This window comes from Nelumbo lutea, chromosome 4 (assembly GCF_056320005.1).
Source record: "Nelumbo lutea isolate HS-2025 chromosome 4, American lotus-T2T, whole genome shotgun sequence".
NCBI classification, from domain to species: domain Eukaryota; kingdom Viridiplantae; phylum Streptophyta; class Magnoliopsida; order Proteales; family Nelumbonaceae; genus Nelumbo; species Nelumbo lutea.
In genome coordinates this window covers 44113988-44179047 of record NC_142687.1, presented here as the reverse complement: position 1 = coordinate 44179047, position 65060 = coordinate 44113988, and the positions used below count along the sequence as shown (strand labels likewise).

Below are 65060 nucleotides of genomic sequence, written 5' to 3'. Positions count from 1 at the left end.
GTTTTGGGAAGATCTATGGGTAGGGGAAACCCCACTAAAAGATAGATTTCTTAATCTCTTTGCTTTATCTAACCTTAAGGGGAATGCTATATCCATGTTAGGATCTCTATGTCCAACTGGTGTGATTTGGAATTTAGGCTTTAGAAGGGGATTAAGGGAGAATGAGTGTGAATCCTTAACCCGCTTGCTGAACCTCTTAGGGCAAATCCACCTGGACCCTTCATTGGAAGATTCAAGAATCTGGGTAGGCTCTCCAGACGGCTTCTTTTCTTGCTCCTCTTTCTTCAAAGTACTTGCTTCCCCCAACCCTCTAGGTGGGACCTTCCCTGTGAAAGAAATCTGGTGCAAGCCTATTCCCCCGAAGATCCAAGCTTTCTGTTGGGAAGTATTCCTTGGTAAGGTAAACACTTGTGATATGCTACAGAAAAGAATGCCATATATGTACCTTTCTCCTCGCGTGTGTTCACTGTGTAAGGAAAGTGGTGAGACCCTTTCTCATTTAATGATATCTTGTTCTTTTGTGCATCGAATTTGGGATTTCTTTTGTACTCTCTTTGGCTACAGGTGGGCTCCCCCTCAAGATGTGGCAGGACTCTTCAACCATGATTTCTTGAGACAGAGAAAGAAAAGAGGGATGGTAATGTGGAAAGCAACAAAGGCAACAATCTGTTGGGTAACATGGGAAGAGAGAAACAATAGAATCTTCATGGAGAAAAGTAGAGCAGTAGAGGAAGCGATTGATAATATCAAAGTGAAAGTAGCCCATTGGGTAAAAATCTTGGACTGCTTTCAAGTCTTCTCAGTTGAAGATATTCTAAGAACATGGTCTAAAATAGCACAATCTTTGAGAGTAAGAGATAAAATAAGGTTGGAGTGGAAACCACTTGAAGGCAATAAAGTAAAGCTGAATTTTGACGGGTGCTCATATGGAAGTCCAGGCATCTCAAGAATAGGAGTATTAAGAAACCTTGACAGGAGGATATTGGGTATGTTCTTAGGGCCAATTGGCAATAGAAACTCGCTGAAGGCTGAGCTACAGGCATTATTACAGGTTATAAAGCTAGCCAAACAACTAGGATGCAGACATGTTGAAGTGGAAGGGGATTCAAAACAAGAGGCATTGAGACAACAATTATTTTGGGCTACATTGTAATGAGGGATAAATAGAGTGAGGAAAAGGGATCAATAGTCCCATCATCAAATTGTATAAAATGTTTACAATCTGAATCTGAATTTTAATAAAACACATATATACTAATAAAAAAAGAAGTCACTCTATGCTTTAAAGCAAGCTCCTAGAGCTTGGTTTGAGAAGTTCAGATTTGTTATCACTAATGCAGGGTCTATCCAGAGTAATTCAGATTATCCTTTATTCACTTTAAGGCAAAAGCAGGGAGTGATGATCTTACTTCATTATGTCGATTATATACTCATTACAAGGTATGATGTAGAAGGAATTGTTGAGCTACAACAATTACTCAGTGAATCCTTTAAGATGAAGGGCTTGGGGCCTCTGACATATTTCTTGGGGCTTCTCTTGGGGTTATTTTATTAACCAACAAAAGTATGCGGCTGATTTGGTTAAATTGGCCAATTCCAATGATTCCAAGATTGTGGACACCCCACTAGAATTGAATTTGAAACTCAGCAAAAATTATATTTCTTTCCTTGAAGATCCTACCCTTTATAGTCAACTAGTAGGTAGTTTAATCTATCTCACCATGACACGACTAGATATATCATATGCAGTTCAACTGGTGAGCCAATTCGTGTCTTCTCCAAGACAACATCATCTATTTGTAGTTCGTCGGATCATTAGATATGTGCGAGGCACCTTATCATTTGGGATATTTTTCTCCTCTTCATCCCCCTTTAACCTTATGGCTTATGCGGATGCTAATTGGGCTAGACTCCCTGACACCCAACGATCCACTATCGGTTGATGTGTATTCTTAGGCAACTCTCTTATCTCATGGAAGTGTAAGAAACAACCTATTGTATCAAAATCTTCCATTGAAGTTGAATACAGAACTATGCCTTTTGTGTATAGTGAAATCATATGGCTTTAGGCTCTTCTATTTGACATACTTAATGAACTATCATTGTTTGTTTCTCTCTATGTAGACAATGTCAGTGCAATCAAAATTACCTCCAACCTTGTCTTTCATGAGTGCACCAAAACACATAGAAGTTGATTGCCACTTCATCCACAATCTTCTTCTTGAGGGTATTATATCTCTTCCTCATGTCTCCTTCGGGCTCCAACTAGCAAACCTGTTGGCTAAAGCAATGGCTCGGGCTCGACATCTATTTCTCATGGACAAACTGATGCTTATTCCTAGGCATCGGTTTGAGGGGGAGTGTAGAGATAGTGAGAAGATCTAGTCGCAGGGCTATTTTTGTACTTTTACTTCTTTAATTGTACATCTATTTTATGTACTCTTTCTTTTGTACACCAAGGGTAGACTTGTCATTTTACTTTCTTTAATATAAATACCTTTTATGGTGTCGACCGTCACCAAATGACACACCTACCAATTTGTTGTGTTTTCTCTCTCTCTCTCTCTCTCTCTCTTTTCGATCCAACTCTAACATATCATACAATTCAATATCTTACCGATTACACATTAAGTAATGTTTGAACTTCCAATCTAGTAAAAATTCATTGTAGGACACATTAAATTGTTGTTAGGTCATTGATAAGTGATGGGCTTCAGTCAGTGCAAAGCCAGTTCGAACAACCATCATAGCCTTGCATTGGGAATATCTCTCCATGAAATAAAGCATAGAAGTATGGAGATGTTCCCGATGCAAGGCTGTATAGACTGTTCGTGTTCGAACAGGCCTTGCACTAACTGAAGCCGACCTCCATTGATAATCCCATATTATAGTTTTTCCTTTCCATGAAAACCATTTTTTATGACATGAAAATCATTAAGAATATATGATTTATAAAATAAATTATATTTTAAGTTTTCATGCTTTTCTTAAAATATTGTGACAAATGATTGTTTGATCAATGATTTTAATGGATCCATCTTGTAGTTCTCTCTTGAAATGAAAATCATTTAAAATATATAAAAATTATGTTTTTTATAATTTCTAATTTTTCCAAGATACAACACCCATAGACCTAACAATTTAAGCTTGCTGGTGTAATTAGATTATATATTGGTGGTCCAAAGTATAGGGAGTCCTTATTAGGGACAGCTTGCAATTTATTTTCCTATGCCAATGACTAGGAAGTCATAGCCAATAGTCATGACCACTTCCACTTAGGGATGGCAACGGGATGGGGCACCCCTCCCCATCCCCGCCTTGTGGTAAAAATCCCCTAATTCATCCCTACCCCGTCCCTAGTATCAGGGTAAAGATTCAGCCCCCATCCTCAGCCCCTTCGGGGATGGGCAATCCCTAACATTTACCCGCCCCACAACCATTGAAGAGTGAGATCCAAGGAAGACTGTCAGATTCAAAGTGAGAAATCTCGAAGATGAAGACTAAAGAGTGACTGAAGAGTGAGATCGAAGGAAGACTGCTGGACTAAGAAAGTGAGAAATCTCAAAGACGAAGACTGAAGAGTGAATCACTGCGGTTGTGTGGTGCTCGGTGGTTAGTGGTTACTCTGTGCTACGGTGACGGTGGCGGCGGCGCCCGATGGTTCTTCTTATTTCTAGTTGGCAGGTAGTCTCAGTGACTCTCTGTAATCTGTATGTGCGAAGGTTGAAGGAAGATGAAGAGTGAATAATCACTGTGAAAGGAAGATTGCCAGATTGAGAAAGTGAGAAATCTCGAAGACGAAGATTGAAGATTAAATCACTGTGGCCGTGTGGCGCTCGACGGTTCCTCTTATCTCCAGTTGGCAGGTAGACTCGATGACTATAATCTCTATATGGGAAGGTTGAAGGAGGACGAAGAGTGAATAATCACTATTGAAGTGTTAAGAGAAATAGGCGGCAAGTTCTAACTCCTAACCTTGTAATTTACAACCGGGGTCAGGGCGGGTTCGGGGATTTATAAGCAGACCCTATGTCCCCGCCCTGTCCCCAGTCCGAGGCAAAAGAAAATTCCCCAAACCCGACCCATGTGCATTTGTGACCGGATAAAATCAGCCCCGTTTGGGGACACGGTTTTGTGGGTAAAATTGCCATCCTTACTTCCACTGCCGTTGTAGTCATGTTAATACCCAATTGCATGGAGATCATTCTACCTGTGCCACTCCATGCCTTTGAAATCTGATTCCCCTCAATCGGATATATCTATCTATAACCTTGTATTTTTGGTACCTCAAAAGTGATGGATCTCTTCTTGGATTTGGAGCACATAATTTAAAAGGCTGACCGTCCTAAATTGTCTTGGATATTATCAGGTTAATAATCTGCCTCGGGATGGGGATGGTTATTGGTAGAATTAATAAAATTTCTCTGCATTTTTCCTTGGCACAAGGAATTTGGATTTTGGATGAGATTGGTGAATGCCAATAACCTCATGTTTGGAACTAGCAGTTAAAATTATTCATTCAGTTGGCACTAAAATGTGTCATGTCTTCATGAGGAGACAAATCTCGCCTTCTCGATCAAATCCGTCTACAAAGCTTTGATATTCCTTCTATGGTTTCACTTACCATGGAGACATACTTGTTTTCTTTATGAGAATGAAAATACAGAAAGTTGGAAGTCAACAATGAAAGCTTAGGCTCAGTTTGGATAGAGTACAAATATAAATATGCACAGTGCAAACACAAAATATAAGGTTTTGCACTCTACATATTTGTATTTATACTCTTTCCAAACTAAGCCTAAGTTGTTACAGTGAGACATGTTCTTAGTTTCTTACCCATTTTCCTCTCACACCCAATTAACTACAATTGGTTCTGTAATTAGTCGCTGCAAATCTGCACTTCTTGTGTGTATTAGTCTGACAAAGCGCTATATTTATATGCTACGTCCAATGTATACACATATGAATGATGCATGCATTAAAGCACTTGCACTTGCCCATTGCAGAGTTTATATGTCAAGAATCCCCAACTGGTCTGGTCAGTGTTTTTTGCTTGTGCATCTGCTAATAGTGCAGCTCTCAACATTTTGGGTTAGTCTGTCTTTTGTGCTTGATTGTTTTTATCAATGAATTTTGCCTGATTAGGCTTCAGGGGGGCGGGATAAGTTTGGATGGGAATCCACTTTCTATGATGCGAATTCATTGATTGATTATATTATAAATTTTTCCGGTATCATAGCTTTCCTACATCATAGTTGAATACATGTATAAAGGTTATGTTTGGTTTGAAGGAAAATGAAGGAAAAGGAAGAGAAACCTATACAATTTCTACTCAAGATGGGCCTCTAATGAGCCTAAAATGGTGATTGGAAACATCAGCGAATGTACAGTGCACAAGCCACAGAATCGCCAAGGATTGCGAAGGCCGTTCTCATAATCCCCTGCAGTCATGCATAAGGAATATCTCTCCATCAATAAAAACATATAAATCGGATGTTCATGGTCAAACCGGTTAGTCGGACCAGTCAACCTGTTACCTGGTCATATTTCTATTCTATAGCAATGTTTTAAAACCGACCCGAAGGCTGAACTATTTTTGCCTCTGGGTCATGGGCCACTGGGTCACATGGTTCAGATCGTTGGGTCAACGACGGATTGAAAGCACTGTTCAGGAATCTCTCTCCATCAATAAAAACATATAAATCGGATGTTCATGGTCAAACCGGCTAGTCAGACCAGTCAACCTGTTACCTGGTCATATTTCTATTCTATAGCAATGTTTTAAAACCGATCCGAAGGCTGAACCGTTTTTGCCTCTGGGTCATGGGCCACTGGGTCACATGGTTCAGATCGTTGGGTCAACGACGGATTGAAAGCACTGTTCTATAGGCATATATTCCTTTGAATCGTTCACCCCAAAGAATCCATCCATATTGGTTCAATCAATGACATGGAGATTGGCCCACTATTTGAGTTGAGAGGCAGTTTCTTTCTTATTCGTTTTAAATCAGTCTGGGTACTTGTTGGTTTTAAATCAGTGAATCTAATGATTTATGCTGAGATTTTACGTTCAACCTATTCGCACTGATTCTCCTAAAACTTAATTATGTGTTGGGAGGGACGCAGAGCTTGAAAAAGTTCATCAAATTGTAAGCAACAAATAATGGAACATATAACAAAACCTTTACACTACCACGTACCACCTAATATTGTAATCGGTGATTGAGACTTAAAATTTAAAATTATAGATTTGTAATCTGTATTATATATAATTCCTATTGTATTAATGAAATTTTGTGAAATAAAATGATAAGATGGAGTACCATCAATTTCTATCCAAGCACTTTTTGTGGTGTTAAAAACTAATATAATCTATATCTATCTATACTACTGTAAAATGTATGAATGTTGACATTATTTCTGGAATTTTGGTTGGACAAAAATTGCTTTTTTATTTAATATTTTTTGAAGTATAAATAAGGGTAAAACAAGTATTTCCTGTGTTTAATAAAACATATTTAAAGACTGTAGTTACTCTTCACTTGTTTAATTAAACATATTTAAAGTTTGAAATTAAAGACCATAATTACTCTACGTGTATTGACTATTAAGGCTCAGTTTGGAAGAAGTACAAATACAAATATGTACAGTACAAATTCATACAAAATATATGGTTTTACACTCTACATATTTGTATTTGTACTCCTTTCAAATGGAGCCTAAGTTGGTAACTGAATTGCTTGGTCACTTTCATAATAGGCATTATTTGAAGTACAGATAAAGAGAAAGCAGGTATTTTATAACGTGCTTAACAAAAACTATTATAGACTGAAATTAATGACTACAATTTCTCAACATGAATGGTAAATGAAATGTTAAAGACCAAAGTATATTTAATATTTCACTCTTCTATCATTATTAATAAATGATATTTTACATGTGTCTTCCTATTTCATGTACAACTGTTCTAAACCGCAACACTAGGGGAAGGGGAAGGAGAGGAAGGGGAGTTTAGAAGTGATATAAAGGTTGCTTTAAGTTGGAAATGTGGTATGTTTATTTTGAAAAGTCTTTTTCTTTTACTTTTGTGCTTGCTGGGTTAGGGTACGTAAGTGATGCAGGTTGGGTGGTCTGTTGTGGTTCAGATGGGCCCGAAGTTTCACTTTCGGCTATTAGGGTATGTCTAACTTTGGTTGGAACCCTTTGCAAATCCTCTTTTTATTTTATAAAATTTCTTCTTATTTATCTTAACAAAATTCTCATCAAAACCCAAGTGTTCTCCCTTAATTGGTTGTCACATTGAATGAATAATGAGATTTTTATTTAAGGTAGACTGCTGAAACCTCACCTAAAGTTTCTAAACATTGCTGAAACCTCCCTTGAAATTTGGTAAATGCAATCACTTCCCATGAACTTTCTAACAATTGTAAGTAGATCCCCTGTTAGAATCATCTAATAACAAACACAAAAATGTTCAAAATACCAATGATATGAAGGGAAAATTAGGAAAATAAATCAATTTCCAAAAAGAGATTGAAGGGATTTGGGATAGCAATAAATCAGTTACTATAAAATGTATGAATGTTCACATAATATTTTTGGAATTTTGGTTGGACAAAAATTGCCCTTTTATTTAATATTTTTTGAAATATAAATAAGGGTAAAACAAGTATTTCACGTATGATCAGATTTAGTTAGAGGATTCTAATAGGGGTATACTTGCAACTATGCTTGAAAGTTTAGGGGAGGTGATTGCAATTACCAAACAAAAATTTACCCTTAGCTATGCTAAGCATTTGATTAATGCCAATTTAGCTTTCAAAAAAAAAATAATAATCCATTTTCTATATAAGATACATTACAATGACCCATTTCAATTCTTATTTGTTTTTATGGACCGGCATTATTCACTTTAATTTTAGGGATGTGCTTAAATTTACAAACGCGGGATTATGATGTTGATAGGTAGGGATGATCATTTATAATCAGCCCGACCTTCTTGGCTTGCAAATTCTTGGGCCAAGGAAGTCAAATTTCTCTCAAGCTTGGTCTAGATTGGATTCGTATCAAGCCTGCACATAATGCATGTTGGGCTCAGGCCAAGTAAGCCCTACATCCAACAAACCCAACCCATCCTAGAAGATGTATGTATATTTATAATATATACTATAATATATGTATAATGTCTTATTTATTTGTATAGTATCTTAATTGTTTGTGGTAATTGTATGGTATCTTTCATACATGGCATAATATTTTACCAAATATATATCTACACACACACACACACATATAGTTAAGCTAAAACTTTATTTGTTTTAAAATATAAATCCTGTATATTCATATGGGCCAGCCTAGAATCTTGGCCCGGAACCAAACTCGAACATGTTTTATTAGGCCTAGGTAGGCCTCAAGGCTATTAACAGCTTGTAAAAACCTAACCCGACTCATGATCATCACTATTGAAGGGTTGGGTAGGCATGGGTTTGGTTGAATCCAAACATGACCTGAAACCCAATTAAGGCTAATTTGATCCAAACCTAATTAAGTCATTTTTTCTTCTTTTATTAGTGTACTCAATAAATATAAAAGAAACACTACAAATGATCACTAAATGGATTTTAAAAAGTCTTAAGATTTTTGTAAAGAACTAAAAACTCCATCCTCATCATAATAGATTTAATTCCCTTGGGGTAATTATGTATAAAGATTTAGGGTCTATTGGGCAAGTCCTTTTAGAATATTTTTTGAGCTTTTGAAAGACTGCTATACAACAAAATGGTCTTTATTATTTTTAGACCTTTATTATTCAAGTATGAGACCATTGGTTGATCCATTTGACCTAGATAGTTTAGTTACATACCTACCACTTAGACAGAAGGACAATTTAATTTTCATATTGGGTTTGAACACATAGGTTTGTATTGTTAAAATTAATGGGTATAGATTTAATTAGTAAAGTTTATTGATGACAAACAAAAACACTTCAATTAATGAATCTAAAGGAGAATGGGAGTTAACACCTTAATGAGAGGGAGTTGATTGAAGTAAAATTAATAAACAGTAAATATAATATTTAATGAGAGGAGATCGAGGTTAATACCTCAAATATAGGAGTTAATAAGAATGAATGAAATGAAGTTAATATAAGCAATAGCTCAAATTACATTTTTTCCCTTATATATGATGCTTTCTTTTATTCCTTTTTTTTTTGTTTGTTTGTGTTCTTGAACCATCACCAATCTTCATCAAGACGACTCATGGAAGTCTCCTTTTATGAGAAACTTACTTAAAATTAATGTAGAAATTCATGGGACAGTTTGGATGATTCTACAAGGGTCGTAGATTACCCATAAGTTGAAGAAGAAGAAAAAAGGATGAAGAGGGCAAAGGAAGGGGAATGAAGAGAGAATTAGCCACCTCAAAATCACCCTTTGCTTGCTTTGAAGATTCAGGAAATGAGGTCCGCTTAATTTAAGCTTAGATTTACTCAAATTCATTATAAATGACTAACTCTATTGGTGAATTACTGAAATAATATCAAGGCCCAGGCATTTATTAATTGCTGGACTTGATCCAAGCTGGTATGACAATTTATTCTTTTCTGAAGTATCCATAGCCCGTGTTATAGAAGTGGCTTGAAAGATAGTTTTCTTCTTGAGCAAACCCTGGAACAGGCTTCTAACTTGGCGTGTTATATGAATTGTCTCTGAAAGACAGCTTGGTCCACTCTGTGACAGAAATATGAATAAAAGCTCCTACATCTGTCTTGGCATTTTTAAGCAAAGAAAGATTATAGGTAGAAAGATGTGCTTTAAGTTTAACACATTCAACCTTTTTCTTGATATTACATTTGCTATATATCAGAATCAGATGGCCCATGTCCAGTCATGTCAACCTACCTACCCAAATAAAAGGAGAGAAAATTAAGAAACAGAAAAGAGCATAGAACTTGGGTTCTATCACAAGGCAAAACAGTGTAATTTAGTTGTATAAGAAGCTCATGAAGCTATAACCAGATGTGAAACCTCCATCCACAACAAGATTATGACCAGTTATATATCCAGCATCATCACTTGCCAGAAACAGTGCGGCCTGTGCAATGTCTTCAGTGCTCCCACTCCTCCCAAGTAGTAGACTCCCCCTCTCACCGATCACCTTCCCTACTTCCTCCGCCCCAATATCCACCTTCCCAAGCACCCTCCGGAATCCATCTACTAGCATCTCCGACGGCACCCCATGCGGCGAGATGCAGTTCACACGTATCCCATATGCCCCCAGTTCACAGGCAGTGCTTCTGGCTAACCCAAGAATTGCTTCCTTTGACAAGCTGTAGCCATGGGAAGCCAGTCCGCCCATGAGAGCTGCCGAGCTAGAAATGCAGATAATGCATCCCCGTCTGGCCTTGATCATGGCCCGTGCTGCGTGCTTGATGCCGTGTACCATGCCGTTGATGTTCACTGCCACTACTTCCTTCAGTTTGTCCATGTCAAGCTTCACAATGCTCCCATCCGCGCCTGTGATGCCGGCATTGTTGACCATGATGTCTAGTCGGCCTTTCCAGGCCACGGCAAGCTGGACGGCCGATTCGACGTTGGATTCCGACGTGACATCACAGTGTATGTATTGGCCTCCTATTGAGTCAGCAACCCCCATGCCCAGTTCATCTAAGATATCAGCAATTATTACATGGGCACCGGATTGGGCAAATAGTTTGGCCGTCGCGGCGCCGATTCCCCTTGAGCCACCGGTTACAATAGCAACCTTACCCTTCAACCTATAGGATTTAAATGCCAATTATATTAGTACTGTCTTTTATATATATATATATATATATATATATATATATATTTTCGAAATTAAAATTGAAGTCTTGAGAAAACAGCATTAGTTGCAGTTTGTTAAACCGAGCGACGAGATTTAGGGTAAAAGAATGAAATGGAATGTTAGAACAAGACTCGTGTAGCTGACCCCATATGGTTGGGTTAAGGCTTTGGGGGTGGTGATTATGATGATGATGATGAGCCTAAAAGACCTTACCAAAATGATGATAAGCACATTTTGGTACAACTAATCCTGAGAGACCGGTGGAGGGATTTGATTGGTGATGCCACTCCTCTACATCACATGAACTTAATAGGTCTTTAGATAAGCACGTATAAATGACCACATTAGTATATATCATCACCATGTAAGCCTTTTCCTAAGTATATGAGGTCGGCTACATGAATCTTATTTTGTCATTTTATTTTATTTAGTAGCATATTTACATTAGGGTAAATTTCATAATTCAGGGCCTGTTTAAGAAGGCTAAGCCAAAGATTCAGTTAAGCTGCTTCAGTTATGTTCGAGAAATACTTTAGATAAGCTATTCAAGGAGGTTGAAGCAGACAGCCCTTCAAATGACTGATTGATATTGGATTGGGCTTTCTGGAATTTTCACCCGACGTAGTTTATAAACTGTTCGTTAGGGCCCAGCTGCCAAACCGACACTCAATACCAAATAATTTGAGGTTCAAAAAATGCAAAGAGCAGAGATACGGAGGCATTATCATCAAGGTTTAAAGTATCGATACGTATTGGCCAATATATATCATTTCGGGAGCTTCCCAATACGTCTCTACGGAGAGTGTGGTGTATTGGGGTTCTGACCGGAGGGGGTAGAGGAGTCTTAAACCAGCCCCCTGAAAAGTTTTGATAAAAAAACTCAAAAAAAAAGTATCAATATAACCCGATATTTTAAACCTTGATTATCATTGAGGCTGTAAGCGTGTAAATGAGAACATGAAGGAGAAAGGAATACAAAGGTGATGAGGAGTTGAGGAGGGAGAAATGGATTTCTCCCAATCATGATCTAAGTCCCTTTTCTTCCAATAATTTTTCAGAGTACCAACAAGGAAGCCATGTTAAATATGTTTCAGACGATCTTAAACTTCTCGTGATAATGGGAAAAACTTCCGGTGACGTGGATTCACCGTCAAAAGGAGCATTCCCTTATCTTTGGAACCTTACCGAAAGGAAGGAATCCTCTTTTTACGGTAGATAACGGAGTTTACTTAAGCTCATACGTCTAGTGAGTGTTTCCTCCTCCAGAGCAATAAAATGATCCCACATCATAGTGTGGTCGATCAGTATGAAAAAACACTTAACATGAGCCAAAGTGAGTACCGAATACCTGTAAACAAAGACAAAGTGAGTACCGATGATATGGATGACGAGGCCTTAATATCTACCTTCCCTCTTTTTTCAAACTAGCAAAATCAAATTTATTATTTGGCGATGTATTTAGTTTCTGCCGGGGGGAATGAATACATTGGACATAATTTATGGTTTTAAAAACCGGATCAGACTGGACCGGATGGTCAGACCGAAAAGTGGGAACATGTCAGGTGACTGGTTCTGTTTTATCCCAGAACTGTTATTTCCCCAAAACTATTGATTTGATCAGCAAACCGCTGGCCCGGGTGTTTGAACCGTTCAACGGTTTAGTTGGTTTTCATTTTTTTATTTTTTCTTTTAATTTTTTTTGTCAGAATGGGTCATCCATTTGATTCAAACGGTCAGACCACTGGACCCCTGACCGGTTTATTGTCTGGTTCGATTTTAAAAACCTTGGACATGATACTGGTGTCATTAAGCGATTAACATAAAATAAAACCGTTAACTGTTAAGGGAGGTTCCTCAATACAGTTTTATTCTATAATATGTCCCCCCTGAAATTTAATTAATTAGGATGGGGCAATGAGGATAAAACACCAGATCATTTGGTTAAACAAGTTTGGGTGCTAAATAAAAAAATTCAACCTAAAAGCTTAAACTGTTAGGTGAGACCCCTGAATAGATTTTTATTCTCTAACAAATGAATTTCAGAACCCTCCATTTTAAAATCTTCTAATCAAAAGTGAAGGGCCATTTGATAACAGCTAAAATGACTAAACTGAATGACTTATTGCTTTGATTTCTAGTGGATGTAATAATTAAATAATAAAATATTCGATGAAATATGGTCAACCCAATTTTCTTCAGCCATTAACGAATTTGTAACCTCGTGAATAAGTTATTTGCTACAACACAATAATCATTCAGTTCAGCCACTTCAGCTGTTAGAGGGTTGGAAAACCTGCCCAAACCCTCCACTCCCCAAGAAACCAAAAATTCATAAACGAATGAAGCTTGTCCTTTGATGTGATAAGCTAAACTAACCTCTTACTCTTGTGCATATGACCATTCTGCTCCATTTCAATCAGGTCTCAATAACTTCTCGCATATGTTGAACCCTTAATGTTGATATTATATGAATAAGCAGCCGTTTGAATTTATATAAGCTTGATTCATGCCTTGCACAATATTTGTGTTCCATAACAACTTCGAATCTGAAAAGCATCTAACAGTTATTTTGGCAGTGGTTTGGTACCTTCCTCAGACGAGAGGTTTGATGCTATTGGATCTAGGGGTGCAAACTTAGATTGGGTTGGGTTGAGAGTTTGTTAAATTTTCAATGGGCCTGAATCCTACCAGAGCCTGATGTAGTTAAAATTCTTCGGATTGGGTAATATTGGTTGTAGACCTAATTAGATTCTGGTAATAAACTCAATCTGAATGGTTAAAAAATACAGAATATAATGTAATATAATATGACTTTTTTTTTGAAATGAAAATATAATGTGATGAGTGGCACAAGCTAATAGCTAATTACATGTATGGATGCTCACCATTTGGTTAACTGAACCATGAGAACCAAATCAGTACCACTGGTTTTTGGAAAATCGGTAACCAAAATCGAACCAAAGCCAATCAGTTAATTGGTTGATCGGTCCGGTTCATTGGTTTTTTGGTTTTTTAATTTTTACAATATATATTACAAAAATATATATAAATATATTATATATATATTGCATATTTATTAATTTATAATATACAAAAATATAATATATAATATATATATATATATATATGTATATATATATATATATAAATATATATAAAATATATAGAAATATATGTATATCGGTTGATTCGATTAACTGCTAGTTTTCTATATTGATTAACTAAAACCGAACCAGTACCTTTGATTTCTTTAAAACACCGAACTGAAACCGAACCGATCGATTCAGTTAACCAATTTTTTGGTCCAGTTTTGGTTCGTTTTTTTGGTTGGTTCGGATTTTTTTGCTCACCCCTAATCGTAAGATCCCATCTATGTCCACCCGAGGGCAGCAGAATTACATTAACAATTAAGGGGTTGTTCGACGATACAGTTGATTTTGTTTTTGAAAATAAAAACAAAACCAATCATGTTTTTGTTTGGATCAATGGGGTGGATTTGGATCAGCCCGAACCCGACCCAATCTTCATATAGCATGCCATATTCAATTGATCTCTACAAAATGTTTCAATACTGCTATGTCAACGGGTCGGTTTGGTATGGCACATTTCAACCCAAACCGACCCAAAACCCAATTAACGTTTATCTGACCCTAACTCGATAAGGTCCAGACAATGTGGGTTTACCACTTCAACCAACCCCCTAAATGGGTTAATTATGGGGAGATATTTAACCCAAAATTTGAAGCTTTTCTCTTAAATATATTTCATTATAATGCTATCTTTTCTCTCTATGCAACTCCTTGAAATTGAACTCCACGAACAAGGGAATTGGATGATTTGTTTATGGGCACAAGGATACATCTTATATATGGCAGTGAACTTTATTTTTTATACTTGACAGACTCTAAATAATCATGGGTCCAGCCCAGGTCAGGTTTTTACAGGGTAGTGATCTTCTGCTTCTAAAGAAACTATCAGCGTTTGCACATGGTTATACAATCCTATGTTGTAGATCTAATATATTTTGATGATTCCACTAACTAAAAGAAATTCCAATTCAAGGATAAATACGTTTTCATATAAAGCAGCCTACAAAGAAATATTTTAGACAAAAAAACAATGTAATAATGAAAAGAATAAAGAAAGATAATCCTTTAAAAATGTTTAACTGCCAAGTTTTACCGAGTGTCATAATATAGATAACCATTACTATTTGAAAAGCCTGGTTCAACTTTACATGCTAAAATAAATTAGTTAGGCTACAGTACCGGTGAATGGCTCCACAAGTTCTTAACATGTATATATTGTAAGATCCACTAAGCATATGAAGTACCTTACCTCAATTATGAGTCACATTAAAGAATAAACATAAGAAAAGGGCAAAAAAATGGTTAACAGAACTGCATTGAGAGATTATAAGAAAAAAATGCAAATAGCTAATAACAAACCCTTGATAATTGTTGGTTTCATTAGCAACCTATCATGGCGGGTTCCATAGCCGTGGTGATATCTCTGTCACACATCTCAGGACCAATGCTTACAACACCTTCAGCCTACACACATTCATGACAACTTTAAGCACAATAGGAGGAAAAAGGTGAACTATTCTAGTCAGTTAGATTGAACTTCACCATTGCACATGGTAAGTGACCTTTCTCTTTTTCTTTATATTTTAGTCATTCATCAGAAGGGAGGGCAACCCACCTTTGCAAGATTTCTCAAGAATGTTGTCGTGTAGTTGCCTGTAGGGAAGAGGGCTTCAATAAAATCTGCTAGAACCAACTGAGGCTGGGAAATGGCTCCATCATACCAGTCTTCACATAAGATGAAATTAACAGTAAATTCAGTCAATAAAAGTATTAAAGATGTGGAAGACATTATCTAGAAAAGCTGCAGTAATGATGATGACAAAAGCTGATGAAGCATGACAACCATCTATAAGTGGTACAATGATGACATTTAATAAAAAAAGTTAGTTATTCAGATGATTCATCATATCTAAGCTACTTAAGGAGATGATGTAGCCCTTCTAAACCATGTTATATTTTTTGGTCTTAAATAATTATTAAATTTAATTTACTTTGATTTCAAAAACAGATTGGCACCCACTTGTAATGTGAGAGCAACGCTACATGTTCAAGTATTTATGGTGATAGAGTCAGTTATGGAACAACTCTATCACCTTCATCTATAAAAGGGGCAGGTCCAAGCTCTCCCAACCATCCTTGAGCCCAAGCACGAAGGAAGAGCCTCCTTAGATCGGTGCAGAAGAGGTGGAAAGAATTGAAGGCCTCACAGTAGCAGTTTGGAGTTGGCTTCGGTTTTGAGTGATGGAATGTAAATCCCCCTTGTTTATATTTTGATTGCCTTTTCCTGCATGCTAGAGACAGGATAAATAATTTTTGAAGCTTACAAACCATTCTTTAGATACCCATCCATTCAATCAGTCATGTTTTGATATCCGCAATCCTATGTATACGCCAGCATCCAATATTAGCTTTTCCCAAGTTAATAACCATATACAAATTTCTAACAGATCAGTTATGGTTTCCTTTTAGAATAATTACCTTAGTCACTCCAAATGATTTACTAAATACCCACCAGCTGGCAAGCTGTGTATTTGATCCTAGTCAAAACTAGAAATTGAAGACTTACATTTTTATTTTCTAAATCTAAGAAGAATGATTAGAAAGGTGGATCTATAGTCACATGAAAAGAGTAAATGCCTTGCTGGACTGAAATTTGTCTCTACAAAGCATGGAGAGCAAAACATTTGGATTCTGCGGGCAGAAGCTAGTCTGCTACATGTAAGATTTTAATCTAGAAAACCACACAGATATCACTATTACATCGTTAAACCTACATAAACCATAGAGTATCTGATTAGTCAATGACAATCATATTGACATACGTGAGTGATCGTCAATGACAATCACTATAAAAGCATATTCATCTAAAATCCTCCACAGGTAGAGAAGAAAGCAAATTGAACCTTCTAGGTAACTAACTAGGTTCCTTTTCCAGGTGTGGCAACTTCAAACCTATTCTTGTAAGCCAATAAGGGTTAGTAAAATTACAAATAAATACAAGTACTAGATATAGTATATCCTAAAATTTCGGCTTTTTATTTGCATATGTATTATATTTATAGAAATATTATAAAAGAGGATTTCTAGGAAGTAACCAAGTATGCATAACCAGACTTCAGCACCACCACAAATATGGTGTAACTCATGAAAAGATACACTAGGAGACAGACTCATCATTCCATGGGCAGTGGCATAGCAGCAGTAAGTTCAGGGTAATGCACCTTGGAACGGGTTCCTACCAATCCTCATTAAAATATAATCATATCTATATATAATTCATTGATATACATGATGGAGGGAGCAAATTTTGTATGGGTATGCATAACTTTTAGTTGGGAGATTCATGGTGGTCATATAAGCATATAATATTCACCCACACTTGCCCCTCCACCCTAGATACCTGTAGGCAGAGGGATCTGTAAATGGCTTTATTTTCTTGTTCTGTTTCCTTTATCATATTGAAATGAAATAGGACTGTTGTAACACACATGAATTGCCCCAAGGGCATTTCTGTAATTGTGAATATCATTTTCCATCTTAATAAAAATTATACTTTAGGATTGGGGATATTCATTTGACTACGCCTTTATATCAATCTTCTACTTTTGAAAGCTATTTTCTGCAAGGGAATAACAAGAACTATCCTTGGGAGAGGCAAGCAACTGAACAGTTAGAAAACAAGATCCCAATTTTCCATTCAATGAGAGGTATTTTGAAGGACTCAGCATATTTTTCAGAATTTTGTAGGACCTTTTACGGGATAAGACATTCAATATTTAGGTGCAGTGGAAAGAGAAATTGTACAGGGACAGTTATGATCTTCTTTGGTATCTTTCAAAACTGGTTTGCAAAGCTTTTCTTCATGGCCATTTAAAAGAGACTATCTAAATGAAGCCTCCCCTTGGGTATACAGATAAATCTATTGTGTACCATCCTAATAAATCTCTATACGGCCTTAGAAAGTTCCATGTGCTTGGTTTGAGCACTTCTGTCATGTTCTTGTGCAGTTGGATGAGTGTTATTCATCTTTGTTCATCTTCTTTCATCATAAGGGCCTTACACTCTTTCTAGTCTATGTTCATTACATAACTGGTAAAGTGGTGATAACATAGAAGATTTTCAGCAACATTAGTTACACCTTCAAAGCACCTTTAAGATGAAGGAGCTAGCATCTTTGGCATGCCTTTCTGGGTTGAAGGTTTACTTATCCCATGGACACTTTGTGAATCAAAGAAGATACTCCTTGGATCTAATTAAGCTTGCCCATCTTATAGACTCCAAGCAAGTTGATACCCATAAGGAATTAAATTTGAAACATTGCAGAAATGGAGAGCTCCTACAAAATCCCACCTTGTATAGACGCCTTATTGGTAACCTTATCTATCTTACAATAACGCACCCTGACATTGCCTATGCTGTGCAAGTTGTGAGTCAGTTTGTCTCTGCTGCATATCATCCTGATCTCTTTATAGTGCACTAGATCATTCACTACCTTCAGATCTTCAACTTGACAACATATTCACCAAAGCCACAACTCAAAGCCATCGATGAGTTTCTTGTAAATGAACTGATGCTATAACCACATCAGATTGAGGGGAGTGTAGACAAGTATTGTAAATGGCCATTATTTTCTTGTTTTATTTCATTTATGATATTCTAATACAATAGGACCATTGTAATTGTAACATTACACTTTACTGTACATTTCAATTTTCCCTCTTAAGAAAAGTTATTATTTAGGGGTGAGAATATTCATTCAATTACATCCTTTATCGTTTGATCTCTTCTTTTGGAAGCTACAAGAGAACCGTAAGATGCCTTCAAAGAAAAAAAGAGAACCATAAGTCTTCCAATCTCCATAGTTGTCAATAACAACAAGAGATATAAAGGTTGTCCGGAGTATATATATCTATATGCTCTATTTTCCAAAAACAAGATAAGAATAAAATCAGAAGCTTGTAGGATTATGTTATCCTAACAGTGATAAAGCATACAAGCAGATACAAAGTAATATAAATGCAGTAGCACTAGGATGCAAATCAACAAATCAGGAACGCTCTTAAAGAGCACTTTGACACCAACTGGTTGTTGAACCAATTCAATGTTGATTTAAAATGGTATAGAAACCACCTTGGCTGGTCTGGTCTGTGTCTGGAAATATAATAATCTATCATTTTGACAGTAATATGTTGATTGTAGAATCACCATAGACAATCAGTCAAGAAAAGCATTTGAACAAACACAAAGAAAGCAATAGAGAAATTTAAGTGAAATAAATCATTTAATGCGTCATTAATTTCTTTAGTAGGAATTTGAACTTTCATGAAGAAGTTGAATCAATATTCATGAGTTAGGAACTTAGGGGGAATGATATTAAAGAAGTGAGTGAAGAACATCTTACCAATGGTGGTAGAATTTTGGACTCGTTTGTCATATCTCCAGACACTTTGATTAGCAAGAAAAGCAAAACAAGAGTGATCTTCTACATTGATGTTTTGGAGAAATGTCGAGAGGTTGTATCCAGTCACATCAGAAGTAAAAGTTTCATCAATGACTACATCCACTGTCTGAAAGAGAGAAAAAGTCCAAGGAATTTTTATTAGAAGCTCATTGAAATTTAATTTTCTAGGTATGCCTTATGTCTCTATGACTGGGACATCCTACCATAAATAAAATTGGGCCTACTAGAAGGAAACTGAGATCCTCACAACTTGTCTTTGAGGAACCACTTCAATCCCCTCCTCAACTTGGCATAAGTTTGGCAAGAAGATTATTGGAATACCCTTGCTGACACTATAACCACCACTCTTGACATGCATTCCCTTGTGTAGATAACCAGTCAATATCCCTATGTGTCATCAAAATAAGGTATAGAGGGAATACCGCAAGAGGAATTACTAAGGCTGAAACATTCTTTATCACCTTTTCAAGCAATGATATTTGAACAACATACATTTTGTAACCATTCAAACTTCAAATAACTACTAACAAGGCATTAAAATGGCAGTGAGCTAGTTACAAAGTTTCATATCATCATCATTCTTGGACCAATTGGATTTCATCATCATCCAAGCCTTATCCTAACTATATGGGGTTGGGTGGACCAATTTAATTTCCATTTCAAATATTTAGACCATTCAAAATGCAAAGATGACGTGTAAATTTTCTTCAACAAACTAAGGACATATCAATAGGGGATCTTTTAGTGAGAAATGATTTAAGCACTCATAGTTTAACAAGGGATATGGCACCAAATAGAACAGAATGGAAAAACAGGACTCATGCAGCCGACCCAATATAGTTTGGAGAAGGCTTAGATAATGATAATAATGATATCAATTAGGGATATTTGTTATCTATTGAGAGTGATCCTTACACATAAAATGGCATGGAATGCCTCCAAATCATCAGGAATAGAGATGTCGTAAGTAGCTTTGTTGATAGAGTCATCCACATTCTCCCCACCTGCATCTTCTATGTACTGCATACAGTATATAATAAATGTAAGATAACAAAACAAGCAGTAACAAGCTAAAAATGTCTTTGACCACTGCCAGAAAGTATTACATGTATGGGAACTTAACTTTTTTGGCCGTCTCACTGAGGTATCAAACTTGGGATCACAAGGACAATAAATTTTAAGTAGGAAACATAGAGAAGCTTTGGCAATTCTTAACCCGATTCATCAAGCAGTACATTTCTTCATTATCTTCAGGTTTTGGGTTGATTTTGTCGCATTGGACAATAAATTGAGGATAGATCCATTTTGTCCACATTTAACTTTAAATTCAGCATTAATGTAAATGTTTCATCCTTTTTCTGGAATCAAGTTTAAGAATTTTTTTATTCTTTATCTTGTTCATTTTTTCCCTTCAAATTTTGGGGTTGGCTAATCCCATAGCACTATAAATTCAGGAATTACCATTTTGAGCATCTTTATGTTTTAACCAAATATTAAAATCCAAATGTTTCAACATTTTGTCATAAATTAACTTTTTTGGATTGTTCAATTTCATTAAGCTTTGGTTTTAGATCTTCCAACTTTAGTTTACAGACAGACAGAATACTTCTTTGTTGGAATTCATTTCACCATCAATTTAGACCTCATTTAAGGACATTTTGGTGTCCAGCATTCCCTTTCTACTAGTTGGTCTGTAACATTGACTTATTGGAGGAATGAAATCCTGCCCGACTGAATCTTCATAATTTAAGATTTACAGAATACACAGAAGTCTTTCATCCTGTTTTCATGTAAACCTATCTCCATCCTGCTTTTCTTTTTCAACATTAGTTGTTTAACATTTAACAACAAGAAAATGAGTCAAAGAAATGATTGCTGGGGACAAGATTGGAGGAAGTAAATATGAAAAGAGGATTGCACATAAGATGGCATTCTTTTCCTTTTTTTTTTTTTTTTTTTTTTGAGATAAAGAAAAGACAAATGTTGCATGTAGAATTATTTCCTTCAGGCAGAATTAAACCAGATCTAAAACTTCCCATGTAATCGGAAAGACATGGAAATGATTCTCAATAAACATGGCCAACCAAAACCACTGATAGATGACCCTTTCTGTATGAGAACATCTAAATAAATGAAAGCCAAGTTTGAGGCACTAGTGTAGGACTAACAACTCTAGTACCAAGTTGTTGTAGGACTGATTACACCAACAACATCAACTGCTGTAGGACCACGTAGGAAAATAGCAATTAATGTCCAAAGAGGGTAATAATGGGGTAAGAAGGGTTTGGTACAATTTAAGACTATGAGAAAGGCATAGGAGTTAGAAAGGTTCTTGGCCAAATCACTGAGAACTATAGAATGTCTATGGCCAATTGGACTGTATGAATATAGGAAATTTTAAATATTTTGAGGTGGAAATTTTCTAAGGAAAATGTAGAGATTTTTAGGATGATGTGTATAGGCTGATTTAATATAATCCATTCTAGGCTAGCTTTCAAAAGAAGGACTAAAAATTTCCCTTAAAAGAAAAAAGGACAAAGTTCAGAAAATTAAAGCTTTAGATAGAGTCTAAAACAAAATTTGGTATGATAAAAGGTAATAGGAAGTTATATCAGGTGTCCAAATATGAGATAAATCAAAGATGAATTGGAACAAATTGATGAAAATGGTTTAGATGAAAACCTTTAGAGCTTTGATGTAAACTGAAAAAAAGGTACCAGGATCAATTCAATCCTTTAGGAATGCAAAAGAAAATCCTCTTTATTAACATTTTGTGGTCTGTTTATAGATAGAATATCTGTTTGAAGATCTAGAGAGAAGATAGAGAAATAAAAGTGAGAGAGGAAACCAACAATAACTAAATAGGCATCTAGACTCACTCTAGAGTTACGTAAATCACACATCATAAGGAATAGTCAATTCTATGTAAGCTAAAGAACAGCATATTCAGATCATTCAGATCAATTTTAGTCCTATAGAGAAGTGAAATAAACTCCTTCAATGATTAATTTATGGGCTTTTGATGGATTTAATGGCCTTTACAGATCTAGAGAGCAGATAGAGAAAGAAACCCAGAAACATTGAACATGCGCCTAAAATTATTCTAAGGTCTATGGTAATCACTCACCGTAAGCATAATAGTCAGAAAATATCACTCCAATATCAATTCAATTATCATCCACCACGTTCTTGAACTTAGGATAAAATAGAAAACAGAAATTACACCATACAGATGGCCAAATCCTACTAGAATTAAAGAAAACAGAAATTACAAAACTGACAGTCATCACAAAACTAGATAATCCTAAACTAATTAACCAATGCACTAAAAAATTTTTAACACAAATATCAACAGAGAAGACAAATGACTAAGCCAGGCCCCATAGCTAAGATAATAAAATGGCCTAAATACCCCCACTATCTAAAAATACATAAATACAAAAAGAAATAAAAAAGCTCCGCATCTCATAACTAGACTGGTGCATTAATGATTCTGTCTTATAAGCTTCCATCAGAACTACAACATGTGAGATTATAAGTTTTAAGGGTCAAATTGCTACATGACTATAAGAAACTAGTCATCCAAAAGGATTAATCAAACACATCCAAGTATGATTTTGCTAAACAACCCTTACGCATGCATCTCCAATGGGGGTTTAAGTACCATGATACTAAAATCTTCCATGTGTTGCACAAGCACATGGAAGTAAATTAGTCCATAAATCCACCATTAGTAACCTTCGTGCACCTAAATGTTATATATCATGCTGTCATCTGAGGTAACCTTGCAATAATTTGAGAAATAAAATCCATACCTTCATCTTGTATCCTTCTTTAGTGAAAGACCAAATGCCCTGCAAATTTGAATGAAAAGTTTGTAAAAAATTAATTATATCCAAGGGTGGTAAATATATAATGTGCATAATCTGTAACCACTATAAACTATTTCTTTAATTCTAATGCAACTGGCCCAATATGCAATACCAAACGGTTCTTCTGATTTAGCAAGATAACCAAAAAAAAAATGAAATATGGTAGTTTTGTATGTTTTTTGGGTATAAAGACCTCATTATATTCCAACCAAGCTACTACAGGTTTGAACGAGGATGTATTCCTTGCTGCAGCTTTAGCCAAGCACATATAGTTTTCTTTCACCTGCAAAGGCACTAAAATGTCAAAGTTAAAAACTTGGTTATTTTTCAGCAGAAATGGCTACAGATATTTCAATCTTGGAAGAAAGATTATATGTGATTAGAGACCATGTAAGTATTTTGAGTCCAATTTTTTCAGCTAATTCTACTTTCATTCTTGACTTCCTATTTCTTTTTCTATTTTGATCAGTAACAGAATCGAATTATTAATAGAAAACAACATTTTAATGCATGACGTCATGAAGAGCATCAAGATGTGCCATTATAGAAGCAAGAGAAAAACAAAAGAAAGTGAAAGTTAGTCTGATGTAGGACTGACTACTCTCATACCAAATTGACATAGGATTGGAATGACAAAAGGATTAGCCTCAAAGAGTAGCAATGAACTAGAAAAAGTTTAGGACTGAAGGTAAAAGGGTTAAAAAGGGTCAGAAAATCTAAGCTTAAGGATGTAATATATTTAAAGAAACCTTTTAATGATTATTGTAATGATGGTTTTTGTTGGAAGTTTAATTTGAATGCACCATGAGTAACTTCTCAACAAAAGAATAGAATCTCTTTGTAATGAAAATTCCCAAAACCCCAGTTTTTGGTGGAGTTCAAGTATAAATTTTGGTACAATGAAAGATGATGGAAACTTATAATAGAAAAAGTAATATAATGTCATGCAAAGATGGTTTGGCATAAAAGGAAAAACATTCTGAAATAGGAAAACTTTGGGCTTTCATGTAAACTTGTCAGGAAACATACTTGGATCAATTTTAGTTAGTCCTTATACATGTTGGATGATCAAGGGTGGACCTTGGTACAATGGTTGGGTTGCTCCATTGCGACCTGGGCGACCAGCGTTCAAGTCTTGGAAACAGCCTATCTGTATGTACAGGATAAGGCTGTGTATATCTGTCTATACCCAGACCAGGTATTCACATGAGACTCGTACACTGGGCTGCCCTTTTTAGATGTCGAAAGATCACTTTTTGTGAAGAATTTATTGGATGCTTATGGTTATAATATGTGCTTGTAAAATAACAAAGAAAATAGAGAAAGAGAGAGAGAGAGAGAGAGAGAGAGAGAGAGAGAGAGAGAGAAGAGGAAGAAGAAGAAGAAGAAGAGAAAAAAATCAGAATCACTCAAAGGATACCTAGAGTCACTTTAGGGTTTACAAGAAACAGTCTCCATAAGCATTATATACAGAAAAGTTGACTCAAATATCATTAACCACGTTTTTTACTCAAAAATATAAACACACAAACACACATGTACACACACATTGTGTGAGTTGATCCAATGGAACAAAAAGACCTTTATCCTAATGGATTACATACTTGCATCCTAGTAAAATTCTACTCAAGAAACCTTCCCTTGCAGTGAGTCTGTTAGAGAGTGAACGGATTTGTGAATCCAGCTGAATTAGCTGTTCAACCAAGAGAAAAATGCTGAGTTTCCTAAAATGAATGTCACCAATAACAAGGGCCTCTATTCCTTCACACTCTACTATTATATTAGTATAGTTCAAAATGGATGCTAAACATAAACCTTGCAACAGGATCCAATAAAAAGCATTTGGCCTTAATGATTTATGAAAACTCCTCAAACACCTGATTTCCTTGATTCCATAAACTGCATCCATCAAAGTTTAGCTTTATGTGGTTTTGAGGAAGAGGTTTATATTCCCAGTGCAATGAGACTCTGCTGGTGGTGTCTTGGGAATATGACTCCAGCCTTCAATGATTTAATTGTTGAGAGACTGGGCCGAATGGGCCCTAGTGTCTATTTTATGTTTCAGTAGTAGGTTATTTATTTTGTATGCTAATGGGCCTGTTAACTTCTTCCAAGTTATTTTAAGTTTATGCTTAGCTGGACGCCCCACTTAAGGGCTGATTTGTAATTAACCACACTAGTGAAGATTAATAAAAAGGATTAGTAAGGGGAGAGAAGTGATTATCGAATCCTCTTCTTCTTCTCCATCCCCTTCTTCTATTCTGCTGTTTTCTTCCTTTCTCACTTTTTTACTTCTTTAATAAAGTTTCTTATCAAATTTAGAAGTCAGATTTACTTCTTTAATCAACTCTAAAAGTCTTGAATGCTTCCAAGGATTTAATCCAATTAGCTACACTCACTGAAATAAGCTGTACAAAAGCTTCTACATCTGCTCCTTGAAGATTCTTGCATTCTTTTCCTACCAAAGCGACAAAACAATTGCTGCTCTTGTGCACAAGAAAGATTTACATTTAATTTTTCTTTTCTTTACTTTTGTGCAGGGCTACAACATCATAAACATGAAGACAGTTAATAAATCTTTAAAATGCCACCACATATATACAAAAATGTAAACAAAAGAGAAACCAGTAATGATTTATCCAATGCATCCAATTACTCCCTAAACAAGGCTTCATTGAAGGTCCAGGTCAGTCTTGTTTCATTGTCACGCCATAAATTAAGGATAGTGAGTTATCATTTTGCTTCTTATTGCATATCTTACATGCTCTGAAAGCTTGCAACTGATCCCTGTGATCTCTTATCAACTTGAGGAACCTCATCCCTTGCAAATTTAGAGAATTGTACTGCTCTTATAGAGCTAGTTTAATACATAGAAACTTTGTAAGCCACCATCAGTAATCCACTTGCAATCTGATAAACATTTTCCTCTCCACATATTAAGATACTTCTGGTAACCACTTCTAGAGAACACAATATGGTCATCAAGAACATCTTAAATAACTGATTACTCTTCTTTGGGAGAATAAATTTGATGACCATTCTATATGGTTAAGACTCCTACACTAAAACTGGATAATGCCCATACTGTTAGGTCATTCTAAGACAGTGGAAACTGGCTCAGTTCGTAAGGTCTCTGGCTGGTTGTAGTGGAGACTTAGAATGAAATTATTCTGTCATCAGAGTTGGAGATTATGAAATCAACTCCACATTGTCCTTTTATACAGTCACTAATTATCACTATATAAAGATTAAGACAAATTCATTATTCATTACCGTCTAAAGTTAAGACCATTAATTACATTTCATTAGGTGATGCAAAGAAAATTCTTCATCATAACATTCAAACGTACTGCATCATAGACTTGATTTGCTCGAACTTCTGAATTTGCAAAGACTCCCAAATACTTGATCCATTCTGCCCTCTGAGAAAAATAAATAAAATAAGTCGGTAATGAATTTCATGAATATATACATGACAATACCTATACATCATTCTATGTCAGAAATTTACCTGAAGAGGAGTATCCTCTTCAGTTGCTAGAAATGTGGCAGAATTGCAACCTTGTTGTCGATCAATGCTACTAACAAAGTATGCTGAGAATTGTGTAAGCTGTTGGGAATCACTTTTGTTTAAAATCTCAATTTGTCCTTCAGTGTATGATTTCAATAAACATTGAGAAGCAACAGAATCTGATGTAATTCCCTTCAAGGTCCCCAGTAGACCCAGAAGCTGCTTTAAGTAGAAATAAATAAATAAATAAATTGGATTTGAGATAAACAACATAAAAAATAGGGAACTTTCACAATCTACATTTTTGAGTAATCAATTTAATGGTAGCTTTTTTACAAGTCAAAAGAAACAATAAGGCCCCAACTCCCAAAGGAGATAGAGAACTAAGGTGGTTGCTGAAAAAGCAATTAGAGGACATTTTGCATAAGAGGTTAGTTGGAGACAAAAATCGAGAATTAAATGGATTAAAGAGGGTGATAGAAACACAAAGTATATTAATGCTATGGCCATTGATAGGAGAAAGAAGAATTTTGTGTCCAAATTGGAGATAGAAGGTGAGGATATCACTCATCCAAGAGAGATAGCTATGGTTTTTGTGGATCACTGTAAAGCAATCTTCAGGAGTTCCTTAGAGGAAATTAAGGAAGCAGTCTTTTCTATGGACAAGTCCAAAACCCGAGGGCCAGATGGATTTACAATTACGAGATCTAGTATTGAATTCAACTTGCACTGCATTGATTCCTAAAAATAATGGTGTTGTCCATCCAAAAAAGTTTAGACCTATTAGCTTGGTGAATAGCTTACACTAAATAATAGATAAGGTGTTTTCTCTGAGAACTAGGCAAGTTCTTCCTTTTATCATTTCACCTAATCAAGGGGATTTTGTGAAGACCAAATCCTGATCGTTGGCGAATGTATGGAGAAGATGAAAAGAATAGGAAAAAAAGGCGTAATTTTCAAATTAGATTTGGAAAATGCCTGACTTTGTGGATTGGTCATTCTTGCTAGAATTGATGAGAAACTATGGTTTTGGAGAGAGATGGTTTAAGTGGATTATGGGTTGTCTTAGAACTTGTCATTATTTTGTGTTAGTGAATGGAAAATGGTGGATTTTTCCTTGTCATATGAGGAATTAGACAAGGAGACCATTCTCTCTCTTTCTTTTTACATTCATAGTAGATGCCCTCAAAAGATTAATTCTTAGGACTGACTCAAGAAACATAGTGGGAGGTTCGAGAATAAATAGAGATGGTGTGCCAAGTACCCACTTGCGGTTTGCAGATGGTATGCTTTTATTTTATGAAGGAGGTGATCTGAAGTGGGTAAGGAATTTGAATTAGTCATGCAACTTTTTGAACAAATGTAAAACCTCAAGTTGAATTTCAATAAAGCATAATGGGATTAACTTGGTGGGGGGGGAGGTAACATATCGCTCAAATATTTTGGGTTGCCTTGTTCCTTAGTGACCCATGAAATATTTAGGTTTACCTTTGGGAGATAATCTAAAGAACCTTAGCTTTTGGAATTTGGTGACAGAAATATTTGCTTAAAGGCTTGCCCCTTAGAAGAAGGGTTACCTTTCATTAGGTGGTAGGATTACCCTGATTAGGTCTACCCTAGCTAATCTTCCTATACACTTTTTGTTTGTACTCAAGATTTCCAAAGGTGTGGGTAGAAAATTGGAGAGGATGATGAGGGGCTTCCTATAGGAGCCAAGGGCCCTCCCTTGAAATCTCTTGCCCTTTTGTTGCATATATTCGGAAATGGTTTCTCTCTTGGTTTGCTTGCAGGTGGATTCCCCCGTCAAATGTACAAAGATATCCCTAGGCTTTAAATGTATTTGTACTTTTTTTATTAGTAACAAACAAAATTTTATTAAAACTTATAAACAAAGATATACAAAGATACAAATAGAATCTAGTAAACTAGCAATTGTTATCTACAATAGATTATCTTTACATCAAACTCCCCTTAATTACAATCTCACCCCAAAAGAATTCTAGATTATCCTTACATTAAATTTTATTTGTACTGAATCTTTCACAATGACCAAAGCTCAATTCACTCTAGTTTGTTTGATAACTAGTTCTAGCATAAACCTTTCAGTTATCTTCCTAGAATTATTTAAGCATTAGCTAGATTCAATTGTATTCTGCTAAAGCATTCTACAAAACATTAACTTCCAACAAACTTCTTTTTTTCTTTTTGAAATTAACAGAACTTCCAACGAAACTTCATTGGCTTAAGATAATATAGACAACTAGAACTCAGGAATATTTAACGACAAGGAGGTTTTGATTGATATCATCTCTCACGTCAAAATGATGAAAGTGGCTCGTTGGATTTCTACATGTGATGAAATCAAAAGGGTTTCTATGGGGCTCCATACTACGGGGATAGCAAGTGGTAGTTGGGCATACACAAAAAGAAAGCACACCCTTTAAAATTGGGTAGCACCAAAGAACTTAATTGTTAAGATTAACCTTGATGATTGTTCCCTAGTCTACTCTGGTACCTCGAGGAGGGAGGTGTCTTTAGAAATCATTAAGGCAGTATTCTATTGAGGTCTTCAAGATCAGTTGGGAAGGTAACTCTTTAAGAGGAAAAGTGTCTACCCTCCTAAAAGGATTAAAGCTAACCTACTCTTTAGAGTGGAGTGGATTGGTGATTGAGACCTTGAGAGGAGCTTTCAAGCTATAACAGGATGATGTAGTCTTATGAATAAAGGAATTTGATCTCTATGATTTCCTCTTAGGGTGCCCAGACCTAGAAATTGAAGTTGCATTTATATCATACTTAAGCTCAGGCCTAACACCCTTTCAGGACATCATGGGATGGGTTCGGAAGGATCAAGCTAGGATTCCATCCAAGTACAAGACCCCATGCTAGGGTGTCCCAGGTTTAACCAAAGCTAGCCTATCTTCCTTGTCCATAGAGACACTATAATCACATAGGTTACAAGCGGAAAAAGATTATCTCAGGTCTAGAAACAGAACCACTAATTACAGTCTGGGCCCTCATAACATACCACATGCCAAATGTTCAATCATGAAAACCAATCATAATGCGGGTTCAACTTATGAAAGGGCCTATATCAAAAATCAACATGATCAGATGCCTGACCCATGGATAATTTTAAGTGCCTTCAAAAAGTTCAAATAGAAAATTTGGTAACTGCAAAATTATTTACTCTAAACACCATTTGTACAAGAATTTAAATTGATTTTTTCCCTATTAATCTTCAACTGAGACACATTGAATGGTGGTTTCTGATCATCCTAATCAATCAGTGCAAGGGGATCCCAAAGCCTAAGGGGCAACTATTAAGGCAGTACAGACCTAAACAAAGAAAAGTGTTACTGTTGAAAAAAAAAAAATTTATTATACAAGAATATGAAAACATAAGTTCTGAAAGAATTAAAATATTTCAAAAAGTCTAGCAGTTGAATCAGGTAGAATAATATCTTGTTATTGACACAAAGGTAGCGGTCTTATATGTTCAAGTTCAAGTCCTATAGGCTAAACTGTTTAAACCCTGAGTATCATAGTTACAATCTACAACATAGTAAATTGCATATTCAATATCAAATTCAAGAAGAATAATTCATCAAAACATAGAAACAAGCCGGGCAAGGCACACCTGTGTTCAAGAAAGGCACAGCCCACAAAATGAGCCTCCCTTTTAAACACTTACATGGAACCTAGAAAATTAATATTACTGTTTTCTCTGAAATCCATATCCTAAATAGCCAAGTAACAAATAGAAAAACATATCCAGAGATCATGGCCATCATTGCTAGTAGCATTACTTGTAAAAGTTAAAAATGAATAAGCATTACCACTTCAAGAAGCCAGAAATTCTCACCTCAAAGAAGGACACTGAAAACAAACAAAATAAACAAACAAATAAATAAACACATAATGATCAAGAAGTCAAGGTGCAATAAAAGAGAAATGCATGCGATATATATGTTGGCTTGGTCCTGTTGAGGGAAGGGAACTCGTGGATTGCTGCAGTTCAAAAGATGGAAATCATGGAACTAGGGACCAATGTCAGCAAGCCGGGTAGGCCTCGTTTTAAAGGCTTTTAACTGCCTTCGGCCTAGGCCTACACAAACAGTCCTGGTGAAAAAACCGGAGATAGGGGGTGCAGCTTGGGTGGACCTAACTCGTGCTCGACCCAACCCAACCCAACCCGAGCTTTTGCACGGGTTGGGCCTGCATTTTCGAGAATCGAGATGCAGGCTGGGCCTGGGCCTTGTTGGGCTTGTGTTGAGGCCTTAGGTAGCCCAAGCCCAACATTAGCCCGGCCTAACCCACCCCAAGCCTTCTCGAACAGATACATATATACTCATTATATTTATATCAAACCATGTTTTTTCGGAAAAGTGGGATATATATATATCTATCATGACAAATGACCATATAAAAATTTATTCACAAATTCTTTCAAATCTGTCCAAGCCAACTGAGCCCGGCCCAACCCAAACTGTGGTAGATTTATTCAAGTTAAGATTGGGTTGATAAACTTGGGCCTAACATCGGGTTGGACCTAGGTTGACCTTCAACCACACCCAACCTGAACCCACCCAAGTTGCACCCCTATCTGGAGAGTCTAAACCGATTGCCAGTCAATCATTTTTTGGCTATCTACTTCAGCTTCTTTGGATAGCTTGACTGCTTCAAAGCAGTTGAATCAGCTTGTTGGATGGTGGATTTATATAAGTACATAGGCCCAGCTGACCCAGCATAGACCCAAGTCAAACCAAAATGGTTCAAGCCAATTACCACTCAAATAAAGTTATTTGTATTAATTTAAATAGAATTTTCCAAAATAACTATTAAGGGCATGTGCATTAATTAAATATAAGGGCAAAATATGTAAGGAAAAAATATGAAAAGATTCTTAAAAATAGAGATGCAAAACACTATATAGTCCATACCCATCCACGAAGGTCATATTTATTAAACACCCACTCAGGAGATCCAAATTCTCTCTCTTCTTCCTTTTTCCTCTCTCTCTCTCACTCTTCCACTGACTTCACGATCACCACTCTCCTCTTGACTTTTGGAGTCAGACTATTCACCACTGCCTTACCAAAGCAATCAGCCGGCTTAGCTTTAATCTATACTTGGTGAAAAATTAAAAGATCCCAGATAGGCCTTTTCTCTATCTGCTTCAGCCGCTTTAATAGCTTATCCAGAATGCTTCAGCTCAAATAAATGTTCAGCTTAGCCCTTCCAAATATGGGAAAGGATTAGTTGAATGCAATGGTTGTTCAATGGACTATGAAAGCAATGATAATTTTCCATACTAATGATAAAGTGCATTGAACTACACCTCTTAGAGTGAAACCTATACATTTATTATCATTAGTTCCACAGTCTGCTGGACAGCCATCGCATTCAGCTAATCCGAATTCCTCATTCCTCATTCAGCTAATGTAAATATTGTGATTACTTCACTATCCCGCCTGCACCAGACCTGGGTTAGGGGGTTATGGGTTGGGTAACCCTTCAAAAGATATAAAAAAATATATATATATTAATTCTTCCTTAAAATGGGTTTGGAGTTGATTGTTTTCATCGATAGATAACATGGGCCCCCAGAATGACTAATTAGGGTCCAGGAATCTTCAATAATGCTGTTTTCTTGCGGTGGGCATCCCAAAGTGCGTTATGGGTCAGTGGGCCAGAAATGTAGCGCACTGCGCACGCCACTCGCCACATGCCACCGACTAAAATAAATGAACAAAAAACATTATACTGTTTGGATTCAGAGATATACCTGGAAAATGCTCAACGTTAATGGAATAGTTCGACAGTGGGACCACAAACGATTTTATTCTCCCTGTGCAGTATTTTGTCCTCGTCGCCATTCTCGAATTGTTCTTCACCAAAAAAGAAAAAAACCGAAATTAAAACAAGTTGGATCTCATTACTCCCTGCTCCCAAACATTTCCCAGAAAACGCTTAAGAGCAGGAGAGGTAACAACCAAACAGGGGTTCCCTCGGCATAAAAATTGACGAACGGTTCTTCTTCCTCCGTTACTTGACGGTAGAGTGATCCTAACCATTTGATTTGTAGAAACTTTGGGTTTTCCACCGTCCAAAAAGAATACAACAAACACTAATAACCAAACAACTGCATGATTAGGTACTCGTACGTACATCAAATTACACTGCTGCCATAAGGCTTGCAGCACAAAAGACCAATTCATTGGTCCAAACCTAAACATTCGCAGGGGTGCTTACTTCACACCCTTGAATCAGAACCATTCATGGGTGCATGATAAGCCAGTGAAATTCCCATGGTTCGTTTTAGCTTAAGCACAGAGACAAAGAGATCCCAGAAAGAGAGAGAGAGAGAGAGAGAGAGAGGGAGAGATGGTTTTGGGTACCTGAATAAGGAGATAGCTCTTGCCGTCGATGGCATTTTTGATGACTTTGAAGGTCTGGCCGTAGTACATATGAAAATACTGAGCGTCTTCCACATGAGAAATGTTGCCGACAGGCACCGCCGGAGAAGCTCCGTTCACAACTCCAAAGAAAGCAAATGTCCAGAATAGAAACAAGTACTGTAGCAGAAAAGAAGAAGAAAACGACGACGACGACGACGAAGTCATCATGGTGAATACCGAATGCAGAAGCGGAACCACCTTTCTCACTGGTCACTACACACCTATTCGTTGCTTCTTCCACCGTTCCACGCTTTTCTAGTCAGGCAAAAAGACAAACAAAATTGAGTTACCTACAGCTATGTCCCTACTTGTGACCCGCAAACCCTTTTTTTCTAAATCCGACCCGAACCCCAACTCACCCACTTCAAAATCTGAATAATGGGCTCCTCGATGTGTGTAAAGATACGAGTTTTGGCATTAGGGACCCGACCCGATCTGAAACATGTAGAAATGACAAGGAGTGGGATGATTGGGGGGTTCTGATTTTCAACGAGCGTGAGTAGAGGTGTTTGTTTGTTTGCGGATTTAAAGTAATAATTTTTTAAGCGTTAATGGGTAAAACAGTGCGACCCGTGACCGTCAGCTCCCTCTCGCCTTTCCTGTCAGTTTCTTGTTATCCGTTTGTTATTTGGTTGCTCCATGCCGCTGTGATACCGTGATAGTGTACCCCCACTAACAGTCTAACTTATGGAATCACCGTTGTGTAAATACCCTTCACAAAAATAAGACAAAAGGGAATCAACGACCGTTGGATCAATTGGTATTCAATTTCATTGGTGACCATTGGATCATATGGTGTTTAATCTAAGGGTATTAAACAGCATTGGGTCCCACAGATGAATCAAGTGATTCTGTTCCCTCTCTCTCCCAATTACATTCTCTCTCATGTACTGGTCGGTGGTGACTCTGTTCCCTCATGTACTGGATCATATGGTGTTTAATCTAAGGGTATTAAACAGCATTGGGTCCCACAGATGAATCAAGTGATTCTGTTCCCTCTCTCTCCCATTACATTCTCTCTCATGTACTGGTCGGTGGTGAGCGATAAAAAATGGGGTTTTTCACGGCTCACCTACTACCTGTCGAAGTGTCGAGGTCTCATGGTCATGGATAATATGCGTGGTGGGAAAATTCTTACATGCGCGGTGTGCACATAAAGAGATGCACATGTCTGCGTTCAATGGCCCAATTCGTTTGCGGCTTGACTTGCCACGTGGCAACAATCAACGTGATGGTAGTAGAATGAGAGAAGATTCGATTTCCAGCGGGGAACCAACTCAACCTCAACCTCAACCTGTTGTGGTTGTAGGCTTGTGTGTAGCTATCTAGTATTGGTAAAAGATGCTCTATAGGCTAAAAAGGTACTATCACCGTGGGCTCGTGGTGATGGCAGGCCCACCATTATCAGGATGTTGACAGTGATGACCCTGGTGGGAATTTTGAGTGTCAGCCTCGGCCCTTGGCCTAGGAAGGGTTATTAGGTTTAGTGAGCTCTCCTATCACTACTCTTATCTGTCCTACCCAACAGCCATGTGACCAGAGATTATGATAAATAATCAAATATCACATACGAAGCTTTGTTTTCCATGGATGGAGGAGATTTGGTAAATAATAAAATTTTATGATAAATTGTAAAACGATTTATAAAGTTTGTTGCTAAAAATAAAACAAAAATGTTTCACATACAAAGGCAGAACTGGTTTCAAGGCCCATTCGTTTTTCTTCGTTTTTAAGCCATAGTTTTTTTTCCTAGAACTAGTACTCATGTTATAGCATCAAATCCATGCTAATTTTGTTTCAAGGAAAGCGAATACAAGAGGGGAAAAAAAAAGTGCACATAGATTTGGAGGTGACATAGTATGATTTGTTGAATATTAAAATAGAACTGAACTAAGAACACTTGATTTGGTGAATCATCAAATTTAAAGAATAGAAACTATTGTTGGGTATGGACCAATTTTTTAGGCTGAGCTTGGAAACAATGCAAATAAGTGTGAATGCAAATATATAGAGAGTATAAAACCATTCATATAAATTGCAAAATTGAGTTAGCTTTGCATCGAATAAATTTACCTTCTTACCAAATAGACTTTTAGTTGTAATGATGAAAACATGAATTCCAATAAAGCATATACTTTTTTTTTTATCAAAATTCCACTTGAATATAAATTTATTTCTATTTTATTGATGTACTTTTACATCTTATTATCAATGTAAATATGCATTGACCTATCATTTATCAATGCATAAATGCAATATTGCCAAACACAAATAAAAGTGAATTAGAGTGCAAACTTACCCTAAACCAGGATTTACACTCTATTTGCTTCATTTCCAAATGCAGCCTTAATATGAGTTGATGACAACAAATAGACCAAACGGTTCATGTTGTTTCAAGTGCTTCAATGTGTTTATGTCTAGGGAAGGAAATAAGTGTGTTGCTCAAGCTTCAAAGTTTCTCACATTTATGTAGCTTACAAGAGCTGAAAATGTTAAAGTTGAAAGGGAGTACGTGCTTAGGAGTTGAAGTGTTCAAAAGGAAGCAAGCTATGTGCACAACCAAGAAGAGCTTAAATGTCAAACTAGGGATACGTAGAGTTAATTTTGTGTGAATTAACTCGTGTATGAATCAAGGGCTCAAGCAAGCTATGCGCCAGACCGAAGCCCCGTACGCACCGTTTGAGTACATCTTCCCACAGCACTCCCCCTCCGACGTCGATGTAAGCCGAGTCGCCAAACCTCACCACCTCAATCTGAGTTTCCATGGACCCCATGTCGATCACCAGCCCTCGGACCGTCATAGCCTGGCCATTGATGGAGTGGTTGTTACCCTTTGCAGCGACCGTGAGATGGGTGGATATGAACGAATCGCTCTAGGAACGATATCATCGTCGCCGTTGGCAGAGGATATGAACGGTGGTGGTGGTGGTAGCCGGAGTGGCTGGATTGAAGCTTCTCTGATGAGGAACAATTGAGGGTCTTGCGAAGGAATTTCCACCGAAACCCCTCCTGACTCTACAGTTGCTTTCTTGGGTCCTTGAGTTAGGGTTAGTTAGGAGCTGTTTCAACAAATTACCATAAATTACCATGGTTTCAAAACTTGTAATACTGTAGATGGAAAGAGAGATAGAGAGAGAGGGCGGAGTCGGAGTGAGAGAAAGAAAGGGAAATAATGCTACCGTTAAACTACAAACATAAAAAAGAAAGATTTCAGCGGCGGAAGAAAGGTAAAATAATAAATTAATGAATTCCGTTAGTCAAGTTACCGTTATCTCACTTGATACGTGAGTTTTGAACGTTTTGAAAAGTTAAGGTCAGTTTAAAAGAATTCATAAAAAGTGATGATGGGTTTCGGACAATTTTTCTAATACAAATAATTAGTACCGTTATTAATTTTATACCAATAATTAATATTTTTATTATCACAAATTAATTTAATTAATAGTGTTATTAATAAATACTGTTATTGTCATTAAATATTGTTAATTATTAAATACTGTTCATAATATTGATAACTAATAAACATTGTCATTAAAATTAACTAATCTAAACCATATTTGATATTAATACTGTTATTAATACATACTGTAGTTTTGGTAAATTTCAAAGTATTTTTCGTAAATATTGTTAGAGTACTTTTATAGTATGTTGGATAAAAGTATTTATTTTACTTAGTTTTGGGAATAAATACTGTTTTCCAAATTCCAATAAATACTATTTATTAATACTAATAGATTACCACAAATTACCAAAACTATTAATACTAAAAATAAAAGTAAAATTTACCAAAATGTTTAAATTTATGGATATTTTTTTATATTTATTAATTTAAGACATATTTTTGGTATTTTTTATTAACCTTTAGTAATTATTAATTTAATAAATAATATAACTTTATTTATTTATGGATATTTTTAAATTATTTTTGGTAATTTTAATGAATTTATTGTAGTTTTTATAGTTTTGAAAGTATTTTGGGTAATTATTTTATTGATAAATACTATTAATAAATATAAATTTAATGAATACTATTAAAAAATGATAAAATGCTATAATTTTTGGATACTATTGATTTCAAAATAATTAGAAATTATTTAGGTAAATAATATAATAATTATTTTCAATTATTTTTAAATTATTTTGGGTGATTTTTGGTAATTTTTGGTAATACTTAAAGTACTTTTTGTAGTTTTAATTAATTGTTTAATTATTTTTGGTAATTGTTTTTATTAATAAATATAAAACCAAAAATTTATTAAATACTGTGAATATAAAGTACCAATAATACTGTTAATTAATTTAATAATTAATATTATGGTATTTAATCATGGTAATTTGTAAATTATTTGGTTAATAAATATAAAACCAAAAAATGTTGTTAATTAATAGTAAAAATTATGAAAAAATTATCTATTGCTATGAACATAAATTACCAAAAATACTTTAATTTTGGTAGTTATTAATTTAATGATTAATATAATGGTATTTTATTTTTAGTAATTTGTAAACTATTTGGTTAATAAACATAAAACCAAAAATTACTAAAAATTTAATCGATATAAATTGATTGAATACTTTGAATATGAAATAGGAAAAGTGATTTAATTTTGGTAATTATTAATTTAATAATTTATATAATAGTATTCGTTTTTGGTAATTTCTATATTATTTTTGTATTTTTTTTTCATTTTGGAAATAGAAGTAATTTTGGTGATTTGTACTGCTAATAAATAAAAGTAAAAACATTAATGTGAGGACAATGAAGCTATCTACTTTGGTGGATCTGATTGGTGGGTTAGGTCAAATGTAATTAACATTAATTTTAATATAACTGTATTTAAAATTAATTTGTAGGTACCAATTTTAGTTAAATTAATTTATTATTAATATAATATAATTCTTAATTCCTGGATTTATTATTGATTTTAATTAACAGAAAATTAACATTACCATATTGTAATTCTTAATTAATGTATACTTTACTGTTCATTCAAATATATTTTTCTGTTTTCGTTTCTCTCTTACCATTTCTTACTATTTTATTTTAATATTAACTATTCTTATTTTCAAAGAGGGAGAAACGAAAAGGTAGTTTTTCTTTTATTAGTTTTCCTTTAAAAATACAATTATTTTACAATAATTTTTTGGACAATTAATTCATCTAATTGTATTTGTTATGTAATTTATTATTGTTAATTTCGAGTATATAATTAATAGAAATTTGGATTTTTTCCATGCATCGCACGGGTCGCCACTAGTATTTCATACCTCATATGAAATATAAGCCCGGGCCTGGGCTGCGCCAGGCCAGGCATTGGGCCTTTTCTATTATATTTAATATACATTTTACATTATAATACATATAATATGATGTAAATATATATTATATATAACATATTGTTTATCTAATTTTATAACATTTATACATATAATATATCATAAAATTAAAATAAAAAGAAACATTGCAGGCAGTGCCGGTATTAGGCTCAAGCCTGACCTGAAAATTTGTGAGCCCAATGTGAGCCTAGGCCAGGGCGAGATGGGCCTGAACAGAAAAACCTAAGCCCAAGATGGGCCAGGCTGGACCTTGGGGCTGGACTGGCACTGCCTGCAATATTTCTTTTTATTTTAATTTTATGATATATTATATGTATAAATGTTATAAAATAACTATAAAATATGTTATATATAATATTTTGGCATTTATACACATTATAACATATATTTACATCATATTATATGTATTATAATATAAAATTTATATTAAATACAGTAACAGAGGCCCAATACCTAGCCTGGCCCAGCCCAGGCCTGGGCTTATATTTCAGGCTCAGGCCCTGCCCTAGACTATCTCTCTTATCATAAGTGTTAAACCCAGTCCAGGACCGGCTTAACAAGGAATTGCTAGTGTAAGTCGGGTGTATTTAAGCCAACAGCTTAGGACTTTTTTTTTTTTTCAAAATAAAATTCCTTCTATAAAACAAAATAGTACAAATTTTCATTTACTAGAATTTCTCTGTGTTATTTGATGTCTAAAATTTTAATGGGCTGGCCAAATTGGGTTTACTTAAGACGGATTTTTGTTGGGTGCTCACATTGAGAGTTTATTTAAATGGGTCACTGATCGATGTGGGCTAGATGAATATCTGAACCCAATCCATACAATTGCCACCCTTATTCTGGCCCTTGGTTGACTTATTATGTTAGTAATTAAGAACATTACGAGATTGACAATTGGAGATCGGGCCAGACTAGGGTTAAGATAAGTTTGGATTGGGTTTGTGCTACCTATGGCTAGGCAGGGCCCATTTTAAAAATAAAAACCCAAACTTTAATCCAGGCCTTATTAGGGTTGAGCCCGCATCCCGAGATCCTAATAAAAATTCAAGCTCAGCCCATATAGAGTTTGTCTGGATTGATCAAGCTCGGGTTGAGCCCGCCTAAATTTCACCCTTATTAGGGTATCGGGATGCGGGTACCTGATTTGGAGGATTTACACTGCATCTGACATGGTCCTTTGAGTTTGAGCCAGGGCTATTCAAAATTTCACAAACTCCCAATTCCATCTGTCCAATTTAAACCCCCTGGCACGGTTAGGCACGGCCTATAAATAACATATATATATATATATATATATATATACTGGCCCATGATATGATACAGGCCCGGGCCATGGGCGGTATTGGGCTGACTCTCAAATTTTTACCGAAAAGGGTGGCACGACCCACACCTTGCATGGACCACCTGCGGGTAAACCCGATACAGCCCACTTTACACCTCTAGTGGCGTCAAAAGGCATATCTAATAATCACACATATAAATATTATTACACAATTATGTAACGACGCAATTGCAAGAGCATGTAATCAGTTCTCACATTCTACATCGATCAATTGGAGGTTTGGGAGTGGCAAATTTGAAAGAACTAAAATGAACTTTGATGCCCCACTGGTCCCACTGAACAATGGTGAAGCGTCAATTGGCATGCATCATAAGAAACTTCCTTAACAAATTCAGTAATAAACAAGATTAAAGCAAAGAGGTTAGAAAGAATAGATTATGATTGAAGGGAACTCAAAACTTTGAATGCTTTAAAAGGGAAAATATGGCCACCATGGTCGGTAGGAAATATCATTGAGAATGCAAGCTAAGAATGATGGGTATAGAGATTATAGTAAGATTTAAGATTTAGAGAAGGAAATAAGATGGCCGACTTTCTTCATAACATGCATGGACCACAAGTTACAACAAGTTAAAATAGAAGTACTCTAGTGAACTCCGAATATGGTGCATGTAAATGAAAAGTGATGAAGGGTGATTTGGCCCGAATTACCAAGAAAGGGATACGTGGACGTGATCTGATCAAGGGATGACAGTTCAGCCTGACAAGTTTAGTTTGCAACATTTGGAGATTGGGTATTCAGCCGCCTTGGCCCAAAATTCAAGTCGGTGTAGATGCACCTCGGCATCCAATCCAGTTTTAGACTGAAGAATCGAAGTACTAACTCTAGAGGTCTCTCCAATAGATCCCAAGTTACTTGAGATCACAATGAGTTAATAGATCCTGACTTTTTCGAGATCATGATGAGGACTCATCCTGGCTCCACCGGAGTCGGAGGTTAAACGATAAACCTTATCTACATACTACTCATTCGGAAGCGGAACGAACCGTATCTCCACAACCTAGAGATCTTGGAGCTTTTTCGTGAGACCCACGACTACTCCAGTATATAAAGGCAGAACCCTCAAGGTAAATGTACGCGTGATTATTCTACTTACTAGCACTCAAGCTCTCAAGCATTTACCTCGCATTCATAGCATACTGACTTAAGCATCGGAGAGACCTCGCCGAGTAACTACCCCGAGTTCTCTGATAGATTATTTTGCAAACCAATCCAGTTCGCTGTCCACTTGGGATCCGAATCATCCTCCAGGTAAGAATAATCAAATCGCACACCATCAAAAAGATATAGATAATAATAGACTATGCAATCAATCACGAATGAATACACCGGTGCTTCATAAACGTGGGATCCATATGGACGTACACGACACATCCCCAACTAAGAAAAAAGAAACCAAGGATACATAGAGAAACTAGATCACAAGGCGAAGTGAAAAATGAAGGCAACCTGATTTTGATTTCAATCTAATAAAATACAACTATCTTGGCTAACTTAACCGTTGGAGTCTTTGCCAATGGAACCACACATCTTAAGACTTTAACATCTTTTTATATTTACAGGTGGAACCCAACTACCGGAATTCCCGATTTACCCTCATTGCCAAATCTGGTAACATCAACTTCCACCCTAGTCCTTTTCAGTTTGCCCTTAGCTCTTCTGGCCCCTTTTAACAAACATCCCATAAATTGACCAATTGTTGATTCATGAGTTTATATTGATGAAAGAAAACACAAGTTGCAATTTTACTGTATTTGATGGTAAGCAAAGTGACCATAACAAGCAAATAGTTTACAATGTGAGTGCTTTCAAGTTTCAGCTGAAAGCCTGATCCTCGCCCCCACGGGTTGATGATGGGCCAAAAGGAAAAGTTGGGCCCCCCCTCCAACTATGCTGCAACGTGATTGCATTGATACCACATGTGGGTATACGGCCAAATCCACAGTTAACAGACTATTGAGATCTTTCAGCTAAGAAGAAGATTGCGTATCTCTAACTTTGATGGACAAACAAAATCTTCACTTTTCTTCTATTTATGTTTATGTTTTTTTGGGGTTCAACTCTTTCTCCAAACAGTTCTGCATAATTTCTTAGGGTTGCAATGAGAGCCTGGGCCCATGATTGCAAAGAAATTCCAACTCATCAAAGACCCAACACTTTATACCAAGTAAAAAATGCAGCGCACGCTTCGTTCCTTGAAACAAATACTATTATACTGCTTGGATACACTAATCCAATACACCCAGGGACCATCATTTAGTAAACATCTCTGATGGTTCAGATTCCGCAACCCATTCAAATACTGTATTCACAATCTTCCTCACCCTCAAAATCCACAATCAATAAACCACAGTTCTGAGTTCTGTGATTTTGCTTTGATTTCTGAGTGGAATTTCCTCAGTTTTGTTGGTTTTGATTTAGACAAAATGGTGGGCCTATCCTACTAAACTATAAATGAATGCTCTCTCTGTCAAATGTTGCGGCCACTTTGAACAGTGGCCCATTGAAAGAAAGTTGTTAGGACACATTGAAGGGCTTATTGAATGTTAGGCTCAGTTTGGAAAGAGTACAGATTAATATAAATATGCACAGTGTAAAACATTGTATTTTATATTTCTAAGCCTATATTTACACTGTATATATTTGTATTTACACTCCTTCCAAACTGAGCCTTAATTATAATGGCAAACTCCACATTAAAGGAACTGACTGTATTCGATGTTTTTAGACCCTGAAGAATGAAAACTGGGGACCGGTGGGCAAACCGCCTGATTAACCGGTAAAACCGAAACCCATTAGGTTTTTAGTCCGGCCCGAGTATTAGTACAACCTGCTTCTTGTTCTACCGAGAAATAGGTTACAAATGTTGAAAAAAGAATCTACTAAGGCAGCTTCACATCTGTAAACTAATCTGACTTATAAATGTTGTTTTTTCATCAAGCACTTTCTTTTTCTGACAGGGCTTAAGGCTTATAAATCAAGTTCTTCTCTGATCTTTGATCAGTCCAGATTTTGACCAACTGTTTCTAATACCAATAAATGGTCAATGAGATATGAGATGGAAATAACTGGGTTACCAAATCAATGTGGTATTCAGTACCATCTCTTTAATGCCCAAGACTACATTTTATCTATTTTATCCAATAAAAATAGAAAGAAAAATGAGCAAATGGTCAAAGGGTAGGACCCTTTTAATTTTAAAACTTATATCTTTTTCTTTGGGAGAATGACCAATCAGCCCAGATCAGAATTTTATAGCCCTATAGTAGAGGGGGAATACATCCTGACCGTGAATTGATGTCAAATTCACGGACAGGATGTGGTTTATAGGGAGAGAGGGCTATAGTGGGGGTGGGGGGGGGGAGAGTTGTTGGAATTCAGAATTCTGCATTGGATGTATCCGTACTTCTCCATTTTTCTTTTGCTTGACATATGGTTCACATTGCTAATATGACTGGATTGGACCGACCCAATCATATCCACTGATGGGTTGGTCTAATTTAATATTTGGTGTAACCTGGAACTTAACATAATTCCATATCCAATGGTTAATTAAACTATATATGAAGCATGGATGATGGTGAATTGATGAATATCATCAACATCATATATGATGTGGTAAGCCTCTGACCATCTTGCAATGAGATAAAAGGCTACAGGGGAAAAACCCAGTTGACACCAAGGTTGAAGGACTGGTATTTATTAAAGAATACTAAACAGAAAACTAAGAAAGAGATACTTGTCTAAGGCCTTTCTTTTTTTCTCTCTTTTTCCCCTAGGCTAGCTACATGACAGTTTCTTTTTCTGGGCACTCATGTAAGAGAATGTGATATTGCAATGAATCCAGCATCAAAAACTCCATGACATATGTGGAAGATCTGAGAAGACTGTAAAGAAACAGCTTTTCTTTCCTCCAAACTCCAATTTTCAAAAGCTTGCAAATATGAAATTATAGAGAAAAGAATTCACTAATCAGATTTTTTTGCTAAGTAATTATTACGTAGAAAGGTGAGGATAAAGAAAAAGAAGACACTGAAAGAAAAGGAATCCTGAGATCTGTTACGGTTTTTAACTTCTTGTTCACGACTGTTAAAGATTTAAAGTTGGGTCTGATTACTCAGTAACTTCTTTAATGGTATCGGCGCTCATCACACAGTGCAAGTGTATAAATTAACAGATGGAAAGAGATGTGATAAAGCACGTATACCATAAATCAAGCTTGTTGGTGTGATCAAGACTTTCCTTTTGTTTATAATGGTAGATGGGACGATTCACGAGGACACCCCTTAGCTTAATGCCAAGAGTAGGGGTTTGTCTGAGAGCTATACTTTGGATTGATGGATGACCAAACTGATTAAAAATAGTCAGATAAGTGCATAATTCTGGGTTGAACAAGAAAAGTTTAGTGGAACCTGATTTGATGCCAAAAAAAAAAAAACCCTGATTTAAATCTTCGCTTGCTTTGTATGAAAGAGAGCCGGAAGTCACTAAAAATTGAATTGTAATTAAGTAATTATACTTGGAAAATGGTCATTGTTTCCAACGGAAAAATAACAATCTGTTTATTACTGTTACCACCAGTTGGTTCATCATTTATAAATAAATACCTGAAAAAGATGGTTTTCTTCCCTTAAAATAACGCCCTTTTATATAAGGGTGTTAATGTACTGGTTTTAGATTGGACCCGGTCCAGTCCAAAATTAATTTGGACGATTGGATGAACCAACAACACATATTGGATAATATTTATTAGATTGGATTGGACCTGGTGTGTCTGTAATAAATTTATATTGGATTAAACCAATATTTGGCCCATTAATATAAGATAAGAATATTGGTGTCAGTAGGCCGGGTTTGGGTTGAAACCAATCTAAATCAGAATGAATTTGAACAGATTGGACTGTCCAGACATTAAATTGGACTGTTCCAAAATATTCATTGGATTGGATTGGATTGTGTCCATCTATAATGGACTAACATTGGACTGTATAGGATTGGACCAAATCCAGTCCAATTGACACTCCTACTTTTGTTGAATAACTCAAGCTTCTAGTTGCATCCAACTGAAGTCTCACAAAATCCACACAAACTTGTGGAAATATCATCATCACCATCATTATCATCACCCAAGCCTTATCCAAGTATATGCATGGGATCGGTTATGCCTTATCCGATGTCAAAGTTGGTTATGTGAATCCTGTTTCATCATTCTGTTCATTTCGAAAGACATATCCATTATTGAATTATTAGCACTTAAATCATTTCTTACTACTTCGATTCATATCTTTTTTATTTATCGATCCTTATCCCTTCTAGCCCCTTCAACCAGCAATAAATTATTTCTTTTTATGAAAACTTGTGGAATTACCTTATCCTCAAAATTTTATAAAATTTTGAATTCCCTTTTTTCATTATAGTTTATAGAGAATAAGAGAGAAACAAAAAGTTGAGGCTAAAGTTCTTGACAATTTTTATGAAATTCCTTAAGATATTTCCCTTGACATTGTGTTTCTCTTGTATTGTCTATCAAACCAAACACAACCCAAAGAACAGGATCCAGAGAAATTGTAGGATTCCTTCTTCTCTTAGGTTTGAAGGGAGGAATTCGGATTAGTTAAATGTTTTAAACGTGTAATAGGCTGTGAAACCAATCCGATACCAGTGATAAAATACATAGGGTCCGAACAGCTATTCTAAAGAGAGATAGGGGTGGTGTTTGAGTCCTTTCCTCCCTAAATTCCATAAGGCTGAGTTTGGCAAGAATACAAATACAAATTTGTATAGTACAAAATCATATATTTTGAATTATTTTGTATGTATTTGCACAATACATAATTGTATTTATACTCCTTCCAAACTGACCCTAAACATCCATACAAAGCCTGGACAACTGTGAATCCTCATATCGTAAAACGAAGCTCTAAGTTTCATGTGTAGCTGATATAATGTGGTAGGGCACGGCAAATTCAAGGGTAAGGGCCTCACAATTCCACCTTCCATGTGAATTGGGTTGCTGGATGCCATATGACGTCCCCAAATCTGTTTAGTACATACTCCCTTTTTGATAGCTAAAGCTATAAAAAAGATGGGGAGAGGACCGTTTTTTTTCCAATCCCATAAGTATTGACCCAGTATGGAGCTGACCGGTTAACCCGGCATCTGGCCTTTTCGTGGGCCAGTTTATATATACTTGGATATATACAAGATTTGCATATATAAAAACCGGATGACCCCGGTCAGTTTTCTATCAAACTTGTTTGAATTGTTAGACATGGTGGACCGAATTGTCTTGTCAAAGTACTTGAGTTATTCACACGGTCTAACCATGGTCGGTCTTACTAGTCGAATTATATATACTGAACTATATGCGTCTTTAGGGGTTGGCCTTGTCAAGTGTAAACTGCCCAACTGTTCTACCCACACACAAAATGGAAAAATCCAAAAATTAGGTCATTGGCTCTTAGGTATGCCACTCGGGTCGGATTTGGGTACTTAATTTGAATCCGAAAAACAGCCCTCCAACCTAGTCTGTAGATAAAAAGGAAAAGTAGTGAACTGTTGAAGAATGGTGAACTGGTGGGTCGATTATTAAACTATAAAGCCCTGGAGGAGGCATGGGACGGTGGGGATTTTAGAGGAGAGCTTGGGAGAGAAGGGAGGATGTAGTAGGATAACATGGACTTGACGTTTGTCTGAGAATCTGTAAAAGAGAAAGTGAAAATGACTCAAAGATAAGGGACTTTGAATCCTTTTATATGTGATGATGATGATGATGGTGGTGGTGATAAAACCAAAAAAAGGATTCACAAGGTGAGGGAGAGGAAAAGAAGTAGGGAATGGCGCCGGTCGGATTGCCTCCTGGTTTTAGATTTCATCCGACCGACGAAGAACTTGTAAATTATTATCTCAAGAGGAAAATCCATGGCCTCAAAATTGAGCTTGATATAATTCCAGAAGTTGATCTTTACAAATGCGAACCATGGGAGTTGGCAGGTTTTGCTTCTCTCTCTCTCTCTCTCTGCAAATTATTTTAAAGCCATCATTTTTGCTTTTTATTGTATTTATTTTCTCTTTTGCTTCAAGCCTGAGTTTGTAAATTTCCATTCTGATGATAACTGATTTTTACGGGCTGAATCATTTGGTCATGTATATGGGTTTTTGGTCTAATTGCCTGTTTGATTGTTTTCATAGCTGCATAGACCGAAGAAGGGAATCAGAAAGTATTTCGAGCTTGCTTTTCTAATTAAGTAGTAAAATTCACTTAGCTGAGGATTAGCATTGTATCATTGCTGTAGCAGCTCATCTTGATTTGCTTTTACAATTTTACTTCCCTTTTTTTGTTGTAGAAAAATCGTTCTTGCCCAGTAGAGATCCCGAATGGTATTTTTTTGGACCTAGGGACCGCAAATATCCGAATGGATTCAGGACAAACCGAGCAACTCGAGCAGGATACTGGAAATCGACTGGTAAAGATCGCCGGGTTAGTTGCCAGAATCGCCCCATTGGAATGAAGAAAACACTGGTATATTACAGAGGCCGAGCTCCTCAAGGGATCAGGACAGACTGGGTGATGCATGAATATCGCCTTGACGATAAGGAATGCGAAGGCACCTTTGGAATTCAGGTTGTTTGCTTTCTATAGTTATTTGATCAAGTTGGTAACTATGGTGATGGAGATATCAGCAAAATGATCTTCACACTTTAACCAATTTATTGTGAAAGCGAACTTGGGAGATCATTTGATCTTGTTTAGACTATTTTCAGGGTTTAAGGCACAGTTTTTACTGGTTTCTGCCTTTCTGGGTTCAGACTTCCGCAGTTCCTCCAGTCTGTGAGAGTCTGATCCTCACATCAAAGATCAAATGTCTATCTCAGGTCCCTTACACAAACTAAGATTTGGTGCAGACCAGCTTCATCGTTATATTTTTCTTCTCATAATTATCACCATTTCCATCATTGTCATCGATGGATCTCCATTGCTGTTATTGCAATGTTCTGGTTACTTTTTCTTGAGTATTTTCACTGAAGAAGACCTCTCAAGTTGGTGCAATACAAGCAGAGAGCTACGTGGAAAGTGTTAGCCCCAGAAAATTACAGGGGAATATTGCTAAAATGTTATACATTGGTGCCATTATTACACTTCCTCTTCTTCTCCCTCCTCTTTCTTTCCTAGACATTTCCATGGAAAGAAAGCTTTAAGGCTGCTAAATGGGTTTGTATTACAGACCATGAATAACGTAAAAGAGACCCTTTAAATATCAACAGCTTCAAGCCTTGAGCCAAAGGAGGGAGATGATGATGAACGTGGGTTATGCATGACGTGCATGGAAAGTTAGGGCTTTTGTCCTTCTCTCTTTAGTTGCTTTTGTTATATTTTATTTTTGTTTTCTTTTTCTTTTCATCTGAGACCAAACAAATTTGGTTTTGATATTCTTTACTTGCTAGGCGACTGGTGCTTCATCTCCACTGGACAGAGATTGGTCCACTTTGTCTATTCTAGTAAGACAAAAGTATTATCCCATATGGCCTAGACAGGACAAGAGGGTTTAGATTATATTACTAGTTGCTTCAGAATAATTGATTCAGACTAACATAAAGCAACCCATCCATCACTTTCCATGGTGTAAGATGGTATCGGCAGCTTTTCACTTTATTCCCAAAATACCCCTTGAAGCCATTAATTTAATTACAGTTCTCCAAAATATCCTATTCTCTTGAAAACATTCAAGATTCAGCTTTTTCACTTTAATCAGTTCAACAACAACCATATCCTACCTACTCATTCATCAAGGTTGCTACTCTCTCTCTCTCTCACTCACTTATACACAAACCCCAATAATGTAAAATGGGCTTAATAATTTTTAAGGTTGGAAGTACAGAAGTGTGAATCTTTACATTGTCATTACTGATATATTTAAGTAAAATTAGAATATTTAAATATAATATTTCTTAATTCTTTTCTTTTTCTTTCTTCTTTTTTTTTTTTTTTTTATCTCAGGATTCTTATGCCTTGTGTCGTGTATTTAAGAAAAATGGTATATGCACTGAAATTGAGGAGCAAGGGCAATGTAGTTTATCATTGGTTGAGAGCACACAGGGCATTATCAATAATGACTATGAAACTATGTCACCAGATGTGCCTGTAGGATCGTCACCCTGCATAGAAGATGATGATAAAGATGATGCATGGATGCAATTCATCACGGATGATGCATGGTGCTCCTCCAATTCTACTGTGGCTGGTGAAGACTTGTCCTGTGTTGCATTCACAAATTGAAGATCGAGTTTATTGGCTTGCGGGGTGGTGAATTAACATATTGGATATAATTTTGATGTAATAATAATGGACGCTTTCTTAGAAAGTTTGTAAAATTAATCAACTATTATAAACCGAATTGTATGTATAACCTTGAGAAGGTTGTCCTTCGGGGTTTTGTGACAATGTTCAATTTTCAATATGGTTATGTGAGTCTAGTTAATTAGCCCCCCTTATGTGAGTGAGGCTGTTGTGGTGTATTTGTTGAATAATGGTGTAAGAGATACTATTTTTATTTTATCTCTTTCATTCTATTCTTTTGGTATATATATCAAGACTGAGCTAAAGATCAGACCAAAGTGTGAGAAATGTGGGTTCAAGTTTCAGAACAGTCGGTCACTTTGTACAAGAAAATGCAAAGGTAGATCTATACATATAGTCTACCCCTCCAAAGACCCCAAATAATTGGGAACAACAATATTGGGTTACAGCCATATTGGATATGAGCAAGGTTTAATTGAAAGTTTTAGCTGTTCAGCAGGTTGTATTAAATACATGGGGCTTGTTTCTTTTACAGTGGGGCCCAAAAATTTATTACTGACGTAAAACCACATCATTGGTTCCACAGCCCACCAAATAACTAAAGCGTTAAGTTAATCCAAATTACGTTATTTAAGTCCACTCCCAAAATAAATAAATGAATTGAAGAATGAATATACTCATGTAAGCAAGGTTTTCATATTAGGAAAAATATATGTCTGAACATGATGGTAGATAAACCTTGTTAAAGGTAAAAGTACATTATTTGAAACATGAACTAATAAAAAGTAAATAAGGTTTAACGTGACTGGTTGAGATCTTGATTTAACATGTATTCAACACTAATGAGTTGAATGTTTTTAGATTAACTTCTTGATGACTTGATTCAAATATGTTTTATAGGTTTAGAGTAAAATTTCCATTTCTAATTAGTCAATTCAACTCACTAAGTCTATAGCTAATTACTTTTAAACTCATAAAAATAGCACCCAGCTTTCCTAGTTAATTATTTTGTTAGCATATTTATGAACATTTTTTTTGTGCTAAAATACAATATTTTATTAAAAGAAAAATGAGGAGAGAAAAGGAGATAAGCCACTATACCAAAGAAATCAAGAGGCAAGAGCCACTACAACTTAACACCTAAAGATGACATCCAGCCCACCAAAAAACAAGCCTGGACCATAGAAACCAAATGCCAAAAAAGAAAAAAAAAGGTAAAATATAAAAACCCCTCCTAAAGTAAGTTTTTGACAATTATAAAAACCTTCTCTTTAATTTCATTTTAATAAATATCTCTCTTAATTTTTTAAAAAACTTGACAAAAACCTCCCTTCTGTCACTGATCCAGACGGAAAACGTTTGATTAATGCATCAGTTTTTATTTAATATAAACTAGAAACACAATAAGTAAAACACTTCAGGAGAATCATAAAATTTGGACCTTCCCTGTAGTTTCTAGTATATATTAAATTAAAAAAAAAAAAACAGCCTCATAAGATTTGGACCAGATAGAAAATCAGAAAAGCTCACTAGGTTACAGTTTTACTGGTTCAAGCTGTAATCCATCAATTCAATAACCAGGAGCTAAAAAGGTCACGGCCTCACGGGGTCACTATTTCACTGGTTCAACCATCCGGTTCGGTCCGACTCTGGCATCTTTAGTTGCTGGTGTGTCATTTAACGGGTATTATTAGGTTTTATTTTGATAAGCAGGTAAGGTATCACGTTAAGATCTCATCAATGGCATCTTAGGTTTTCTTTCTATGCTTCCTTAACTCATTGCAGAAAATCCAACAACATTTACAAACTAGGCTCCTCTTCCATTAAAGGTATTGTCCACTCCTGTATCCCTTCTCTCACCATCCATCTGCTGCGACAGACCACAAATAAAGTGTATACCGTGGACAAAGCTTCATCGCGGCGCTTCAGCACTGCTGAGTCCTGAAAGCTTCAGCAGCAGGTCCGTACTCCAGAGACCTTACCCATTCTGAAAGCAATCTCCACCACCATTGTTCGTTGGGAGAACCCACTTCACAGTATTTAGTTGATCTCCTCTTTTCTTGGAAGAATCCACTTCACAGGAGAGAGAGTCGGCAAAGCTTGGGAAGGTTTTCCTGAACACCCCAGTTGTTCTGAAACCTCTTTTCTTACAGCTTTCTATCCCCGGGTTCGCATCTGTAAATGCCTTCTATACTACCATTGTCTATGCTATCTCCATCTAAATGGAGAACTGGTTCCTCTTGTAATAATGTGATTCAACTTTTGTGTTGCCATGTTCACTGCTCTCAACCTTCTGTTTATTAATTCCCAAAAGCTTCATTCACTGCTAGTTCATCCTTTTAGTGCTATTCAAATTAAGGAATGCTGAAACTGCTATTTGCATGTTCCTGTGTCAAACCCACCTAGGTTCTAGAATTTAATGTGTTTTAAAGGCTAAGTAATTCAGTGCTTGATAATCGTAAATAGTGAGGCATTATCTCTTAGAATTACTGTTATATGAAGCTTCTATGACAGTGGAAAGGAGCTAAATTTCATTTGGATAGCATGCATGTGATTGCATTTTTTTCTTTAAAATTCTGTGCATGAGTGTTTGATAAGTTTGAATTTTATTTCCTTTTCCTTCTGTAGACCAAGAAGGAAGAAAAGAATATATATTGGACAACTATACAAACCAAATTACTCATTGCTTTCTTCCTTATTATTGGAATTTAACCCAAATTGCTCATTCCAATAAACTAATTCAGTGAATATTACAAACTTATTACCTAATACTTTTGAAATATAACACGATGTAATTACAACTTTAAGGACTAAGTTATAATATGATGAAGCCCCAAAATCATAACTGGACTAATTTCTTAATCAGAAACTCATTTAAAATACTTCCTTCTCTAGAGTTAGCAAAACAACAGTAAGGGAATGCATGTGCTTATAATATTAATTTTTCTTCTCTAATTCTTTTGTGGATGCTTATTTCACTAGTTTGAATTTGATATTTCTTTGTTTTTGTAGATCAAGCAGACAGAAAGACACTAAAAGAACATAGAACACTTAACATAACACAGATATTGAATTCAAATCATTGGGTATATAAATTAAAGAATTACATTTCTTCCAAATAAAGCATACAACCAACACTATCAGACCTCCCAAGTGTTTCACTTGAAAGGTTAAATCTTCCTATGAACTAATTCAGTGAACAATACAAACTTATTAGCTTACTTAGACTCCCACTGTTAAAAAATCTAATAAATGCCCTTCCCATATGGTACAATTGGTAAATGTAATATGGTGTTACATTTAAGGGCTAAGTCATAATGTGGTGAACCCCAAAAGCATAGAGAGCCACAACAATGGTAAGGAAGGGAAAATTCTTGATCAGAAACACATTGGATATAATTCCTTCTCTAAAGTTGGCAAACCATATGCTATTCTTCTTATCACTCCATTCAACTCTTGCTAGTTTCTTCAACTTCCTGACTGGAGTGGAGCAACCACCCTCTCTTTCCTCCATAATTGCCTTGTCAGAACTAGAGAACTGATCCTGCAAATTCACATTCTGTGAATGTTCTCCAAGATAAATGCAAGATGTCAGCAGAAATGCAGTCATATGGACAACTACGTTCATGGTTTCACTCATTAGCCATGATATTCTTGATGGCTTTACGGAGTTCTTGATCCCCTTAAACTTGTCAGTCACAAATGCCTTGAATTTTCTAAAAAAGGAACTTCCACTATGATGTCTGACTGCAATATTCTCTCTTTCTATGTAGAAGTTATGTGTCATTACCGGATTAATGTGAACCTCAATGGTCTTCGAGGGCTCAATTTTGTGAAATAATGTATCGGCGACTTGACGATTTGAGACAAACATTCCATGATTTACTTCAACTTTCTCATAGACTTCAAAGGTTGGGGTATCAGAAAAGTCTTCCATGTCTCCATCTTGTGAGAAGATTATGTTTGGATCATTGTTGATGAATCCAAGAGATAGACCGTTTGTCTCAGTGTCGTTGAAGTCATCGAAGTTGTTGTTCTCATTGATATCTCCTGCAGTAGTCTAACTTATCATCAATGAATAATAAGAGAAAGACTATTCTTAAACAACAATGAGAGACAGGCATATACAAGCACAAAGGCAAGGTGATTAATGAAACTCACCCTTTTTTTCTTCTTGAGCACCTCTTTGTTGAAAATTTGTAATATCTTCTATGGGGACAGTCCTGTGTTGATTCAACATGCTCTGCTGCAAGACATGGATTTTAATAGAAGAAAAAGAATCTAAAGTGAGCTTTGTATTAATTAAACTGATAGATACTGAATTCGTTTCATTTGTTGCAGTAATCTTAGAAGCTAGTGAACAAAACCCAACTCAGCTTTGAGTTTGGTTTTGTTAGTTACAAGTTTGAGAAAACGAGTTTTCAAGATATGTATTCTAGTGTTTGAATACTGAAACATTTGGTATTTTCCTTCGAAAAGATAATTGAAAGTGTAACTCAAAAATTTCATCTTACCTTCTCTAGATCCTTGTTGGACATTCCAACTCCTCTCAAATTCTCAACTATCCTCCCAGGCTTGAATTCATCCTCCAAGTTGTCCATGTCTATAAACCTTGCTGGTTCTAATCCCCATGATTTGTCTACAGATCTGGAGGAACCAACTGCATCAACTTGACGAAATTGTGTCCCTCCAGCTCTCTCTATTTCTGCTATAGAAGCAAATTCATCCACACTAGCATAGTTTCCTGGCCAGGGGACCTGAAATTTAGAGTCATTTACGAGTTCCTGAGAGGCACTAGCAACCGAAAGGATCTCCTGCAATATATCGGAGCCATTTGTGTTGTTCTGGAAGGAACCCGTCAGTGGAAATTTAGAATCTGTGAAGTCAACCTGAGGAAAGTCTTCCACCTCCAATGGAGGCAATGTGAACCGATGCTGCAACCTCGCACACTCTAGTGCAATGTCAACCTGTATACAAATTAAAGATGAGTGGATGAGATGGCTAAGGATAAAAATATTGAATGATTTAAAGTAAAAACTAGTAACAAAAAGAGCCAATATCATAAAGCTTTGAAGATCTTTTACCTTTGATGGAAGGTAGGGAATGCTTCCATTGTTTGGAAATGCTGGGAGTGTGGAGCTAAATGCTTCTTCTGCCAGGAACTGCATCCAGCTCCCATCTCTCTGTCCATTCATATCAAATGAAGACCCTTGAATTGTGTCAGGTGAGCCAGTTTCTGATGGGAATGGAAAGCCAGAGCTCTCCAGGTCATCTATTCTTCCCTCAGAAGATTGTTCTAGTGTAGAAGATTGATCATTACACATCATTTGATATTGGTTATAGAAAGGAGCTCGGTACTGTTCTTCGAACTTAGGGCCTGGTGCAGTCTTCTTAAACACACGACAAAGAGCGTAGGCATCCTGAAAATGTATCAAACAACACCACCCATATGGTTAATGAGAGAGAGAGAGAGAAAGAGAGAGAGAGAGAGAGCATATATAATAGTAATACCACCAGTAATTAAGAAGAAGATGAAGAGTATATATGAGAAAAAGAAGATAAAATGAGATAGATGGAGTAGTTCAAACCTGCAGTCCAGAGGCAGTTTCACATTCTCTCTCGTCAAGCCTGTACTCATGCATGACCCAATCCGTTCGAGCACCATGAGGTGCTCGTCCTCTATAATAGACCAGGGTCTTCTTCATTCCCACAGCGCGCATCTGGGAGTTAACCTTTCTGTCTTTTCCGGTGGCCTTCCAGTACCCAGCTTGAGTTGCTCGATTCGTCCTCGATCCGTTGGGGTACTTTCTATCTCGAGGGCTAAAGAAATACCACTCAAGATCTTTGCTTGGTAAGAACGACTTCTCTGTAACGATGATCATAACAACAAAGGGAGTTAATGGAAATGCAAAATCATTGTGGTGTTGTTATTAAGGGTAAAAGAAATTCTTCATGGAAATGGATGGAGAATGGTGATGATGGCTTAAACTTGAATAAAACAAACGTAAAGCACAGTTGATTCAAGCGAAAAGTAATTCAAACAAAAGGTTTCTATGCATCAATTAATGGAGTTTATCGGGGTAATATATTAATCTATTCTCGTTGAACATTTGACGTTATAATGTGTCTCACATAATTTTATAATCATTAGCATGTTGATGTTGTTAAATATGTTGATATGTGTTTAGTGTTGCTAAAAATATCACAAAAACTTTTGAGGATTCTCCTCCTTGTCTAGAAAGAAGATTTAGAATAGAACCTAAATAGGGCCTATGACCTTTATTACTAAGAAATTAATAATTAATAGATAAAATCTGCAAGCCCTAGATGTACTTAGAGCATGAAAGCAACATGCTGTGAGGAATACATCTCTCTCGAAGACCATGACTACTTTATTTTGCTGCTTTTTGACTTGTTTCTCTGCCCCTCCTAATTCCATATATCTTTGGGCCCAGTAAATATTATTAAGCTTTTCTGTGAAAGGAAAAGATGGAGGGATCATGCCCAATCTATCAATCTCTTGAGCAAATATCCTTTCCTAGCTTCTACTACTTAATATATATATACATATTTGAAATATTTCAATCAACACAAAAGTTGTTGCAATGCCAACCCCAAAAGAAAATGATAACAATAAGGGGATAAAAAACAAGGCAAGGAAAGTGGTGTTCACATGAAAATAAGAAGGCATTTTAAGAGATGCTTTTCAAATTCATTCACCTTTGAGTGAAGGTCCTTAACAAACTTTATAGCAATTTCTTTCCTTTCAATTGAATTTCATGAATTTAAGAAACCCAGTAATATTAGTTAACTTTGATTCTATCTAGCTCTAAGCTGGGAATTTTCTTTTTCTTTCTTTTATTTTTTTTGGGTAAAGATGGGTAACTTGGACCCATGATATTTCCATTGGAAGGGTTGAATCAAACCCATGACCTTTAACTACAAGACCTTATTTAGAAAGCTCATATTTTCTTAAATTTCTAGGTCAATTTCTTATAAGGAGAAGTTTCCTATCTGGATCATCCTTCCCTTAAAATCATTGTAACTTTTGTTTAATATAAGCCCTTAATTGTGGTGGTGTTTATGATGTTTTCACTATTATGTATTAGCACTGTTATTCTTTTTATACCATGCAAAGCTAAGCTTGCACATCTTCATGGTTACTGTTTATACGATTAAACTGATGATGAGTATGATATTGAAAAGACCTGCAGTTTCGTCCAAAGAGAGAGAGAGATATATACCTGGTAAATCCCAAGGTTCACATTTGTAGAGGTCGACTTCGGGGATAATCTCCAGTTCAATCTTCCGGCCATTGATCTTTCTCTTGAGATAGTAGGCGACAAGTTCCTCGTCGGTGGGATGGAATCGGAAACCAGGAGGCAGAGTCACAGGTGCCATTTCTTTGATTTTGGGCCTTCTTCTGTTCTTCCAAACTCAACAACAAAAAAACACCAGCCTCCAAAAGGAAAAAAAAAACACAAGGAGACCAGACTTGGGAGACCACCAACTGTACAGCCTACAATTAATATACAACACCTGAAACACCCATCAATGAATCAAATTAGAGAAAGGAAAACCAATGAAAGAAGCATCAAGATAGAGAGATAGAGCAGTGTTTAGAGAGAGAGAGAGAGAGAGAGAGAGAACCTTGGTAGAAGAAGGTCCAAAGAGTGGATATGAGAAGATGAGGATTGAGGGAAAGGTCCAATTCTGCAAATGATCAGAGAGGATTGGGGGAGAGGAAGAGAGGTGGTGGGTGCTATTTGAGGCTTTGATATAAAGACAAAAAGAGGAGGAAAGAAAGGAGGTTGCCACCCCTTCCCTTTAACTTTTTATTTGTTTTTTCCGTCACTTTGATGCTCGTTATCGTTCCCTTCAAGGCTCTCTCTCTCTCTTCTCTCTCTAGAGAGGACAGAGAAGAGGGAAGACTGAAGAGAGATTATCCCATTCTTAGCTTCTTGTCTTTTGTAGGAACCCTTATCCACGTGGCTCGATCCTATTCGATGCATTGCGCCCTTTACAAGAAAGAACAGTCATATGGGACAAAACAGTTCGCGATAACGAATGTCTGCGGCATTCGGAGACAGAATGTTCTTTTCACACGCTCGGATCGTCCCGTAGGGCCGTAGCATCCATCGCCAATCGCCTCGGTTTCCGAATTCATATTTCGCTTTCCAAAAATATCCTCCAACTTAAAAGATAATTACCAAGTATTAAGTATGAATGTATGATTAGTTTTGATCACCCACTCTAGTCATTATTAGTCAATGGGCTTGAACTGGAGATATAACAACAAATTATCCATGAACCCGGATTCATTTACTACGACCCGGGTCCGAAAAATTTTGCCCGATCAATAATTGAATTGAGTTAGAATCCTATTAGGAATGGGCCCCATGTTTTTAAGAAAATACCCCATTCAGTTCTGGTTTTAACACACATAATGCATCGAGTGAATTAGTTGATGTTTTTGAAAGCAAAAATTAGTTGGTTTTGTTTTCAAAAACAATTGTTTTTAAAATAATCAAAACGATGATTTCTAAAGAAAAAACAAAATTTATGGTACAATTATTATTATTATTTTATCATTATTATTATTTTATTATTATTATTATTATTATTATTATTATTATTATTATTATTTTGCTTCATAGAGCTAAAAAAATGGGGGTTTCCCATCCCCCTCCCTTAAAAGCAAAATAAATATTTTATGATTTATAGAATATGATATTAAATAATTAAATTTTAAGAAGAAATATTTTTTTATTTCAATTTTGGAAACAAAATATACATATGTTTTTTATTTTTTTGTTTTTAAGAATAAATTTATTTTTGGAACTCGCATCAAGAAAAACAACTCACATTGGAGAAAATGAAAGTCAATAATAACTTTAGTTGGTTTAGTTCAAACATTGAACAACTCAACATGAATTAAACTAATTCAAAAAAAGTTGGATCGAGTTGAAGATCCAATTAGATAGGACATTTTGGATTAGGTTATGGTTGATTTCTTTCACCAATCAAAATCCTCATGAATTTTGATGAAAACCCACTTGATTGATTACCACTTTCATGATGTCGGTCAATTGGTTATAAGTTTTTCCAGTATCATGTCTTTGCTTATGATAGCTTACGTTTGGACTGGCTTATGTGATTGACATTCCATATACATTGGATTGGGTTACTGTTGACTCATCGAGTTGAAGGTAAAATTAGACTAGGGTTAGGATTAGGGATTCAACAATCCAAGTTACTAAAGAAAATATAATTGCAATGTCTTCTTATGTGGTGAAAATGGTCAAAAACATTAAACCAAAATGCTGTTTTGTGAGTGAAGGCACTCCTTTGTGTGGGGACCCCATTTGTGGATCTTATTAATCCTTTAGATATGCAAAATCTGAAAGGGTATAGCAATCTAAGATTGGATCAATTTGCAGTTTTTTTTTTTTTTTAATAAGGATACTACTTTTTAGAAAAAGAAATATTTGTCTGATGGTTAGGTGCATTCAATCAAACCGCTTGTGTTGTAGTAGATTCAGTGCATTATAATTCCGATTGGAATTCGTTTCACCACTTTGGGTTGGTGATTGATTCTTCTCATCCTTTTATGTCTTTCAGAAGAGTGTGTGGCGATTGATTTACATAGCTTGTCTAAGGGCTCCAATTTTTTTCTTCTTTTAAAGGCAATTTAGCCTTGGCTCATTGTGGGAAGAGAGCCGGGCCCATAGGATCTTAATCAACAGAGTTGGTTAGAAAAGAGATAAATGCTTTTTTATTCATGGTTAATTTTCAACCATGGTAAAATCTGTCCTTTTCTCTAACTTTTCTGTTAAGGATCGATCATATCATCGATATCTGGTCCTCTAGATCAATAATTGAATCCGGGTAATTCTATTCGGGTCAACCAACTAAGATCCAATTTTATTGGCAGCCTTGTGTTTCAAAATACCTTATCCAACCTAGACCCATATGGGTTCATCAAAAGAAGAGAAAATCCAACTACCATGTCAACAAAAGACTAGCCCAAAAAGAGAGAAGAAAAGAAAAAGCCAAATGAGGCGGAACATGTTTGCTAGGGGCCCGAGTTCCGAGACCATCCACCCACCAATCAAATGCCTTCACTGATCCACCCCATTCCATGGTTCAATTCCCACCTAGGAGATATCATTGGCTAAGTTTAACCGCTTTTTCCCTTTTTCAGTGCTTCCTCTTGTATTTAATTATATACATTATTTTTTGAATGGATAGATTATGTTTGGCTGAAACTTGAGATCACATGATTGTGTTACAATATTCTCCACCAATTGGGCACCAAAAGCAATTCTTGCTCAATTTGTTGCAACTTAAGGGTACCCCAAATAATACAAGTCACTTCACAATAAAGAATTCTAGGAAGATTCTGTACCCATGAAGGATGCAAACGCCTTTTGTGTCCTACAATTTAAAACGCAATTCACATTGTATACTGATTTATAAATTGAAAATTAGGGTATCTTCTCACCACTTGTATTAGGAAATTCTAGGAGTATTAGGACTGTCAATGGGTTGAGTGTATCCGATAGATTCAAACTAACCGAATTGACTATGTTGGTTCTGGTTCTATTGTTTTGTCCCAGTTAAAACTTTATCAAAAATAAATATCAGAAGGAGCTACACAAGATGGGTAGCAGCGGATTGAGTTCAATTACTATTGCTAAGTATACTTCGGTTAGATCTAATTATCCTGATTAAGAAGAACTACTGACCTTTCTAGATCCTTATTATATGACAGTTTTGACGGTTAATTTGAATGGGCTAGTCACTCTGAAAGTAAAATTTTCAAATTGGACTGGGTCAGATTCTTGCTACATACTAAGCCCAGAACAATCATCAGAACTCAGAAGCGATGCTTGGGTTGAGAGAAAATAAGGGACAGTATTTCAGTCATAATTAGCTTCTTTTTCCTCTCGTAGTAAATTGTTTATTTGCTTTTGCTTTTCCTTTCTGAGCTGCGGTAAGTTTGATGAGTTTTGCAGCTTGTGCCACTGACATGGCGCGGAAAACAAGGAATGCCGATCTTCTGGAAAGGCCAGAAATGAAAGATCGCCGCGGAATTGAATGGCTGCGGCGCTGAACATTCCAATGGGCCATAGCCCAAGATGGGGCCAGCTTTTGCCACGTGAATAATAAAGCTGACACGTGGAGGAACAGGATCACTTGTGCTGGACCCCTAAGTCTTTCCCAAATGGTTCAAATGGTTCCTTCCACTTTTCCTTTCCATCAATCCATCTTTGGGTGCTTTTCCACCTTTACGAGTTATGCTTCTCCACCAATTAAAAATTAAATTAATACCCAATTTTTAATTCCAAAATAAAATAATAATAATACCCAGTTACCCACATGAAATTGATATCAGCCGTCCGATGGGCCCTAGAATAGCTTTAAGTGTCTTCACAGCAGAGGATGAAATCCATTCTATCAAATGCTGAAGTGGTCTCCGAAAGAGGAAAGAAAAGAACGTCGGCTTACAAATTGAACATAAAATAAACAGAAATCCTGTGTTGTTTAAGTTAAAATTAATGGCCGAAAGGAGCTCCCCCACGTCATGGCTTTTGGGTGTGTGAAAGTGTGTTTACATGACAAAAACAGCCTCAAACTGGGTATCTATGGTCAGTTGGTCACATGAATCTACAACTCAAAACTGCAGGATGGATGCAAAAGGAAACCAGAAGCAAGCTGCTTACATAATACTCATTCACTCGGTTTGTGGTTTTAGAAGGGCCAAACCGCCAAAGGAATGGAAAAGAAGTGGGAAAAGGTACCCTAGGAAGCTCCTTGAGCACACTATTCAGGCTTTGGAATAGAGTGAATCAGTGAACTTTGAGGTTATGCATGAGAGATTGTAATAGATGAAGTTTGGAAGAGCAACCAGTGGTTACAACTAACAAGGATAAGAAAAAATACTGAAAGCCTTATCCCAATTTATGAGGTTGGCTACATGAATCTTATCGTTTGGCGATGAGTCTGGATCTGCTGATCATAATATAATATTACCAGTTACATTCATTCAGCCATACACGAGAATAATAATGTTATAATCAAGGTTCAAAATATTGGTACACCCCTATATAGTTAAAGTCGGTACTAAAAAGTATACAGTTTTATAATTTTTTTTAGTTTTATTTTTTCAAAATTTGGTTTTTGGGGTGATTTTTATACATGCTTTTTTATTAAAAAATGAGGGGTCCCAAAACACCAAAGATTCAATACGAAATTTTGAACATTGGATATAAGAGATCTTCCTAGTGTGTGGCTGGATGAACATGGCCACCAATTTGTTGTGATCAGACTGTTTAATCACAAAAGATATGTATAAGTGGGAAAAGATGGTTGATTCTTTATATTGCCTCCTAGCTCTTTCATTAAGATGGGAATTTTAATGAAAAATGTTCTTTGTAAATTATACTGATTAAATGAATTATTTACAAGGTATTTTTCAATTTGAATTGTTTTTCTTGCGAGTTCCAAAATCAAATTAAAACATCTGATCCATTTGAAAAAGAAAATGGTTTTTGAAACAAATTAAAACACAACAAACATGTTATTGGTTCTTCAATTTCCGGTTTAAAGAACATCTTTTCATCTGGTGATCCATATCAGGTTAATTTCATGTATCATATAAGTAAAATCTTGAACTTCAAAATTTGTTTTTGTTTTAGAAACTATTATTGTTTTATGCTTGAAAAATATAGATTTTCTTTTTGAAACAAACCGGCTTATTTTTGTTCTTCAAAAAATCAAAACAAAAAAATATATATATAGTTCAAGAATATATATTATTTTTCTTTGCTTATATGTAGTTGTAGAAGTAAAATTAATGAAAAACAAAAAGATTTCAAGTTGTAAAAAACACTTTTTTTGTCGTCAGATAAAAATTTCCCCCTTTTGTTTCTAAAAGGGATGCAGAATTCAAAGTTCAATTAAATGTTTGCTTTTTCTTGGTAGTTAATAATGAGAACCAAGTTCTTAGACTGGGGACACCTAACCTACCATCAAATAGCTTAAACCAAAACAAGTATTCATTAAGATGAGGAAATAAAACCTATAACAACGGGTAAAGAACCTTATGCCACCTTTATATATTTTTGCCCTTAATTCTGTCCATGAATAATCCTACCATTTAAATCAGAGTTTTGTTTAATAGATTACAGGTTTGAAGCCAAGTCCCTTAATCGTAGCATCTTAACCCCTCAAAATTTACATGGTTTTTCTCAGTCTAGCGATTCACAATATATATATATATATATATATATATATATATATATATATATATACATATATATACATAGGTTTATCCTTTTCGTAGAAAGATATCTGTCTGCCCTTCACATGGAAAATATGCTTGACAATGAGACCAGGAACCAGGTTCACAACGGTAATTTTTAAAGGCAACATTATGTGTATATATGTCATTTAGTTAACAACTCTAGAGAATTTTTCCAGGCAGAAAGGCGCTTTGGGACCCCGAAGGTCCCATATATATATATATATATATATATATATATATATATATTCACATGAGAAATCTTAGCTTAAATTTCAATGGCACCTGGCCCATGTAAACCACTCTATGGGCTCACTTTCTTCAACTAATATCATAAAATTTGATCAGCACAGCTTTTATGTGACAGAAATACTCAATTAGGAAAGACCCCACCAATTTTTGTAACTAATATGAACCATTAAAATTAAAATTTCAATTTAATTTAATATATATATATATGTATATTTTAAAAAAGTAAAAGTGGAAGAAAAAACTAATACAGACAGTTTCAGAGATCAACTAACTTTTTTTCCTTGAACCAAGTTCAGAGGAAGGTCTAACTGGAAATCTGGATCAAACTTAATGTTGGAGAACAAATCAATAACAATAACAAGCTTCTTTCCTTCACGAAAAATAATTTTGGATTTAATATGGATCCACCCCAATTTAATTCAGTAATATGATACAATGGAATATGCTTATATCTGCACAAAATTAATATGTATATTTTAATATTGAAGTTTTTTCTAATGTTGTATATTTATTAGAATGGACCCTTGGAGTATGAGAGAAGTCATCTTTTTCTTTTTTAAGTTATTTAATGGGGAAAATAATCTATGCTTATGCAAAGACATGATATGGAAGAGATTTGGTCGATCAAAACTCGGTGAATTTTGATAAATATTACCTGATTCGTTATATTTTTATGGTAATGATTAATTGGCTATAAGTTTAGTATCATAGTCAAGTAAAGGGCAAATCACAAATGACCCCTAGACTTTGTTATGTGACAGAGACCCTGTGAACTTCTAGACTCTAGCAATTTGCCCCCTCGGCTATACAGTTGTAAATCGGGCCATTATAACATGGGCCTTTCTGGGCCCAACCCGTTACTATAGCACACGGGCCGTGCCAGGCTCGGATTTTCAGGCCTAGGCACCAGCGCCAGCATGATGCATGACAAAGTGGGGCCATGCTGGCACAGGCGCATGACGCGATAAATAATATGTATATATATATATATATATATTTATTTATTTCAATTTTATTATAATATTTTATTCCAATTGTATTGTAATTTTTTAGTTTAATTTTATTATTTCATATATAAACAATTGTATACATCAAAATTCATATAAAATAATAATTTTGTCTATTTTGTTAATTTATTTTAATTTCTTATATTATTTTTCAAATCGAATGGGACGATTCAGTCCCTAAATATTATTTTAATTCCAGTTTTATCCCCACGCAAGGGTTTTCTTCCCTCTCCTCCTATTCGAACACAACAGATGCAGAGGGCGGCGAACTCAGTTGTAGGTCCATCGGTGATGATCAACGGTGTGAAAAACGGCCAACAAATCTGTCATTTTGCCATTTTGACTCTTTTTGTGCATATCTTGTCGATTTGAAGCACTTTGAAGGGTTTTTTTTTTTTTTTTTCTAATGCCTGGAACCTCTCTCCTCCTTGTTCGTAGATTTGTGATTAAGTCAGTTTAACGACAACACCCCACCGTCTAGCTGTCGGCGAGTGAAGGTTAGTTTGCCCAAACTCCTCCCCTCCATGTTTGATGTTTTTCTTTTTTTTTGGGTGAATATTTGTTTGGTTTGCTTTTTTTTCAGATTTTTCAAGTGAGAAATCTGAAATATTTATGCTTGTTTTTTTTTTTTTTTTGCATTATCTATGTAATGGCTCCTATGCATGAGTACACTTTTTTTTTGCACTTTTTTGTTGAAAATCATGCAAAAAATATGCTGAAATATGTGGGTTATAGTTTTTTCTTTACTTTTTGTATGAATAGTTAGTTAAATTTTTATATTTTCGTGATTTGTGATTACATTTTTCTTTATTTTTGATATGCATAGTTGTGATGTTTTCTATATTTTGTTGTGATTAATATTTAGTTAAATGCTTACATGTATTCTTGATTTGTAATTGCATTTTTCTTTATTTTTTATATGAATATTTGTTATGTTTTGTATATATTGTTGTGATTAATAATTAGTTAAATGTTTGATTTTTTTTGAAATTTTGTATTTTCTGAAAACTGCTCCTTAAAAGCACTTCTACAAGTATTTTGTGAAAAATTGCGCCTTGAAAGTGCTTTCTGGAAGTATTTTGTCAAAATTTGCACCATGGAAGTGCTTTTTAAAAGTATTTTGTGAAAATTGCTCCTTGAAAATGCTTTTTAGAAGTATTTTTTGAAAGCTACTTCCTAAAAGAAAATTTTTGAAGTATTTTGTGAAAAATGCACCTTGAAAGTGCTCTCTACAAGTATTTTGTGAAAACTACTCCTTAAAAACACATTCTAGAAGTATTTTGTGAAAACTTA

General features: G+C 35.7%; 4 protein-coding genes across 8 annotated transcripts; 1 reads left to right on the top strand and 3 right to left on the bottom strand.

Annotated features, from left to right (window-relative positions):
* Positions 1 to 9984: 9984 nt before the first annotated feature.
* ATA1 (TAPETUM 1) lies at positions 9985 to 12880 on the bottom strand. The gene is given in 2 exon segments (XM_088982956.1): positions 9985 to 10777; positions 12819 to 12880. Coding segments are annotated over 2 exon segments (855 nt in total).
* Positions 12881 to 15003: 2123 nt separating this feature from the next.
* On the bottom strand, positions 15004 to 35490 carry LOC148855499 (plant/protein). Of its 4 annotated transcripts, XM_088986506.1 has the most exons (12): positions 33581 to 35490; positions 33162 to 33476; positions 32549 to 32651; positions 30626 to 30639; positions 26761 to 26979; positions 26600 to 26671; positions 23443 to 23532; positions 23193 to 23231; positions 20293 to 20397; positions 19318 to 19483; positions 15532 to 15641; positions 15004 to 15380 (listed from the first exon to the last, which is right to left on the bottom strand). In XM_088986506.1, exons 2-12 carry the CDS (start codon positions 33387 to 33389, stop codon positions 15297 to 15299), a joined length of 1230 nt encoding a protein of 409 aa, XP_088842632.1. In that variant the 5' UTR covers positions 33390 to 33476; positions 33581 to 35490; the 3' UTR covers positions 15004 to 15296. The 4 variants fall into 4 exon arrangements, with proteins under 4 accessions (XP_088842632.1, XP_088842633.1, XP_088842634.1 ...); XM_088986507.1 differs by lacking the exon at positions 33581 to 35490 and having other exon boundaries at positions 26761 to 26859; XM_088986508.1 differs by lacking the exons at positions 26761 to 26979; positions 33581 to 35490.
* Positions 35491 to 46528: 11038 nt separating this feature from the next.
* Positions 46529 to 49512, top strand: LOC148855498 (NAC domain-containing protein 54-like). Its single transcript, XM_088986172.1, has 3 exons — positions 46529 to 46897; positions 47251 to 47528; positions 48903 to 49512. The coding sequence occupies exons 1-3, from the start codon at positions 46741 to 46743 to the stop codon at positions 49179 to 49181; spliced, it is 714 nt and encodes a 237-aa protein (XP_088842298.1). The 5' UTR covers positions 46529 to 46740; the 3' UTR covers positions 49182 to 49512.
* Positions 49513 to 52238: 2726 nt separating this feature from the next.
* Positions 52239 to 56981, bottom strand: NAC028 (NAC domain containing protein 28). 2 transcript variants are annotated; one of them, XM_088986628.1, is made up of 7 exons: positions 56853 to 56981; positions 56447 to 56741; positions 54791 to 55068; positions 54287 to 54622; positions 53717 to 54169; positions 53364 to 53445; positions 52239 to 53252 (listed from the first exon to the last, which is right to left on the bottom strand). In XM_088986628.1, exons 2-7 carry the CDS (start codon positions 56601 to 56603, stop codon positions 52510 to 52512), a joined length of 2049 nt encoding a protein of 682 aa, XP_088842754.1. In that variant the 5' UTR covers positions 56604 to 56741; positions 56853 to 56981; the 3' UTR covers positions 52239 to 52509. The 2 variants fall into 2 exon arrangements, with proteins under 2 accessions (XP_088842754.1, XP_088842753.1); XM_088986627.1 differs by having other exon boundaries at positions 52271 to 53252; positions 53364 to 53448.
* Positions 56982 to 65060: the final 8079 nt, after the last annotated feature.

Coding starts and splice junctions, on each gene's coding strand:
- LOC148855499 (XM_088986506.1), bottom strand. CDS start 33,389: ATGATGACTTCGTCGTCGTCGTCGTCGTTTTCTTCTTCTTTTCTGCTA. Junction 32,652..33,161: donor AGAGCTATCTCCTTATTCAG/GTACCCAAAACC, acceptor TTTTTGGTGAAG/AACAATTCGAGAATGGCGAC. Junction 15,642..19,317: donor CCAAAATTCTACCACCATTG/GTAAGATGTTCT, acceptor TCTTATGTGAAG/ACTGGTATGATGGAGCCATT.
- LOC148855498 (XM_088986172.1), top strand. CDS start 46,741: ATGGCGCCGGTCGGATTGCCTCCTGGTTTTAGATTTCATCCGACCGAC. Junction 46,898..47,250: donor CGAACCATGGGAGTTGGCAG/GTTTTGCTTCTC, acceptor TTTTTGTTGTAG/AAAAATCGTTCTTGCCCAGT. Junction 47,529..48,902: donor AAGGCACCTTTGGAATTCAG/GTTGTTTGCTTT, acceptor TTTTTATCTCAG/GATTCTTATGCCTTGTGTCG.
- NAC028 (XM_088986627.1), bottom strand. CDS start 56,603: ATGGCACCTGTGACTCTGCCTCCTGGTTTCCGATTCCATCCCACCGAC. Junction 54,623..54,790: donor AAACTGCCTCTGGACTGCAG/GTTTGAACTACT, acceptor ATACATTTTCAG/GATGCCTACGCTCTTTGTCG. Junction 54,170..54,286: donor TTCCCTACCTTCCATCAAAG/GTAAAAGATCTT, acceptor ATTTGTATACAG/GTTGACATTGCACTAGAGTG.